This window comes from Pyrus communis, chromosome 15 (genome assembly GCF_963583255.1).
Source record: "Pyrus communis chromosome 15, drPyrComm1.1, whole genome shotgun sequence".
NCBI lineage: Eukaryota > Viridiplantae > Streptophyta > Magnoliopsida > Rosales > Rosaceae > Pyrus > Pyrus communis.
Genome location: NC_084817.1, coordinates 6,636,176 through 6,705,304, shown reverse-complemented (window position 1 = coordinate 6,705,304; position 69,129 = coordinate 6,636,176). Strand labels below are relative to the sequence as shown.

At 37.4% G+C, this 69,129-nt stretch overlaps 10 protein-coding genes and 2 pseudogenes across 13 annotated transcripts in view; 4 read left to right on the top strand and 8 right to left on the bottom strand.

Annotated features, from left to right (window-relative positions):
* The window catches only part of LOC137717666 (UDP-glucuronate:xylan alpha-glucuronosyltransferase 2-like), a 3,772-nt gene extending 3,676 nt beyond the window's left edge, over positions 1–96 (top strand). The window contains exon 3 of the mRNA XM_068457103.1: positions 1–96. This exon is cut by the window's left edge and continues 1,031 nt beyond it. The gene's annotated coding sequence lies outside the window, so the exon portion shown is untranslated.
* Positions 97–5,843: 5,747 nt separating this feature from the next.
* On the top strand, positions 5,844–8,611 carry LOC137716963 (UDP-glucuronate:xylan alpha-glucuronosyltransferase 2-like). Its single transcript, XM_068456297.1, has 3 exons — positions 5,844–5,999; positions 6,644–7,295; positions 7,680–8,611. The coding sequence occupies exons 1-3, from the start codon at positions 5,844–5,846 to the stop codon at positions 8,609–8,611; spliced, it is 1,740 nt and encodes a 579-aa protein (XP_068312398.1).
* Positions 8,612–23,980: 15,369 nt separating this feature from the next.
* On the top strand, positions 23,981–28,144 carry LOC137718245 (protein WEAK CHLOROPLAST MOVEMENT UNDER BLUE LIGHT 1-like). 2 transcript variants are annotated; one of them, XM_068457757.1, is made up of 4 exons: positions 23,981–24,117; positions 24,252–24,311; positions 24,907–25,780; positions 25,979–28,144. In XM_068457757.1, the coding sequence occupies exons 3-4, from the start codon at positions 24,944–24,946 to the stop codon at positions 27,860–27,862; spliced, it is 2,721 nt and encodes a 906-aa protein (XP_068313858.1). In that variant the 5' UTR covers positions 23,981–24,117; positions 24,252–24,311; positions 24,907–24,943; the 3' UTR covers positions 27,863–28,144. The 2 variants fall into 2 exon arrangements, with proteins under 2 accessions (XP_068313858.1, XP_068313859.1); XM_068457758.1 differs by having other exon boundaries at positions 24,900–25,780.
* A 495-nt stretch (positions 28,145–28,639) lies between these two features.
* LOC137717936 (protein HEAT INTOLERANT 4-like) lies at positions 28,640–30,542 on the bottom strand. Its single transcript, XM_068457446.1, has 2 exons — positions 30,422–30,542; positions 28,640–29,944 (listed from the first exon to the last, which is right to left on the bottom strand). Exon 2 carries the CDS (start codon positions 29,936–29,938, stop codon positions 28,883–28,885), a length of 1,056 nt encoding a protein of 351 aa, XP_068313547.1. The 5' UTR covers positions 29,939–29,944; positions 30,422–30,542; the 3' UTR covers positions 28,640–28,882.
* A 733-nt stretch (positions 30,543–31,275) lies between these two features.
* Positions 31,276–32,510, bottom strand: LOC137716962 (photosystem I chlorophyll a/b-binding protein 5, chloroplastic-like; annotated as a pseudogene).
* A 111-nt stretch (positions 32,511–32,621) lies between these two features.
* Positions 32,622–35,910, bottom strand: LOC137717693 (protein CYPRO4-like). Its single transcript, XM_068457137.1, has 2 exons — positions 34,160–35,910; positions 32,622–33,104 (listed from the first exon to the last, which is right to left on the bottom strand). The coding sequence occupies exons 1-2, from the start codon at positions 35,798–35,800 to the stop codon at positions 32,802–32,804; spliced, it is 1,944 nt and encodes a 647-aa protein (XP_068313238.1). The 5' UTR covers positions 35,801–35,910; the 3' UTR covers positions 32,622–32,801.
* Positions 35,911–37,519: 1,609 nt separating this feature from the next.
* LOC137717995 (alpha-amylase-like) lies at positions 37,520–40,412 on the bottom strand (annotated as a pseudogene).
* A 142-nt stretch (positions 40,413–40,554) lies between these two features.
* LOC137717996 (sterol carrier protein 2-like) lies at positions 40,555–41,852 on the bottom strand. The gene is made up of 3 exons (XM_068457523.1): positions 41,538–41,852; positions 41,385–41,445; positions 40,555–40,936 (listed from the first exon to the last, which is right to left on the bottom strand). Exons 1-3 carry the CDS (start codon positions 41,664–41,666, stop codon positions 40,752–40,754), a joined length of 375 nt encoding a protein of 124 aa, XP_068313624.1. The 5' UTR covers positions 41,667–41,852; the 3' UTR covers positions 40,555–40,751.
* Positions 41,853–42,491: 639 nt separating this feature from the next.
* On the top strand, positions 42,492–43,800 carry LOC137718644 (thioredoxin-like 4, chloroplastic). Its single transcript, XM_068458194.1, has 3 exons — positions 42,492–42,986; positions 43,104–43,157; positions 43,437–43,800. The coding sequence occupies exons 1-3, from the start codon at positions 42,528–42,530 to the stop codon at positions 43,557–43,559; spliced, it is 636 nt and encodes a 211-aa protein (XP_068314295.1). The 5' UTR covers positions 42,492–42,527; the 3' UTR covers positions 43,560–43,800.
* A 602-nt stretch (positions 43,801–44,402) lies between these two features.
* Positions 44,403–47,849, bottom strand: LOC137718277 (abscisic acid 8'-hydroxylase CYP707A1-like). Its single transcript, XM_068457796.1, has 8 exons — positions 47,520–47,849; positions 47,090–47,411; positions 46,751–46,900; positions 46,406–46,654; positions 46,008–46,097; positions 45,813–45,891; positions 45,197–45,303; positions 44,403–44,897 (listed from the first exon to the last, which is right to left on the bottom strand). The coding sequence occupies exons 1-8, from the start codon at positions 47,723–47,725 to the stop codon at positions 44,682–44,684; spliced, it is 1,419 nt and encodes a 472-aa protein (XP_068313897.1). The 5' UTR covers positions 47,726–47,849; the 3' UTR covers positions 44,403–44,681.
* Positions 47,850–62,386: 14,537 nt separating this feature from the next.
* On the bottom strand, positions 62,387–64,867 carry LOC137718345 (uncharacterized). The gene is made up of 4 exons (XM_068457873.1): positions 64,356–64,867; positions 63,875–64,070; positions 63,091–63,222; positions 62,387–62,933 (listed from the first exon to the last, which is right to left on the bottom strand). The coding sequence occupies exons 1-4, from the start codon at positions 64,637–64,639 to the stop codon at positions 62,811–62,813; spliced, it is 735 nt and encodes a 244-aa protein (XP_068313974.1). The 5' UTR covers positions 64,640–64,867; the 3' UTR covers positions 62,387–62,810.
* A 689-nt stretch (positions 64,868–65,556) lies between these two features.
* LOC137718463 (cold-regulated protein 27-like) lies at positions 65,557–68,259 on the bottom strand. Of its 3 annotated transcripts, XM_068458019.1 has the most exons (6): positions 68,048–68,259; positions 67,372–67,575; positions 66,988–67,282; positions 66,192–66,304; positions 66,056–66,097; positions 65,557–66,016 (listed from the first exon to the last, which is right to left on the bottom strand). In XM_068458019.1, exons 1-5 carry the CDS (start codon positions 68,147–68,149, stop codon positions 66,065–66,067), a joined length of 747 nt encoding a protein of 248 aa, XP_068314120.1. In that variant the 5' UTR covers positions 68,150–68,259; the 3' UTR covers positions 65,557–66,016; positions 66,056–66,064. The 3 variants fall into 3 exon arrangements, with proteins under 3 accessions (XP_068314120.1, XP_068314119.1, XP_068314121.1); XM_068458018.1 differs by having other exon boundaries at positions 65,557–66,097; XM_068458020.1 differs by lacking the exons at positions 65,557–66,016; positions 66,056–66,097 and having other exon boundaries at positions 66,968–67,282.
* Between the last annotated feature and the right edge of the window lie 870 nt (positions 68,260–69,129).

Genomic DNA, 69,129 nt, shown 5'->3' with positions numbered 1-69,129 from the left:
GTTTCATAACCAGACTCTATACATTATGCATATACTCATGGGATAAGATGTTTTCTTTTTAACTTGTAATTATGTTTTATGGAAACAAGAACGAGATGGCAGCGTGTCAATTTCACATAGATAAGATATATAATCATTTATAGCTTTTGGCTTAGAGAGATATGCGTAAACACTACGGTATGGCATTATGTTAGCTAATTGATAAAGAAAAGTGAGCGAGCTTAATTGAGGGGACATGTTAATTTGTTAGGGAACTAGTGATTTGGAACGTTAAAACCGTTTGGTGTTTTTTTAATTTTTTTTAAACGATAGATTTTGTTAGATTAAATGTTAGATTAGTCACCGACGGAGTTTGAACCCACATCGTCATGTAAGAGCTCAACACATTTCCACTACTGTGGTTAAATTGTGTTATATATTAGTGTTTTGTTTTTATAAAACCCATGTCCATTATTTACTTTTATCAGTTTACTTCGTCACAAATTGATGTTTGAATGATTTATAATTTGTCAACTTATGGGTTATTCATAATTTGTTAAGTGCTAACAGTGATTAAGCAAACTCTGATAATTTTTTCTTGTAAGCTGGTCACTGTCTGTCATTAGCAAACGTTAAAGAGAAAAGACTCATTAATCTGAACGGGACCGTGTAATGTAAGGCAAGGATATATGATTGATCGAGTGTGATAGGGAATGGATACGATGGTGAAAGATTGGTTGAGCAAAAATAAGTAGGTGTACCAACTAAGTTGATTAAGGACTATCACGTTTGAATGTATAACTGGAAATTTATTTGCACATAGAAACAAAATGCTTTTAAAACAAAATGGTAAAGCTCAAGTATGGTTTAATAATTTAATCAAAGAGTAAATTACATAAAACTATCTTAACTATTGAACTAGTGACAATTTCATACCTCATCTTTAAAAAATATCAATGTCATACCTCATCTTACGAATTTGTTACAATTTTATATCTTCCTTCAGTTTATCTGTTAATTCTTTCTTTAAATAATGATGTAACTTGAGACGATACCCACTTTCAATTCCAACTAGATTAAAAAATTAACTAAATATTAAATAAATAAATAAAAATTAAAAACAACCAAACCCACACCTAGATCCCTTGCCTTCCCCCTCACCTCTATGCAACTCCCGCCATCTCTTCCTCCATCTCTAGCTACCTCCCATGGCGCTCCTCCCCCTCCCCCTCCAACACACCCATCATCCTCACCACTACCCATCACCCTCTCCATGTACGCCCACTCTCCTTCCCCGTCGTCGTCGTCCGTACGATTCGTGAACCACCCCGGATCTCCCGGTCGTTCGATTTTGGTGAAGAATTAGTTCTGAAACAGCAAGAACAATAACGGTCAGGTCGTCGTCGGTGAGAATCGGAGGAATGGAAGGCGATTTGGTGAAAGGGCTCTGTCGGCTCTGATCAGGCCGTTGTCACACAACCAACGCTGCCGGGTCGCTTTTCAGCCCAAGTTGGGCCGGCTTGGTTCTGGGGGCTAGGATTTCCTGAAGACGTTAGGGTTCTGGTGATGTTTGGATGCGGTGACGGAGATGGGTGATGGGTGTGTAATAATGGTGAGGGTGATGGGTGTGTGGTAGGGTTCACAAATCGTACGGACGACGATGACGGGGAAGGAGAGCGGGCGTACATGGAGAGGGTGATGGGTGTGTAGGAGGGTGAGGGGAAGGAGCGTCATGGAAGGGAGGTGGAGATGGAGGAAGAGAGAGCGGGAGTTGCAAAGAGGTGAGGAGGAAGGAAGGGCATCTGGGTGTGGGTTTGGTTTGGTTTGGTTTTTTTTTTTTTTTTTTTTAATTTTTTAATATTTAGTTTTTTTTTTTTTTTTTTAAAGATAGGATATGAAACTGTGACTGACTCAATAATTAAGGTAATTTTATGTAATTTATCCTTAATCAAATAACATCAAGTGACTTAAGTCTTAATTAAGTTCCATATGATCATCAGCAACAATGAACAGTATCTTCAGGTGTAGGTGAAAATAATGACGTTTTTGTGTTGTATTTTTTCTCTTTTACCCCTCTCTCACAACAAAAGAATAGATTTTGCTGTGGAACAGGAAATATATTCATGTATTTAAGAATTTCTTCCAACACACTCTATAATAAAATAACGATAGTATATATAATTAATTGACAGACCTATCTATTTTTTAAATATTTTTTTAACGACTAATATGATGAGAGAAATTCTTTTGTAACTAAAGGCACCAGGTGCAAGCATTTATTGAACAAACAATATACTTTTTAAATATGTAATAAGTATTTATTGAACAAGAGACGACACTAAAATTATATCTTGATTGCAAACACACAATCTCACCGATTATGAGAGTGTTTCTAATTGAAAAACTAGAGCCTGTGGGTTGCTAAAATCCGTTCTGTTCAACACCTATCAGGATCACCATGGAGCACTATGGCCAAACTGAACATTAAGTAGAAATTGTATTATAAGGGGGTGTTATGGGATAATCCCTTTTTTGGTCAACTGAATCAGTCAGATTTATATATAAACTTATCACACAACTTGATGGGCTGAAGCAATGTCAAAACGGATAATCCCAAGGTATTCTCATGATCCGTTGCATCATGAAGTAAAGCTCGTACGTGCATTTATCCCAAGATATTCTCATGAAAATTAAATTACCGACCACAAACTCACTAGTAAGTATCTTATATACTCACTTTATGACCACACGTGCTAGTAAGTACCTTATATTCTCATGAGGAGACATTATAACGTTCTACTACCTTATCGGTTTGGTAATTTTCAAAAGATTAAATATGTAGCTTATGGTAACCACATATCTCTATAGGTGTCTTGATACAGAAATCTATGTGAAAGTTCCGAAAGAACTTACATTGATCGGGTCAAATAGTTACTGAAGTCGGAACTTAAGATGAAAGATCTTGGGAAAACTCAATATTGTCTTGGCCCGGAGTTCGAGCATTGTTTGGATGGTTTTTTGGTTCATCAATCGGACTACACTTAGAAGGTATTGAGACACTTCAATGATGATAAAATTAAACCTTTGAGTACTCCTATGGTCGTTCGGATGCTAGATGCAAAATGAGATCTTTTCCGTCCTAAAGAAGATGAGGAAGAGGTTTCGGAGCCTGAAGTTCCATACCTCAATGCAATCTACGCTTCATTGTACATAGCTCAGTGCACTAGACCGGACATGTCCTTCGATGTTAATTTTTTTAACAAGTTATAGCAACACGCTTACATGCAAACATTAGGCTGGTTAAACATCTTTCGTTACCTCAAAGGTACTACGAATTTGGATTTTTTTCACCCCTATGCGACCTCGAGTGTCACCGCCCCTCAGCCATCGAGTTAATTCTTACCTTGTTGGTTATGCTGATGCAGGTTACTTATCTAACCCGCAAAAGACACGTTGTCAAATATATTATATTTTACCGTTGAAGACACTGCAATATCTTGGAGGTCAACAAAACAGACCTTAGTTGTGGCTTCTTTGAACCATGCTGAAATTCTTGCCCTACTGAACCTATACATAAATGCTTCTAGTTGAGAGCCGTTGTGGAACATATTCGAAGCACTAGCAGACTTTCTCCATCTTTGACGTCCCTACAACAATTTAGAAGATAACGCAGCATGTATCAACCAGATTAAGAAGGGATACATCAAAGGACACAACACTAAGCATATTGCGCCAAAATTGGATTGCTTGTAGTTCTCATTTGAAAGTTTTTTTAAAACTCAATGGGAGTATCCAAAAGTATACTGGCTTGATAATAATGTACTTTTTTCCCCTACGATTAGGACATTTTTCCCTTTTGATTTTTGCTACCTGATGAGGTTTTAACGAGGCACCCATCATGGGTTGATCATACCCTTATGTGTGCTCTACTTGCATCCTGAAAGCATTTTGTTTTGACTTAATGCAAGTTCTCATTTTTCTCCTTAGACTATGTGTTTTTACTCTACCCTGGATTTTACCATAGCGAGATTTTGTGAGTTCTACTACTTATATATGCATTCTTCTGTTTTTTTAGACTCGCATCCGCCTACATCATTGAAGACCTGATGCAACCTTTGTTTGAGTATTTACACACTCAAGGAGAAGTGTTGCAGTCCTAATTTAGTTATGGGTGTGATTGTGTAAATTCTTATGGGATTCTATAGTATTTTTTAGATAGTGTCCTATTTAAGAAGTATTACTTGAAAGGCAAGGATTCTCCATTCTTTACAACAATAAATAAAGGCACAATGGAATGAAATAACACAAGCCTCAGAATTCACCAATTCTCTCTTTTCTATCTTGCCAATGTAACATCTCTCTCCCTTTATAATTCTTTAGTTAAATAGGTTTACAACAAGAAGAATCATATGCAATACTCAAAGATTTGTTTTCTTCAAAACGACACTGAATTTTATTGTAGTAGAAAACAAAATTTTTAAGGGCTAAAAATACGTGGTTTCACATAAATATGTTAATACTGCTGCATCCAATTCCTCTTGAGTAGATTTGTGGCCTGGGGGCCAGCTGACCCCCTCGAATTTTAGTGAATATTTATGGATGTTTGGGTGTTGTCTTTTTAAAAGTTGGACTTGTTCTTCATACATGCTCTTTAACTACTTAACAAAATGCTTCAAAGAGGAGCGGTCATTCTTATTATTCTTTTAAAAATTATTAACTTAGGCGATATGCGTTCAAGAACTGAATTTTCTCATTCAAAGGAAATGGCAGTCTTGCAAAAAAGTGGTGGAGTCGTGGAGGAATAGAGTATATAATCATGTGTATTGCTAATTACATTGGCTTTAATTCTATTGTCTGCTACTACTTCAGTGGAGAGAGTCTTTTTCTACTATGAATATTTTAAAAAGTCCATTGCATAACCGATTGGGAGATCAATGGTTAAGTGATATCATGTTGTTTTATACTGAGAGCAATGTTTTTTCTTCCATTGATAATAAAGCTATAATTCAACGTTTTCAAAGTACGAAAACGCATCATTGACAAATGTAACTTGTATTGTTATTTGTTCGATAAATTACGAATGAAGGAACTATGGTTTTTTTTTTTTTAAATTAATATATGTCTAAGAATTGTTTGTGAACTTTTACATGCAACCCTCCAAACAAGTTTTTTAGATCCGCCACGCCTATGTATTCATTTTAAATTAAGTACCAATATTGCCATTTATCATGAAAAATACAATCCACTGTTTTTTGTTAACAAAAAGTGAAATTAATGGAAAGATATCTTCAAGTGCTTGTGACATGGCATCCTCAATGGTTATATATATAACACAATGGAATTACGTATGGTATCTTATCACATATACTTTTGTCATGTCACGTTGTTAGATTTTGAGTCATGATCCTACATTTAGAGGTGATTCCATTTCATCAATAAATTGATTTAAAGACAGTTACACCTAAAAAAGAGAGAGAGTAGTTCATAAAAAACCTCAAGATGATTTGTGCAATGAGAGAGTGGAGACAATCCAAGGGTATTTTTCTGGAAATCTAAAATATGTAATTGTCCATAACCATAAGGATTACGATCATTGACACCTATACAGAAGAAGCAAAGCTTTCTCTTCTCCGACCTTGTTTGCTGTTGTCTGCGAGGGAAAGGAAAGTCCCAAAGTACTAGGAAAAGGCAGTTGGAGCTTGTTAAATGGCGTTCTTTCGCTGTCTTTAGTTCTCTAACCACTGCAGCTAAATTCCTCTCACCAAATTTATACTTTCTAATCTCCCATCATTAACTAGCTAGTGTTTATTAAATCTCAGAGCTCCAAAATTAAAATGATTGAAGTTGGACGTGGTCTTCAAAACATGATGAAAAATGCTTTGGTGATCCGAATCAACTTGGTTGTTATTGCTTTCTTTTTCATTGTTTACGTTACCCTTCTTCTCCAGCCATCTTCCTCCATCTACTATGAGAACGCATCTTCTCTTTTGAGGTGCTCAGAGCGAGAGTGCCATTACAAAGTAATGTGCCCTTCTTTTGAGGAGTTAAGCAAGAACCTTTTCTTTTAGGTATATATGTTTGGGTGAGGGACTTTCAAATTCTAAGGTATTTACACAAAATGATGAAGAAATAGATCACAAAAAGTTAGATAGGAGGGATTTGAAATGCACCAAATGAGTATTACAAAAAGCGTGCGGGAGGGATTTTCAAATGTTTGGGTGAGGGACTAGTCATTTGCAAATCGCTCTCACATGCCTTTTGTAATGCTATGTGGTGCTTTTCCAATCCTTTTATCTAATTTTTTGTGAACCATTTCTTCATCATCTGGCCTAAATGTCTTATAAGTTGGAAGTCACTCACCCAAACATACCCTTAGGTTCTAACTTGGATGACTTTATGAACCTAATTCAAGTACATATTTTATAACTCAATGCCCATGTCATATTAAAATACCTACATCAATCCTGATATTTACAAATATTCCCATCAAGAACTTTCCAACTCAATCCTTAACCATAGTACCAAGTCTTTATATGTGAACTTGGTCACAATATACTTAATTAGTGAACTTCCTACTTATAAATTGTATATTATTTTATTATATTTTTAATGTGAGGCTTTATTCTCCAACACTAGTTATTAACATTCGTTTTTGTGTAAGCAGGTAGATAATGGAGTTAAGATCATGATGAAGCCAGTATTGGAGGAGACCAAAGGCAACATACCAAGGCCTAAAGGCAGTATGAGCAAGATAGAGGTACCAAGCTTTTTGAATGGAACTATGGGGAAGGGGACGATGAAATTTGCTGTGGTAAATATGGATGAGTATGATTTGCGTGAGTGGGATAAGTTTGGAAAGACCATACCAATCCATTTTAACCACATTCCAGATAATATCAAATGGGATGATTTGTTTCCTAATTGGATCGACGAAGAGGCAGAGAGTGACGTCCCAACTTGCCCAAAGATACCAATGCCGAATATTCAAATATATGAGAAGATGGACATGGTGGTTGCTAAGTTGCCATGCAGGTATCCGGAAGAAGGGTGGAGGAGGGAGGTGTTTAGGCTCCAAGTTCATCTTATAGTGGCTAATCTGGCTGTGAGGAGAGGAAAGAGGGATGGGAATAGGAAGACAACTAAAGTGTTGTTTTGGAGCAAGTGTAGGCCTATGTTGGAGATATTTAGGTGCGAAGATTTGGTGAGACAGGAAGGGAATTGGTGGTTATTTGAGCCAGATATGGCTAGGTTGCGGCAAAAGGTATCATTGCCTGTTGGCACTTGCAATTTGGCTTTGCCGTTCTGGGGACAACAAGGTATGCTTCCAAATTATGATCATATTGTTTCCCTTATCATCTTCTCCCATCAAAATCATTTTTATTTATTATCGGCGGTGTGCAATTGTGCATATGATTTACATATCACATATATTCACAAAATAAAAAGACACGTTACTGTATAAAATCAATACGTAGTTATTATGTATAAAAACATTCTTTATTCATTTTTCATCTAAATTGAAGAGTTTGTATTAAATGAGAAAATACGTCATATCTAGTTGTATATAATTACGAATCTATTTATTTCATCAGGTTTAAAATAAAATAAAAAGATAATACACCATTGTACTAGAATGTGACACAAATAATTGTATTCTACAATAATCTCTGAACTTGATGAAAATTTATTAACTGTTACAGTGTATGATCTGGCTAAAATCCAAAGCACAACAAACAAACCCAAGCGAGAAGCCTACGTCACAGTCCTCCACTCCTCCGACTCGTATGTTTGCGGCACCATAACCCTAGCCAAGAGTCTACTCCAAACTGGTACCAAACGTGACCTTGTCCTTCTCTTGGACAACTCCATCTCCGCCCCTAAGCGTGACGCTCTCTCAAACGCCGGGTGGAAGCTCCACGTTATCGAACGAATCAGAAACCCTAAAGCCAAAAACGGCACCTACAACGAATACAACTACAGCAAATTCCGCTTATGGCAGCTCATCGAATACGACAAAATCATCTTCATCGACGCCGACATCATCGTTCTCCGAAACCTCGATCTCCTGTTCCACTTTCCACAAATGTCTGCCATCGGCAACTCTGTTTACCTCTTCAACTCCGGCATCATGGTAATCGAGCCTTCCAACTGCACGTTCAAGTTTTTAATGGACCACCGAGACGACATAGTCTCAAACAATGGCGGCGACCAGGGCTACCTCAACGAAGTCTTCGTATGGTGGCACCGAGTGTTGAATAAGGTGAATGCTATGACGTATTTTTCGGCGAATAGGACAAACAATACGACCATTCAGGATAAGCAGTTTGGTGCTGACCCACCGAAGATATTTGCGATACATTACTTAGGGTGGAAGCCATGGCTATGTTATAGGGATTATGATTGTAACTGGGACACCAAAGAGCGCCATGTCTTCGCGAGTGACGTGGCGCACGAGCGGTGGTGGAGGGTTCATGACACCGTGGACGAGGGTTTGCAGAGGTTTTGTGGGCTGACGAAGCAGAGGAAGGATTATTTGGACTCGACACGAAGTGAGGCTAGAAAATTAGGGTTTCCTGATGAGCATTGGAAGATCAATATCACAGATCCTAGGCAGCACCATTTGGTGGCATAGAAGAATTTGTCTGTTTTTTTTTCTTCTTCTTTACTTTGGGTTCATATTAAGTTCTTTACTTTAGAAAGAAATATACTCTTATAAGAACTCAAGTCACAATGCCTTATGTTTTAAAATTGCTCATGGCTTGGCAAGATATGCTTTGCATTGTTGAAGCTGGTTGCAACTCCTGGGATGAAAGAAGTTGTAGCCCAAGTAAACTGATGCAAAATCTCCTGAACATCATTAATGAGATGCCTATCAGAGGCCCGAGATAGGTGATTAATTGAAGAAACTTCGGTTGAAGTGTTATTCGACCAATTAAGCTTATTTGGACTAAAACAAGACAGCAAAATATGGGGTAGGGTTAAGAATTACGCAGAATGTGGGTTAGTTTTACATAAAAACAAGACACAATACAAACCACAAGCTAGTTGAGCCTTTGCTTGCAAGCTTGTAATGCAGTTAAATGATTCGAGCTGTCAGTTGTTAAGTCTTCTCTTAAATTATTATCAATAATCTATTATGAAGTTTAACCTACTATCTCACTTCTTTGGTGTAAATAACATCGAATATGTTAAAAAGATTCTTCTCTCAAATTTGTTCTAAAATCACCATAATGTCATAACTTTTAACCATTTGATTAAAGGTAGTCATTTTTATTTGCTTTGTTTTTTAAACGCTAATAAGATGTCTAAATGATTTGCTAAATTACTACACATCCATTTTTTTTTCCAATGACAAACTATGAAAAAAGTGCTTGGAAAAAAGACAATTATGATCCTCAAAACAGATTGTACTAGTACAAAAACATGTTTGCGCGACGCAGCAAATTTCGTGGCGTAAAGTATGTTTGTGTGACGCTAAACACAAAATGTCGTGCAAAGTAGCTTTGCGCTACGTTGCGCAGAACAGCTTTGCATGACGCATTCCTTCGTTGCGCAAAGCTACTTTGTGCGACGTTGATTGTGTTGCGCAAGATTTTGGTGTCAAACCAAGAATGCTTACCTCTTTTTTTCCCAACTTTGCGCGACGAAGGCATACCTACGTCGCGCAAAACAGCTTTGCACGATGTAGTTGAACCTGCATCGCGCAAAGTCAACGACTTTTTTTTCTAAAATAACCACACATATGGGCCTTTTTCTTCACACTCAACCTCTCTCTTTCAGACTCTCTATCTCTCTCAACCCTCACCATCTTCACCTTCAGGTATTGTATTTATTTGATTAATTAATTAGCTATTTATTAATTACATTTATGTTTGGATTTTTTTATTTTTGTGTATTTATGTTTTTCTTTAATTGTCTTTGTCAATGCTAGCTTATTTTTAACAAGTTGAGTTTTGGTTTTGAACAATTGAATGAGTAGAATGAATGACTAGGAGTATGAAGGATTTTGATAGGTTTAGGGAAATAAAAGCTAAGAAACTGCAAACTGCTCAGTTAACTTAATCTAATTTAGGGATAGATTGATGTGTGCTCAAAAAATGGATAGATTTCATTTCTCACCAAATTGGGAGGAGGAAACTAGAATGTTGGAGATTTAGAGAAGAAGCCAGTTTATAGCTTTGTCAAACCACTGTTCTATTACATGGTTAGTAATCATTTTAGGTGTAGTCTCCACCCTTTACGATTTAGAATACGTGGTCTCATCATATAGGTCCTTAAACAATAATTTTCAGGCCGGAGTGGAATGGGTAAACAATAAGTTAAAACTGTGGAACATAGAAATTTTGGGTGATGTCAATATGGAATCGTCCCATTTGGTTTAGAAGGATTAATAGTTTGTATCTATCTTATTTAGTTTCACTAATTATTGTGATTTAATTTATTTGTATGCGCATATTTTTGTACATCAAGTACAAAATTGTTTTTTGTTTTACGAAGTTAATACTACTTAACTTCGTACACTTTTTTCAAGAAAAGCTTAGTTTTCCGTTTGAGAATTAGTTGGATTTCGTGTATGGATGCGAAAGCATGACTACGGTCCAATTAATTCTTGAATTGTCCCATTTTTTGGACAGTTTGGGAATGCATAGTTATGTGTTGTAGTTTGCGGTTCACGGATGAAGTTTCGATAATGGAAATTTTGGTATCCACTTGTGTAAATATTTTAAATTGACGATCGAATTATTTCGTTGTATTCATATAGGGTCAAGGAGTGTAGCTTTAAAAAATCATCAAAATCGGAGTTAAAGTAACCGTTAAATCGGGATTTTTCATTTATAACCGTCAAAAAGTTTTGTCCCATTATTTGATCTCTGAATGTTTTTTTTTTTTGCGATTTTTGGCATATGTGATCTCGAAGTATATACAAACAAGTTTAACAGTTTGATCGTTGAAACTAATTTCGTACAATGCGTTTCACATCAAGTTCAATGGTATATATGTTTAGTAAGTAGATTTTAATTTATTTAATTTGTACTCATAAGCAAAAGGGCAAAAGAAAACTTTTTTTTTTTTTTTTTTTTTGTCCTTTTGCTTTTCTTTTGGGGTTCTTGCATTGCCTTTTTCTTTTGTGGTATCTACTTGTGTAAATGTTTTAAATTGACGATCAAATTAGTTCATTGTATTATTATAGGGTTAAAGAGTGTAGCTCTAAAAAATCATTAAAATCGGAGTTAAAACTACCGTTAAATCGTGCTTTTTCGTTTATAACCGTTGAAAAGTTTTGTCTCATTACTTGATCTCTGAATGTTTGTTTTTTTCGATTTTTGGCGTATGTGATCTCGAAGAATATACAAACAAGTTTGACGGTTGGATCGTTGAAACTAGTTTTGTACAATGCGTTTCCCATCAAAACGATACATTCACTAACACTTAAAGTTTATTTATATTTTCATCAAGTATAACATAAGATTTTGTAGTATCCACTAGTGTAAATATTTTAAATCGAAGAACAAATTAGTTCTTTGTATTCATATAGGGTGAAGGAGTGTAGTTGTAAAAAATCATCAAAATCGGAGTTAAAACTACCGTTAAATCGTGCTTTTTCGTTTATAACCATTGAAAAGTTTTGTCCTATTACTTGATTTATGAATGTTTGTTTTTTTCGATTTTTGGCGTATGTGATCTCGAAGTATATACAAACAAGTTTGATGGTTGGATCATTGAAACTAGTTTTGTACAATGTGTTTCCCATGAAAACGATACATTCACTAAGAGTTTATTTATGTTTTCATCAAGTATAACATAAGATTTTGTGGTATCCACTAGTGTAAATATTTTAAATTGAAGATCGAATTAGTTCATTGTATTCATATAGGGTCAAGGAGTGTAGCTCTAAAAAATCATCAAAATCAGAGTTAAAACTACCGTTAAATCGTGTTTTTTCGTTTAAAACCGTCGAAAAGTTTTGTCATGTTACTTGATCTCTGAATGTTTGTTTTTTTCCAATTTTTGGTGTACGCGATCTCGAAGTATATACAAATACGTTTGACGGTTGGATCGTTGAAACTAGTTTCGTACAATGCATTTCCTATCAAAACAATACATTCACTATCACTTAAAGTTTATTTATACTTTTATCAAGTATAACATAAGATTTTGTGGTATCCACTAGTGTAAATATTTTAAATTGAAGATCGAATTAGTTTATTGTATTCATATAGGGTGAATGAGTGTAGCTTTAAAAAAATCATCAAAATCGGAGTTAAAACTACCATTAAATCGTGTTTTTTCATTTATAACCATCGAAAAGTTTTGTCCTATTACTTGATTTCTGAATTTTTTTTTTTTTTTGTTTTTTTTGGCGTATGTAATCTCGAAGCATATACAAACAAGTTTGGCGGTTTAATCGTTGAAACTAATTTCGTACAATGCGTTTCCTATCAAGTTCAATGGTATATATATTTAGTAAGTAGATTTCAATTTATTTATTTTGTTGCGCAAAGCGTTTTTTTTTTTTCCCTTTTGCTTTTCTTGTGGTGTTCATGCACTACCGTTAAATCGTGTTTTTTCGTTTATAACCTTCAAAAAGTTTTGTTCCGTTACTTGATCTTTGAATGTTTGTTTTTTGCAATTTTTGACGTACGCAATCTCAAAGCATATACAAACAAGTTTGATGGTTGGATCATTGAAACTAGTTTCATAGAATGCATATCCCATTAACGATACATTCACTAACACTTGGAGTTTATTTATACTTTCATCAAGTATAACATAAGATTTTGTGGTATCCACTAGTGTAAATGCTTTAAATTGAAGATCGAATTAGTTCATTGTATTCATATAGGGTCAAGGAGTGTAGCTTTAAAAAATCATCAAAATCGGAGTTAAAACTACCGTTAAATCGTGCTTTTTTGTTTATAACCGTCGAAAAGTGTTGTCCCGTTACTTGATCTCTAAATGTTTGTTTTTTACGATTTTTGGTGTAGATGATCTTGAAGCATATACAAACAAGTTTGACGGTTAGATCATTGAAACTAGTTTCGTATCCCATCAAGTTCAATGGTATATATATTTACTAAGTAGATTTTAACGTGGTCGTCGCGCAAAACCACTTTGCGCGACGACAAATTGTATACCTACATCGCGCAAGTTATGATAAATTTGGCGGTCCAATAGTGAAAAATAGGCGGTTTTTTTCAATTTTTCTAAGTTTGGACCTCTCTCCTCTTTCCCTCTTTCCCGTATAATAGACCTCTCTCTTCCCTCTTTCCCGTATAGACCTCTCTCTTCCCTCTCGCTCATCTCTCATTCTCTTTTTCCCATAGACATCTCTCTCCCTCTTGTTCGCAAGCTCTCCTCTTCACAATCTTGAACAATCTGTGCAAGTTCTCTGGCAAATACAAACTCGCATCTCCAGTTTTGCATGTTTGCATTCCATTTGAGTACGTTTCTTATTAGCGTTTTTTATAATAGCTCATTTGAGTACGTCTCTCACTTCTCCAAGCCTCCACATTTCCAGCTGCGGCTCCAATGGTGAGTCTTGTTTTCCCAATCTTTAATTCTTTTGGGGGTTTTGTTTTTAATTTGTTTAGCTCTTTCTGCTGCCATTGCTGATTTTTATGTTTTTTTTTTTTTTGGAGAATTTAGTGCTAAAATTGGTGTCTTTCTAGTCAAGCTGGGGTTTAGGAATCGAGGGGTTTGTCTAGAATCAAATTTCAAGTTTCGGGAAGTTAGTATTGCGGAAAATTAGGACAGTTTGAGCTCCATTGGCGAGAATTTCACAGATTTACTTTTTCCAGCTCTTTCTGTTTGGTTGATGACAAAATTTAGGAAGCCAAATTCGATTTCCAAAATGAATTACTATTGGAAGAAAATTGATTTATCTTACGTTAAGTACTACTCGTTCTGCTCAATTAAGCGTTAAGCTCATGTATTTTACTAGGATAATCTATGACTTAGTAGTGACTTTGATGCACTTATGTCAAACTTCACCATGAAATTAAGCACTGGCTTCCCCCCCGGGGGGGGGTGGGGGTGGTGGTGGGGGAATCCGATGTGCATTGTTAATCTGACTTGCCAAGCTTCGCTACCGTACCTTTATTTTTCTTAAGAAATAAACCGGTTTTGTAAATGTTTTGTCGAAGGTAATGACAACACCAAGAACTGTAAACTTTTAAATTCCTTAAAAGTGTTTCAATTGGTGTTATATGATTTCTGTCTTTGTTATTAGTTCCAATGCGATCACAAAATTATTTGGTGTATGTTTAATGTATATGTCATAGAAAAATATGGTGCTATGATATATCATTGATGTATGAGTATACTAAGTCCCGCATAAAAACCTGTGATTGAATGGTCATTGAGCATTTGGCTTTGGTAAAAACTTATTGGTTTATTTGAACATAGGGGGCCTGAAGCTCCATGGCAGCTGTATTCTCTTCTTTTAGGCTTTGGAAGAGTTCGTCCTGTTGCGAGTCAACCTTTCCCTTCTGCAAGAGTCCATGGGTAAGGACAACCCTTGTAAATTAAACATATAAATTCATTACTATGTGTTTCACTTAGTGTTTTATGTTTTTTTCCATGTGTATATGTCTTAATGCGATCACATTCTTGTGGCACATGCTTAATTTATGACACGTCAGAGAAGAATATAGTGCTGTGATATATTATTGATGCATGAATGTGCCTGAGTTATGCATAAACACCTGTGATTGAATAGCCATTGAGCATTTGGGTTTCGTTATGTATTAAAAACTTATTGATTTTTATTTCAACAGAGGGGGCCTAAAGCTCCAGGGCAGCTGCATTCACCTCATTTGGTCTTTGAAAGAGCTCGTCCTGCTGTAAGTCATTCTTACCCATTTGCAGGAATCCATAGGTACGACAATCCCTGTAATTGTACATTCAGTATTCTGTGTTTAAGATGATTTGAGAAAACCAATTACATTTAGAAGCGGACTTGTCATTAGTCGGAAAAAATTGTGTTATTGTCCAATGCCATGTGAGGTAGAATTGACTAGTTTTGGATAATTGGCATTTTAATTTCTAAGTTGTAGCAATGTTGTGTGTGTTTCAGTTTCGGCATGTGAAACTTTTCGTTTCATTATTATGACATTGGTTTAATTAGACCTTTGCACATTTTCTTTTTGTTACGTATTTCTCATCAAGAACTTGGTGGTTGAACTTGAAATCCTATATTCCATTAAGCAAATATTATAAAAGTTGAAAAGGTATTCTTTCAGCATTTTATGTGGCATGCTTTAAACCTTTTGCTTTCTCTTTAGTGAGAAAAGATTTATGCTTTCGCGTTTTGTTTTCTATTCTTTTGTTAAATTTCTTACTGATAAGTTTGTCTTTCAAATGATGTTGAGTTGAATGCTTTCTTGATGCTCTGCATGTCCTGAACTTACACATTTTACACAAATATTCGGAGGAGTGTTAGGCCGACAATGTGGCCCTCCCGATGTTAACTCTGTATAAACAAATTATGTCTTTTCCATTTCCTATATGCTCGCACTGATCGAAAGATGTGGAAGTTGATTTCTTAGAATTGTTTTTAAGAGAACACTCTCTCTATACATTCAGCCACAATCATTCACTAGTTGCAAGCTGTAGAAATCATTATCAACACCATTCTAAAACCTTTGTTAATTTTTCAGGGGAAGAAGAAGGATTGCTCAATTCTCTTTCTCTTCTCCCTTTTTCCTTTTCCCTTTAATTTTCTCGTTTCTCCGTTTTGCTTCTCTGCAATAATTAAATACATATTCCAAGCATATATATGTGTGTGTGTGTGTGTATATGTATGTATATGCAAATAATTGGAACATTAGTTGGTTGGATGATGGATTGCAAAATGTTTGCCACTGCAATTTGGAATGCCCAAATTTGTTTGGAACACGAACACTCCATATTTGCCTAATTGAATTGACCTAGATGGGACCTTAAATTGCCTTCATAAAGCATACATACTGGGCTATATATATATATATATATATATATATATATATATTATATGTGTGTGTGTGTGTGTGTGTGTGTGTGTACAACATGGTTATGCCCGATGAACGTGAGAGATTCTAGAACTTTTCTTGATCCAATTACTGCATTCTTTGTGTTCCTTATTTTGTAACATCAGAAAAATGGAGGGGTAGGATTTCCGGCTATTTGCTTCGCTTGGACTTTATGGCTATGTTTGCTACACCGCATTAGTTTGCCGAATTGAGCTATTATGAGTGAGTCTAAGTTGTATCAAATAGGGTGCTATTTTTCAATCTCACTAAGTGGGACTAGTGCCTCACCTAGTCTCCTTATTTTGACCTTGTTAAAATGAGGGCTTGAACTAGAACCAACCCAAGCGAACACGCCCTATAGGTTTTTTAAATAAAATGGAGCTTACTGTTTATAAGATAGTGTCAGACTACCCATTCTTTTTTGTTTCACTTGATGCACTTTTTTTTGTTGGCCATGAAAATGGATAGGTAGTTCCTCTTATTTTGAAATTAAGAATGTTGGTAACCTACTTCTTACTTTGGCTGCTAATTGATTAGTTTCAAATGCAAGAAATGATTAGTTTCTAATGTTATAATTTTATGGTTCAAAAAGTGGATATATGTCGCAGGTGATCACTCGTCGTCGGAGTGTGACCAATGAGCTTCCCGCATTATCAGCATCTACTGCTCCAGGTCGAACACCGCAGAGGTCGATGCGTTAAAGGAGGAAGTGACAACCCTAAAGGATCAGCTTCTGATCTAGGGCCAGCAGATGAGGGCCCAGGGCGAGGAGCCTATGTTGGGCACGTGAGAGACCTTGTACGAGCCATACAGATGATCGGCATCCAAATCTCGCTACCAGTATCTGATCTTGCTCCACCTTCGACCTTCGAGCCACTTCACCTAGAAGACTACTTGTAATTTTTTTTTTTTGTTCGGACATCTTGTATGTACATTTTCATATATTTTATAATAAAATACTTTTCTTTGGTTAATTAATCACTGTTTAGAATTTAATTACAATATTATTAAAAATTAAAAAAAAAATATTTTTGACCAAAACCAAAAAGTGATCTAATCCATTTTGTGCGACGTAGTAGGTTGCGTCGTGCAAAGTCACTTTGCGCGACTCAGGACATGCGTCACGCAAAGCCCCTTTGCGCGATGTAGGTTTCTTCTTCGTCGCGCAAACCTTTCTGTCACTACCTTGCCACGACGGTTAGCGCGCAACAAAGGTCCGTTGTGCAAAGTTTTGCGTGACGTTTTTTTGACTTTGCGCAACGAAAGACCTGCGTCGCGCAAAGTGTTTTGTACTAGTGCTGCTAAATTGACCGGATGTCTCAAATAAATGTATCATTTGATGGATCTCTCAAAACAGAATATGGCTTAAAAACATAATATCTATATATATATATATATATGTATGTATGTATGTATGTATGTATGTATCATTAGAGCATACGATGAACAAACTGAACGTAATACTAAGAATAATATTTTATTAATCTTAAACAAAGAAACACTAAAAAAAGCTAACTCATAGAAACTACATCTTGTCAGACTTATTATTTTACGAGTTACAAAACACCCTATTGATAGAGGAAACCAAAACAAACCTTAATATCAAACGGGTAAAACAAACCCTGATATCAAACGTGGTAGGAATCATAATCTTTAGTAAAGAAAAACCAACATATAATAATAAATTAATTTTCCAAGTATATATGAATGCCGACTAAGGTATACATCTCTCTTGCATGGCCAAGTATAGAGAAATAAGTTTTTTTGCGGAGTTGAAGTTGGATAAGATATTTGAACATACATGCATTTTGGTTATTATGGAAGAAACTAACTAGCTAAGTTCATTTCATTATTCAGTCATACTTTTTTTTCCCCAGCAGCAAGTAAACGATATTTCGATTGCCAATGTTACTGTGTTAACAAACTGTGACACACAATTAAATAATTTGATAGCTGGTCACTGTCTTTAATTAAGATTTAATATCAACAATAGGAGAAAAAAAAACTCAGTAATTTGATTGGTTGTACCATTAGGCAAGGATCGATGATCGATCGGGTGATAGGAAAAGGATACGATGGTGAAAGATTGGTTGAGCATATATATTTAGGTGCACCAATTAAAGAACAATCACATATGAAATTTGTATAACTATAGGAAATTTCTGGTGAAGCTTTAATCAAATAGGATGATCAAGTAACTTGTGACTTAAGTGTTAATTAAAATCCATATATATGATCAAAGATGAACAGTATCTTGCGGAGTAAGTAGAAATTATGGGTATTTTCTGTCTTATTACTCTCTCTCTCTCTCTCTCTCTCTCTCATGCGTGATTTTTCTGTGTAATCAAGATATACACGTTGTATCCGATCTAAAATCTCTCGTGACACACATCTACGTGCTTCCAAATTAATGGGAAGCTGAAAGCCTAAAACCAGTTCCGTTCAACATGTATTAGTACCACTGTTGATAAAAAATTGTGCACAATATGTAAACAAATAATTCACTCGACACAATTTCACCCTCGTTCATTTTTTCGAAGAGGGTTTTATTAATTTGAGTTCGACCCATTCTAGGCTAAGCGTCTATTAATTACAACCTTTTTTTGGGAAAGGAATACCATTTGATTCCAATATGAATAAATTGTAACTTGGGGATTTGGGTGTTTGATTTTGTGACTGCACCTAGGTCAAGCCCTAGATTGCCTACGTACCCTTGTTGGGGGATCAAGTCACTTGTAGTTCTTTTTGTATTTGTTGGGATTTGATGCCTTGTGCAGTTTTAGCTCATGCAAGCAAGGAGCATTTGATGCCTTGTGCAGTTTTAGCTCATGCGGGCGAAGACTTTAAGCCATTAGAGCATTTAATGCCTTGTGCAATTTTAGCTCGTGCAGGCGAGGACTTTGAACCATTGGAGCATTTGATGCCTTGTGCAGTTTTAGCTCGTGCAGGCGAGGACTTTAAGCCATTGGAGCATTTGATGCCTTGTGCAATTTTAGGTCGTGCGGGCGAGGAATGCCTTGTGCAGTTTTAGGTCGTGCGGGCGAGGACTTTAAGCCATTGGAGCATTTAATGCCTTGTGCAGTTTTAGCTCCTGCGGGCAAAGACTTTGAACCATTAGAGCAATTTTAGCTCGTGCGGGCAAGGACTTTGAACTATTGGAGCATTTAATGCCTGTGTAGTTTTAGCTCGTGCGGGCGAGGACTTTAAGCCATTGGAGCATTTGATGCCTTATGCAATTTTAGCTCATGCAGGCAAGAACTTTAAGTCATTGGAGCATTACATGGCTTAATGCCATTTGAGACTTGTTTTGGCTTCGTGCTATTTGGGATTTGATAGGGCTTCATGCCATTTAAATTTTGACATGGCTTCATGCCATTTGGGATTTGATACAGCTTGGTGCCCTTTGAAACTTGATGTGGCTTCATGCCATTAAATTGGCTTTATGCCATTTGAAACGGCATTGTTCCATTTGAGCGTCAAGTAAAATTAATGGGTATATTTGTGATGAACCCACTAACACTTTGCTATTTGACTTTGCTTGGTGCCATGCATCTCAGACTCCATGAATAATTTTAATTTTAATGGAGGCCATATTCATAAAGCCCACGGAGGAGTGCTTTTATTTTTCCACTGTAGCTTCTTTCTTTGCACAACGCACTCAAAATTGGAGTAGGACTTCAGAGAAAAGAAAACATTGGCATCTGTTCCCTTTCTCTTTTCGCCGTTGCTTTTATCCATGTGATGCTTCCTGCCATCCTTTTTATTTCTTGGACAAAAGACATAGAGTTAGTAATTCAGAGGTTTTTGTCTTGTTTCTTTGTAGGGTCAATAGCCTCATTATTTTAAGTATGATTTTGCTAGGACTTTCCTAATTGTAGGAAGACATCATTTTCTTTTTTGATTTCACCACCGAAGCTTTGCTATAACACCCACGTGATGAACAATATGTTTTATTCTTTTCCCTCTCTATTTTCCATTTTCTACTGTAGCTTTCTTTGTTATTTTGGTATCCCAATTTTAATGGGATCTTTACCAAAGACATACAACAATCCAGCAGATATGGTCCTTGAAATCACAGTGGAGATTGCTTTGTTCATCTTCATTACTTTTCACTTCCCATATTTGCACAAGAAGAAAATAAATGAACAACGATGGGTAAGGGGTCGCCCTCCTCTCATTTGCTGCAGCCATCAGAGTCGGTGGTTTCTTTCCCCAGGCGTGTACTCGAAAGGGCAGGATGACTCTTTTTCTACTATTTGTAAAGAACTCGTAGTTGTTGGCTGGGGTTTCTCTAGGACTTATCACCAAGGAAGGAGCATACCGCTCTTCGCTGCAATAGTAGAGGAATGTTGTCGTCATCACTGTTTGGCAGCTGCGTTGTCACTCTACACGAGACTGCTGCATCTCCACTGCTTTCAGTTTTTGCTTTCTTCAGACTCGTGCTATTTGTGGGAGTTTGGTTATGGTGAAGGCGGAGGACTGCATGTGTCTTCTTTCTCGGGACAGAGCATGGACGATGGAGAGTATCAACCACTCTCACGGAAATTCTTAGAGCCGATGATGATGGCAGGGAGTAGGGAGTATGTGGCCGTGGAACTTCGTCGAGTGTTCTAGAGCACTTAAAATTTCACTGCAGAGACGACTCGGCAAAGAGTGACATCGACTGCTCATTTCTTTCTTGGCATGGACGGCGAGCATGGATCACTTAAATTTGATTGGAGCTTCACGGGGTGGTTTAGACCACCCCGAAGAAATTTATGGGACTAACGGCAGCAACAATGAGCTAGGTTGTGGTGGAGGTGGAGGATCGCATACGGCTTCTTTCTCGGGACGGAGCACCGACCATTCTCATAGAAATTCTTAGAGCCGATGACGATGGCATGGAGCAGAGAGCATGCATCAATTAGACTTGGTTGGAACTTCATGGCGTTGTTTAGACCACCTCGAAGAAATTCATGGAGTTGACGGCAGCGGCGAGGACAGAGAAGAGTTCCTGGAACGGTGCAGGTGGTGGTGCATGGTGCCGATTTGGGGCTGTTTCTGCATCTACAAGCGTTGGTGTCTTGGGGGAATTCCCCTTGAGTTCATCCTTGTTGTCGTTGGCCATGAAGAGAGAGGGAGAGAGCGGAGCATTAGGAGGTTGCTGCTGCATTTGCCGAGCTGGGGGCACCGAGTGAGGAAGAGAGCAGGAGAAAGAGAACTGTTGTGGGAGGCTTTGAAACTTCTCTGAGCACCCAAAGACTTCGGATGGTCGGGGACTCCCTTGCTGTCGGTGAGCATGCGTGCTTGATTTCTTTTCTTCTTATTTTTGGAAAACTGCGTGCTTGATTTCTTGACATGGGGATGAGACCGCTATGGGGTTAATTCATCATCTCCTATTTCCTCTCGGTGGCTGCCACCAAGTGCTATAAAGCTTTTCGGTTCTTTGGGAAAGGTGAGAGGTAGAGAGGGTTGAAGGTGTCGCAGGGTACCCCTCTCTTGTGTGAAGTTCATTTTTTAGTGTGTGTATATGTACCACAAAAACCACAGGACGTGGCAAGCTTCTGGAAAAGGGAGCCACAAATCCCAAATGGTTATCGGTACCTAGTGCACAGAAATGGAAGATCTCTCAATCGCTCACTCTCAGCCTCAGAAACTTTGGACTAGAGAATGTCCTGCCAAACGCCACATTCCAACAGTTGACTCAAATTTTGAAATCTAAACTGAAATCAATGGTCCCAGCAGTTTTGCCCAGATGGGGGGTTTTTGGACCGTTGGAGGCAGCATACGCGTAGAGTTTTATATGCATGTTGCACATGCAACCGCGTTGAATTTGCAACCTATTTACCTATGCGAAATTATATATAGTGGCCAACATAGGTTGGTTTAGGTGGTAAGGTACCTGCCTTGTGTGCCGGCCCACAAGGTTCGAGTTTCACTGTCAACAATCATGTATTAGTCTTTGATTTATAAAAAACCAACAAATGAGGTACGGACTTCTCTGTAAATTCTCAAAGAGACTTGCGGTATACCCTAAGCTTACAATGGAGTAGCCTCTCCGCCCCACTAAACTTTTTGTTATCCAAAATAAAAAAGCTGACAATGGAGTAGCCTCCCCGCCCACTAAACTTTTTGTTATAAAAAAAAAAAAAAAAATATATATATATATATACACACACATATATATATAGTGAGAATGCGTGTACAGAATCTTTTTCTGACTTGTTTATTCATGTTAATAAACTTTCTGAATTGTTTAGATACAATGAGTGAATTCTTTAGTCGAAAATTTATGTTTAAAATGTGTTCGTGTATTTCCTTTCTGTAATTTTATTAAGTTACGGATTCAGACCTGTCAGACCTGTTATACTGTGATGTGATATCTAGCTAGTGTTCCAAAAGTGATACAAGTATCACACTAAAACTAATAACGTTGGATGAAAAACAAGAGAAGTAAAAAAAACATTCATTTCAGTGTATGATCATGACAAGAAATTCCAGTCTTAATCAAACGTTGGACGAAAAACATGAAGGGGCAATAGAGTCATTTGATCTAGAGTGTCTTCAGTAAAGAAGACATACACGGTGGGGCGGTGTCTTTGTTTAATTTTATATCTTATCTATAATTCCAGTCTTAATCAAACAAATGCAATGTAGGAAATTCAAAAAATTCAGATGACGTAATCACAATTTTTTTCTTAATAAATTAAAGAAAACTGCAACTCATATGGATGATTTTTCTATCCACAATGTACAAACCAAACCCAAGTTACACAATAAGAAATAGTTTTCTTTTACTACAAATATTAGAATATTTTATTTTTCTCTAAAAAGAAATCAATTAAGATGAGAAATCTCACGAATAGCCAATACCTGTTACAATCAAACAAAAGAGTGGGTGTTGACGGTAAAGCAAGGGTTCGATCCCAAATATACATATTAGGAAGACATAAGCATACATTAGTCACAACATCAACCACAAAGTTTGCTTTCAGATAAGTATACTTCCAAGTCACACAAAGAAAGGAGATGCCAACCAACGAATATCCACAATCGTGTCTCAAATTCTCCCAAGGACACCAAACCGTCCTCCACAATGTCTATAACCAGCTTATAATATCCCTTCGCCGAAATTCTAGTAAAAATGCTAATAAAAACACTTAAAGAGTAAAAGAATGCATAAAAATAATAATAAATAAAAACTCTCCTACGTAGTTGTAATAAAAATCTGAATTCAGGCACAATAATAGTCGAGTTTAAAATTTGAATTTAGACACAATAATAATTGAGTTTAAAGATACTACCTCATCAAAACAATTTAAAATTTATTTTCACTACAAAAGTATAAATTTTTAGATTTAAGGGCTTAAAAAAAAGTGCTTGCATATAATATGTTGCAGACTGGTGCATCCAAATCTACTTGAGTAGTTCTTTAAGAAATATTAGAATATTGTAACATAATTGTTTGAATAGACACTTTTCAATAGAGTATTTTAGTTTAGCTAACTTCACTATAACGTAATGTTCCACTCTCTGATTCAAGTTCTAATTCTTACTTTAGTTCATAAAATAAGTAAAAGTTTGTTTGAAAGTGCTTTTAAATTTAATGAAAGCGTTTTTAGTGAAATTATTTTTAGATTTTAAAAACACTTAAAGTATTTCATGCAAAAGCACCAGTTATGTACTACTCGCAAATAGCACTTCAAGGTTTTTTTTCAAGATTCATTACATTTTTACTAAGAACTGATTCCAAAAACACTTTTATTAAAAGAATTTTCAATGATTTTAAAAGTACTTTCTAACGAGTGCTTTTCAAGTATAATGTATTTAGTAATATAATAGTAATAATACTATAAAAAGTGCATTAAAATCTTTTTTCTTATTTGAGGGTTGGTGAGCTGGACAGAAAAGGGCAGCTGAGCTGAGCCGTGGTGCACCACCCAATGCATCGGACAAAACCTCCCTGCCTTTCCGGCTTTGGTCAAATCTCAAAAAAATAAAAGCAGAAAAAATTAATCAACAAAATTAAAAATTAAAATTAAAATTAAAAGAAGCAAAAAAAATTTGAAAAGTCTGAGACTATGAGATTGAGATTGGAAGAAGGAGCGTACAGATGGATCCAATCCGTGTGTGACGAGACGACGACGAGGTAGCCTCCACTCATCTCTCTCCTCTCTTCCCCGCTATTTTTCTCTTCCCTCTATTTTTAACTCCGATTTCTTTGCTGCTATTTTTTGCTAATTTTAATCCTTTTTTGTGGTATTTTTTTGCCTTAATTTCCAGCCACCTTTAATTTCCGAAACTCCATTCCCACTTTCCTTTCAATCGCTTGTCGTTATTCCGGTACGTTTCTCTCCCTCTCTCTTTCCTTTTTATTTTTTTCAGTTAATTTTTGGTTGAAAGTTCGAGTTTTCGTTGATTTTTTTTGCTCTGATACACTTGTTCTTGCAAATTCTCTGTTTTAATTCACTGTTTTGGATTGGAATTTGGATTTTGTTTGGATATTATGTGGAATTTATGATTTAAGTGAGTATTTGAAGTTCCTGTTGTAATTTCTATATGAAGCTTGAAGCTTTCTGTTTAATTGTTCTTATTGTTCCTTGTATGCCTGGAAGCTGTTTGAATTTTATTTTATTTTTAAATTAATTTATTTTTCTGAGATTACATCTCCAGAAAATAAAGGATAGCAATTTCGAATTGGTTGGTTTCTTACTATTTTTGCTACAGTTTCATAGAACATGAATTATTGAGCTAAAAGAATGCAACTCTGATGAAATAATGCAAGGAGATTTGATCATAAGGTTCTACCTGTTAGAAGCTATCATTTTGTTGGCTTTTATGCATTGGTGAAACTGAATATCGATTCATGATTGGTTGATACTTTGTATACTTTTTCGTCCTTGTATTTTTGATCTGATTTCTTTTACTCAGATTGTAGATTTTGCGCGTTGCATTCCTTCCCACACTTTCTTGGAATGGAGGTTGTGAAAACTGCAGAAGTAATGCCTCCCACAGAATCTTCTTCGTCCTCCAACCATGATCAACAATCCGCTGGGGATGCACCTGTGAATACAGAAAAGCAGGACAAAGTTGAAAGTAACAGTCCTTTGTCAACGACGGACAACCCTAAATTAGGAACTACACAAAGTTCTTCTGACGGAGGCCCCTCTCTTGAACAAAATCAATCACTTCCAACAGATAATCCGGCTTCTAGCTCATCAGCAATAGAGAATGGTAAATTACCAACTGCAGAACATGCTTCAAATAGCAAATCTCCAGAACAAAATCAACTTCTTCCAACAGATACTGCACCCTCAATCATTATGGTCAATCAAACAGAGAAGGATACTCACGATGCTCCGTTGGAAGATTCGGGTCCCAAAAGTGTCGATAATGCTTCAATTAACACATCTCAGGAACAAAATCATCCAACAGATACTCCAGCCTCAGCCTCTGTAAGTACAGTCAATAAAACAGAGACAGATGTTCAGGGTCCTAAAAATGTGGACAGTGTGCAACCCACAACACGTTCTCTTCCCAATATAAAGGTTACCAGAAATGCTGTTAAAAAAACTGAATCCGTTTATTCTCCTAAGAGTGCTAAGCTGGCATATGTGAACAATGTAATCTCATCACCCAGTACAAAGTTTGCTAGCTTCTCTGCGAGAAGATCGGTAGCCACTGATTCCCCTAAGAGTGCTAAGAACAGAGGTCTTATTGATACAACTGCTCCGTTTGAATCAGTTAAAGAAGCTGTTTCCAAATTTGGAGGAATTGTTGATTGGAAAGCCCATAGAATCCAAACTGTGGAGGTAAATTTTCTCGAGTTTTTCTGTTTTATTAGCTATTTATTGCCTTGGTGTTAGAGTTCGCAATTCCTTTCCTTAGAATCCGTAATGGTGTTTTATTTGATTTTTTTTACGAAACTCTCTTCTAAGCGTTAAATTGAAACCAAAAAATTGTTCCTATGTTTTCCAAAACAAACTGTAATTTCTTCCTTGGCTGTGCAGAGACGAAAAATTGTGGAGCAAGAACTTGAGCAAGCACAGGAGGAGATTCCTGAGTATAGGAAACAATCTGAGGCTGCCGAAAAAGCAAAGGTTCAAGTATTGAAGGAGCTAGACAGCACTAAGAGACTCGTAGAAGAATTGAAACTCAACCTGGAGAGAGCACAAACTGAAGAACAACAGGCAAAACAAGACTCCGAACTTGCCAAACTAAGGGTGGAAGAAATGGAGCAAGGTATTGCGGATGAGGCTAGTGTTGCAGCCAAGGCACAGCTTGAGGTCGCCAAGGCGAGGCATACAGCTGCAGTGACAGAGCTGAAATCGGTTAAAGAGGAGCTGGAAGCGCTGCACAAGGAATATGCTTCTTTAGTGACAGAGAAAGATACAGCTATTAAAAAAGCTGAAGAGGCCGTCTCTGCATCCAAGGAAGTGGAGAAAACAGTGGAAGAACTGACTATTGAGCTGATTGCCATGAAGGAGTCATTAGAGGCTGCGCATGCCGCTCATTTGGAAGCGGAGGAACATAGGATCGGAGCAGTCATGGCCAAGGAACAAGATTCGCTTCATTGGGAGAAAGAGTTAAAGCAGGCAGAAGAGGAGATTCAGAAACTTAACCACCAAATTATGTCGGCGAAGGATCTCAAGTCAAAACTAGACACAGCCTCGGCCTTGCTACTTGATTTGAAATCTGAATTAGCTGCATATATGGAATCAAGGTTAAAGGTGGAAAGTGATGGCGGACTCTTGAAAGATGGGCTACAGGAACCAGAGAAGAAAACTCATACTGATATACAAGTTGCAGTTGCTTCTGCAAAGAAGGAGCTGGAGGAAGTGAAGCTCAACGTAGAGAAAGCAATTACTGAAGTAAATATCTTAAAGGCGGCTGCCACATCATTAAAATTGGAACTTGAAAGTGAGAAATCAGCTCTCGCCACCATTACGCAGAGAGAAGGAATGGCATCAGTGGCCGTTGCATCTCTTGAAGCTGACCTGGAGAAGACTAGGTCAGAAATAGCTCTAGTTCAGATGAAGGAGAAAGAAGCCAGAGAGAAGATGGTGGAGCTACCCAAAGAATTACAGCAAGCAGCACAAGAGGCTGACCAGGCAAAGGTACTTGCTGAAACGGCTGGTGAAGAGCTGCGCAAGGCAAGGGAAGAAGCAGAGCAAGTAAAGGCTGGAGCACGTACTGTGGAAAGTAGATTACTTGCAGCACAAAAGGAAATAGAGGCCGCTAGGGCCTCCGAGAAGTTGGCGTTAGCGGCAATTAAAGCTTTGCAAGAAAGTGAACAAGCTAGAAGCACCAACGATACTGATTCACCAACTGGGGTAACACTTTCTGTAGCGGAGTATTATGAGCTCAGCAAACGGGCCCATGATGCAGAAGAACAGGCGAACACGAGAGTTGCAGCTGCAAATTCCCAAATTGAGGTGGCCAAGGAGTCTGAGCTCAAAAGCTTGGAAAAGTTGGAAGAAGTGAATCGGGAAATGGCTGCAAGAAAAGAAGCACTCAAGGTTGCAATGGAAAAGGCTGAGAAGGCCAAGGAAGGCAAGTTGGGTGTTGAGCAGGAGCTGAGAAAGTGGAGGGCCGAACATGAGCAACGGCGAAAGCTTGGTGAACCTGCTCAGGCAGCAGTAACTCCCACTAAAAGCCCGAGGGCTAGTTTTGAGGCTAGGAAAGAATCTAAGAACTTTGACCGGGCAGCTGATTCTGAAGCACCTGAGCAATATTCATCAAGCCCCAAGTATGGACTTGGAAGCCCCATCGAAGCCAGTCCATCACCCACAGAAGTAAAGCAGGGAAAGAAGAAAAAGAAGTCATTCTTTCCACGGATTTTTATGTTCTTGGCCAGAAGAAGGGCGCATCAAAACAAGGCAAACAACTCTTGATTGAAACCAGAACATGTCTGTTGTGATTTTTTTACCTCCTTTATTACAAGGTTGTTTCTCTCAGAGTGACCGTAAATGGCAGATTGATCTGACTGATGTTTACTCGAGTGTACATGACGATACTGGTAAATTGTTTGTTGTATGATAAGTTAATTGGATGATAGTTTTGCTCACTGTAAGGATGTTTTTGGAGCAAAGGTTACTATTGAGAAGGGAGAATAAGAGAAATTCAGTATTATGTTGGTTCGCGTTTGCTGTAATGAAAGAATTTGGGTTTGAACATTTCATGAGCTACTAATTGAAATTCGTACTTTTTTGCATTCATTCATAGTTTCAATGATGTTTTATTGATCCGAAAACAAGGGCACTAATCAAATGACTGCGGGAGCTGGTCTCTCGAGCGTGTTCGGTCAGTTTTCTGAGCAAGATCGGTAATATCACCATGATACGGACTCCAAGTTCTTAATGCCAGACATGAGGTGTTATCGTCAATCTCCCTTCCTATCTACAAATACCGCAAAACAAGAATGTGAAAGAAACTAAGGCAGTTAGGTAAATTTGAAGGGATTGCCCAAGTAATCTCTTATTTATGTTGCAACATACAAATAAAAGCCGAACGAAACATAAAGAGACGTCTCAACTTCGTATGATTCAGCAAGGGCAACAGAACCATCGAACAATAAATTTTCATTCAAGTGAAAATAACCCTTCTAATAGGACGTACAAGAAGACAAGACAAGTTTACTCATGTAAAACAATGCACCAAACAATTTCAGGTATAGAGACTCCTCAAATTTCATATATGAAGCATTATTCCAACATAAGGTAAACAAATGACCGGAGCTACAAAATTTAAGGATACATTGGTGTTTATATGATTTCGAATGAGATCAAATAACAACAGGAGGATGTGAACTTTTCTCTTTTCCCAACACTTTGGGACACAGTAAACGCAAAAGTTTCAATTACCGTAGTACTACGCGCAGGCCAAACAAGGGATCTTGGTGAAAGTGAAACTTATCACAGAACCTCATGAGCCTTGTTGTAGTACCTGTTGATGTATGCAGCCTTGACACAAGATATGTCAGGAGTATCAGGTGTTTGCACGGGGTAGAACTTGTAATACCTCAAATTCTCAAATGCTGCTTTAGTTTCCGTACTCATTTTTTCAAATGCTTCTTTGCGGGCCTCCTTCTTCTCTCGGTTTTCTTTCTTTTGTTGACGCACTTTCTCCTTGACAAACTCCATGAAGGCATCCTTCTGATCTGCAGATAGTTCCTCCTCTTTTATCCGTTCGTCAGCAAACTCCTCAACTTCATCAAACTGCCAATCAAACACACAGTAAACCGGTGGATTTGGTTCTTGTGGAAAAAGTATGTCGACCTCAGTGCTCAGCTCAAGCTCCTCTTCCTTGATCGGCATTAGATAAGGCAAGCAGTAATCAAATTTCTTTAGACGGTCAATCTTCATGTGTTTCAAAGCAGCCCTTCTCTGAGTGCATCCCAACACGAATATTTGATGAGAATTTCGACTATATTCAACAACTTGGCTGTCTCTCTTGTCACAAGGAATATATGGAATCCAGTCCATTTTCATCTGTTTCATTGGAACAATTTCTTCAGTCTCTCTCTGAACCGACTTAATCCCAATTTTGTCAGAAGGCGGGCAAGGTGATACAACAGCCACCACAATGGGTATGTAAATAATTTTCAAATCACCCTTATAAGGGACTTGTTGAGGCTCCGTACCACTGAAGAGATACACTTTGTTGTTCCCAAGATCGTGCAGCTTGCCCCCCTCTTCAAATGCTTGTTCAAGATTTGAGAAATCCCACTTGAATTGGTACACCTTGTCCAAGTGATCCCACTCAGTCCCAACAGGGAAGGCAGCCTTCCAGAGATCTTCCAATTGGCGAGGCTCCTCAAAGTACTCAGGCTCGGATTGGGGGTGGGAGGCTGTGACCCGCTTCGACAGAGTGGCAGCCTTGCTCGATTGTTCTTTGTGGTTGTCCACCTTGGTCGAATTTTCCTTGTTTTCTTCCCTCTGGCTGGCCTTCCTCTTAGCTCCTCTCGCCATTGTATTCTGCAAAACACCCAAAGAAAAATACAAATCGAAAATCAGGGCTTCGGGCCTAGGGTTAGGCTTTTTACTTTTAATAACACAAGTCAATGGATAGACACACATAGTTCTTCTGAGATTTCGAAAAATAATTTCCTGTACACAATAATATGAATCAAGGATTTAACTTTAAACTTTTATAATCGTACGTCTAATCGAAGATCAAATTTATAAAAGAAACCCAAGGAGCAGTTCATCATTTCAAGCGAAAGATCCAAATTTCAAACCAAATCAACCCTAATACAAAATCATAAAACCCAAAGAGCAGTTCATTGTCCCAGAATTCAATGACAGGTATAAAAAACCCTATGAAAAATCAAAATCCAAAACCCAGAAAAACCCAAATCAAATGCCCCTATAAAACCCTAAAAAGCCAAATCAAAACCAATAAAAATTCAAAATTTCTGCAAAATATTAGCGTATTGAACAGAAATTTCTTACCCGAAGAGTCTTTCGTGGCTTCGAGGACTGAAAAGTGCAACACAATCTGGGTTTTTTGAAAACTGGAAACAAAATCGCAGCAGGGGGCTCCTTGTTAGGCAAAAGTGAGAACCTTCGCCTCATCTCATTGCTTATAAACTCCAACACATCGTACCGTTTCACTTTATTACATCTGAACCGTTATTTTAATCCCACGGCTGAGATTTGAACATCTACTTTTCTACTCCCGCTTGGAAAGGTTAGGTGCGTCGTACCAACGCGACGCGAAGTCCGCCCGTGTCATGTTCGGGTCCCACTTAACGTGGATCAAGATTATACAGGTTAAGGATAGTGGGCCGATATAATGGAAAGCCGATGTAAATTTCGGCCCAATCGTTCTCGTAAAAAACTTACAATTCAAATAATTAAGAGCATTTATACTAAGTGTTTGTTTCACCGATACTGTTTCAACTTAACCGTCTACATTAGGTGTTTATTTAGACAAAAGATTTGGTGGTCTTAAGAGTGAAACTTGCATATATAAATTGTAAACTATTTTGTTATATCTCTGATATGAGACTTTATTCTTTAATATTTTCACACTTGTACATAACTCACACATGTAAAATAAAAGTACAATAAAAGTCTTGAATTACACTCGAAATAACAAACTTAACCACAATGGTATTTTTACAAGTTTTTTCTCTCCACGTGGTTGACATTGACATGTGAACCCATCCACCAAGATAATTTCATAATTTGTACATTTTTCCTAGGAGGGTAGATGCAAATAAAAGTTTGGGGTCAAGCATTTTTTGAAGAATAAGCTTAGTGTATATGTAATCAATTGTGTATAATTATGAATGTATCTCATTCGTCACGTGACCAGTCAGTGACATGAGCAACTAACATAAATCCACATATGATAATGGCACTACAACCATTCAACATTGCCACATTGGCACATACAACACTGTTAGAAACCTTTGGATGGATTCTTTCACTAAACCGAAAATCCGATGACAAAGACAAAAACCATATACATACTTGGATTTACATTTTAAGAAGCAGAATTTGCAAGAATCTGAACAATTTGTACCGTTCTTAATCTCTTTAGCTTCCACTCATGAGCATTCTTGATCTCTTTTGCCAGACTAAAAGGATTCAGCATCAGACCTTTGGGATATCTGATAACCATACACTCAGTGTTATTAATTAACGAGTCATAATATAAGTAGACGGTAATGTTGATATTTTGTGGGACGTAGTGTGTAGTATAAACTATGAAATACCCGTATTATAATATGAGTGGATTGGTAATACTATGTGATGGTGTGACTATTACTATGCAACCAACGTAAAGATAGGATTCCAAGGCAAAGAAGATTGCCCAGGTTCTAAACCTTCAAATGCAGAATCTAATCCAAAGAATGATCCATCTTGGGCTTGAGATCCAGGAGTTTTGAAATCCATGTATCTTTTAGTTTCAACAAATCTATAAGCACGGCAGTAAAGGGAAAAATGATCAACGTGCTAAAATATGGATGGACGAGACGAAAATTAACAAATCTCATGATACAATGAAAGAAAAACTTTTAAAAGATCAAACAAATCAGATCATTTAAATTCATTTTAGAATTTTCTAATGAGTCCACAGAAACAAAAGAAAAAAAAAGCAGAATACCATGTTGCTCTTACATCTGTGAGAAGAATTCCTGCAACTCCAAGGATTGCAAAGTGAGCATGAACCAGCTCTACCTGCACATACAACCTAAAGCTTTCCGTCCTCCCCGAGCCCAAGTGGGTCAAACCCGAAATCCCCGGCCAAGCTATTGAAGGGGGACAAAGAGTGAAACTAAATAGGGGAAAAAGCAAGATAAATGAGATCGATTTGAACCAGCTTCTTGAGGGACTTACCTTCGGTCAAGGTAGGCTGGTGGGTCAAGCCCAGGGAGCCGTGTAGGGCGCCCTTGTGCTTGAGCTACATGTCGGGAAAAACCTCGAGCTGTTGGTTTGCCATGCCCGACACCAAATGAGGGCTTCAATATCTTCTTATTACAAAGGATAACGGACATGGCTGCACAAGGAAACCTCTCGACCACTTGGACATAACGTTAAAAATCCCAGGTCATTTAAAAGAAGCGGAAAATGTTGAAATATATGGAAGAGGGAAAAGAAAATTAACTTAAACCATGCTTCAATAAGAATTACAACACTAATATTGCTGAAAATCATTAGATTACCATTGAAATTCCTTCAGAACGTGATTACAATTCAACATAGTTCATTACCGACACGACCTAGCTTAAAGAGCACACCCTAATTAAATAAAAAATGCAAGTTAAGTTCTTGACAGAAAATTAGAAAGTGCGATGCAGCTAAGACAGCTGAACGTAGATTCTCACATCTCCGAGTACAATTGTCTACTACTACTGGATATGCTGAAGGAGCTGACTTTGAGAGGGGTTGCAATCACAAGTGGGGCCTCAGGTGAGTCGGTAACTGCAAATTTGTCATGCATGAAGCGACTGTCGACAATGGAGTCGTCCTTAGGGACTATCTTGTAGCAGTAGCAGCTCTTCAAGCCCTGCTGATTGCGGTAGCACTCATGCGAGCCATCCTTCACCTGTTGAAAGTTCCAAACCACACTAAATTTGCCCACAGTAGCAACCAGATGACGCTCCTGCTTCCCATTCTCTGTGACCTGAACAATAATGTAAAACAAGATTATCATAAGCTTATACCAAAAGAAATCACAAGGCCAGAAAAAATATACTGATTTCAGAGTTAATAAATGACCTAGACATTTTCGATTCATAGACAATGCTCCGACCAACCAAAATCGGTACTACCATCAAGGTACCGATATCCTCCAAACTCAAATTCATATGTAAGAACAGACTTTTGTTCTCGAAGCGAAATCAGCATTCAAAATCTAAAAGTTACTTGGAAGAGAGGGGGAAAAGCCAGACAAAGTAGCTTTATACATGACAACCCCACTATTAAAACCTTCTAAGGAAAACCAATCCATTCACCATCTCTTGGGGAATTAATCACTAAAACATAGGGCTGATTTGGTACTGAGGTGATTCTGAAAAAAGCTAGTATCAAAAAAAGTTGGAAGCTGTTTTTGTGTTTGGTAAACATTCAGCTTCAGTTTTTTTTAACAGTTTTAGATGAAAAAAAGCCAAAAACAAGAAGCTGCAAAACCCAGCTTTGAAAAACCAACCTTTTTTCACATCTGTTTTACATAAAAGTTTACCAAACACTATAATATTGTTTTTTTTTTTTTTAAAAGCACTTTTACAAAAAAGTTTTCAAACACTCTGCTGCTTTATTTCACAACTGCTTATTCTCACATCACAGCAGAAGCAGCTTTTTTTCAAGCACAGCAATACCAAACCAGCCCATAATCTGAATCGAAAACTATTCCGGCTTTCAGATCTGAAGTGGACAGCGCATGCGTGCCCATACAATTTAGGAAAAAGAATGGCAAAAAGGAGGGAGAGCTAAATAAAAGAAAAAACAGTCCAACCATTTATTATACTGCAGGATGGTAGATTCACATGTCAGGTTCTATTCTTGCCCTGAATTTAACAAACCAGGTTCAAGAAAGGCCACTAAATCATGCACATTATAGCAGATGGCGACACAAATTTTCATCACCACGAACAAAAGGAAGAAGCAGCTTAATGTTGCAGAATCCCACCAAATAACAGAAAAATATTTCTAACCAACTGGCTGAAAATACACACTTACCCACGAAAACTGAGCGTTACGAAACTTGTTATTTGTGCCCGCCAGATGTGAATCCAGGGGAGTCAGCTTCAGCAGTCTTGGAGCTGAAATTCTATTTCCCATACGCCCACTAAAACCAGTCTTTGTCTTGCCATCCTTATCAGTAAAGATTGTGCAGATGAGGATTAGATAAGTGTCGGTTGTGCCCAAAATCCACTTCCCATCAAAAGTAACATCCACATGAGTGATAGGTGAACCAAGGCCTGGAAAAGCAGTTTTCGCCTGCCTCATCGAATTGATCGAATACAACCTGATCTTCCCATCAAGCGACCCAACAGCAATTGAGCCATCTCCAGTGCTAGCAAAGCACTGAAAGTTCGTCCCTCTTGAGAACTGATGCCCTTGGTTCCAATTGAGAACAGGTCCACTAGAAGCCGCAAGGTCCTGAACCATTCCTTTCCTATCACGCATATCCCACCGGCAAAGCCTGTTGTCATCCAGACCCAAGAATGTTGATCCTGAGGGGTCCAACTGCGCTCCCTTACTGTCATTTGTGATATCCCTCATTGTAATGTCAGCCCCATCTTTCTCAAACTTCCACTCAGTAACAACCTTCCCGGTTTCAATATCAAGCTGATGGAGCCCTGTGGTGTGAGGCTTCCCCTCATTCATCGGACTCATAAGGAGCATGTTAGTCTCGGCCTTCATCAGCAGAGCCTTCCTAGGCGTTGACCGTGCCAAATTTGAACCCCCTCCATAGCTCCCATCATCAAAATTCACATAAACACCTTTACCATGTACTCCATGAGAGAAATTCTTAACTACCTGAATGCCAGAGTTCCCCACCAAGAAACTATTGTCCAATGCACCCAATGCCAAGCTCTGTATACCGCCATCGTGGGCCTCCTCAAACTCCTCTCTCAAATTCTGATTTGCCCTCACTGGTGTTGCCGAGCCAGGGCTCTTCAACAAACTATCCTCCGCATCTTCCCACACCGAATCATCTGCCATTTCGGGCTTCGCCCACCCAACAAAATCTTTCCCGTAAACCTTCACCCTGTTCTCCTCAGTGGCCTCATACCCATAAGTGTTCTCAAACAAACAGTCATTGTACTTAATCACAAAAGCCCTATACTCCTCATCACCGAAAAACTTCATTGCCCACACACCTCTGGCAAAGAAATCGACACGTCGCTGATCGGCGAAAGTGAGTAATTGCATCTCGGCCGATACCTTAGCCCTAACTTTAGCCCCAACCCTCAAAACCCAACAACCCTCCTCATCAAATTCCTCTTCTTCCTCTACCTCCTCGTCATTATCAACCTCCATTCGAGATGTCTTAATAAAATTGTAAGAAGTGAGTTTTTCGGAAGTTACCCATTTCGCCTTGGGGGTGTTCCCACCAATGTGAAGGTAGAGCTTTACCGGATTCTTCAGATTCGGGTTCTTGGAAGAAGACCCGTATTTGAGACTCAAAGCCTTGAGCTTGGCGTCCACATTGTCTAACTCCGCCGACGACGGCGTTTTGGGTCTCCGCTCGGCGGATCTCTGGCGGTGGTCGGCTTCAGTTTCCTCCACATCCTCATAGCTCTCCTGCTCATCGCTCTCTTCCTCGTCGGAGTCGGAGAGCTCGAGGTGTTCGCGGCTGTGAGCTCCGCCCATTTATTGTATGAAGATTTGGGAAATGGTGGGTGAAAGATGAGAGCTTTTGCGACTCTGAGAGCGTGAGATGGTGTTTTGGGGATGAAAAGTTCAAATTTCAAATTTGGGAGAGTTTATGCGGTTTTTTTGGTAGCCTATATCGTTTCTTTTCAGTTATTAGGGTTTCTCAAAGTGGAAAGTCAAGCGAGAATAGGCGATTGGGCCTGGGTCGGGTCGGTTCAGTGGAGCCGGGTTAAGTCATGAAATTTTCGTGGCATTTTACAAAAATTGTTAGTTAATTATGCAAATACCAAATACAAAAGAACTTAAAACTAAAACATTCTAGAAATTTATGGTGATACCAAAAATCAGGTCTGGGGATGATTATATAAACAGAATCTGCAAATAATTTGTATTCAAACCAGGTTTACTCAAGCACAAACTTTCATTCATCTTATTAACTCAATCTTAAACAACTATTCCCTTGATATCAGTGGCGGAGTCAGGTTTTCTTGTGAGAAGGGGCCACTCACAAATGTTAAGGTGATGCTATCCACACATCAATTTTTACCTCTCATGTACATCTCTCAATTTTTGACAATTGAACAAGAGTATGTAGGAGGTAAAAAGATGTGTGAATAACATTACCCCAAATGTTTAAAAATAAATCTAAACAGATAGTCTACAAAAGTACAAACAAAAACAAAATATAATATGATACGAGTCTAAAATAAGAAATTCTTTGACAATTTTACCAATTCACAACGATCCTAATTGTACTCGACGAATTTTCATTTCTTGAAACCGTATCGCGATATTCTCATCTATACTATTTAAAATATCTTTATCAATATAACCAATCAAACAATTATTCATCCACAAAACATCCATTCCATTTTATAGGTTGCTCTTCACAATATAGCAAAAATACTCGCTCAAGTTTACAAACCTAAAACAAATTTGATAATCAATTAAAAAATTGCAATGGATTAATTTAACAAAAACAAAATCATAATTTAAACAAATAATTTGAAAGAGAGATGAGAGAGTAAAATACAAATATTAATTAGCGTAATATTAGTGTAAAAATTGGGATGCGAGAAGATTTGTTGGGACTTGGGAGGTGGAATTCGGAAGGCTGCACTAGAGAACAAGTAGGCTAAAAATAAAGGGAGAAGCACGATATAGTAGTATTTCTCTTTATTTGTAAACGAGAGGTTTTAAGTTCGATTTTTAAGCAAATGTGAAGTTGAACCACATTATTCTGGCTAACCTATTATGAGGCTTAGCTCACTTCTCCATCCCCTTAGTGTAATTCCTTATCAAAACTAAGAGTATGTGACCCTTCTTGATCACGGGGTGAGAGAACATTGAATAGTATTACAAAGCTAACTTCGTAGTCTAAAAAAGAAAGTGTGCTCTCCTTCTTATTCAAGTTTGAATTTGTACTTAGAATTTAGATTAAATTATTTAGAATATTGCTTGAAGAATAAAAAAAATTAACGTGTTATTTTGCTTCATTTTTATTGTTTGAGTTTAAATATTTCTATTTGTAACAAGGTTACTAGAACCAAAGTATCAACATTATAGTTTGAACAAATTCAGACAAGTTGACTAAAACACACACACGAAGCTCGTAGTTCAATTAGTAAAGAACACTCAAAGTACGGAGCATCTTTGGAACAGAAAAAAAAAAAAAAAAAAAAAAAAAAAAAAGGGTAGAACTACACAAACCTCAAGTGGGATTTAAGTTTTAGAATTTGTAATTGCCGTCCACCTTATTCCTGGAGGAGAGGAAATGGCATCAGATTGGCCTTATTTATTCTAATACAGTACAGAAATGAGAGTTTTTGTAGTTCAGTTTCTCTCCCACACAGCAAAGTCTTGTCCACTGGTGGCAACGTGGAAGTTCGACTTTGTGGGATCAAGGTCTCCAAGGTCCAACTTTGTACCAATCTACATGATAATCTTGTCGTCAATGTTGGCCATATACAGGTTAGCCTCGGCAGCCAAGATACTCACACTGCTCTTGGAAGTGATCCCATTCCTTGCCCTAATTGCAGTCAAGTTGCGTATAGGCTCCTTTGGCCACCCCCACTCAAAGAAGTGATCATAGAACTGAAACATCGAAAACAAAGAAGTTTTGTAAGTCGAAGTCGGAGTAAATGTTCTCTTACTAGACCTATGTTATCAAACTGTGAAAATGAATCACATATTCAGAAAAGAATCAAACTAATACTGATTCAGGTTGACAATCTAGTAACGTAATTATAGACTACTTGCGCTATTAGACAACATGACAAAAGAACTTTTCCTAATTCAATAAGATGACGCCTAGGCCTGGCTATTTGATGTTAAAGAACGAATGAATATGTCGTCAAACTGTGATCTAGATCACAGAATTATAGAAGAGTCAATCTAATTGGCGATCCAAATCCCACTCTACAACATATGTATACCACTTAAGTTGTTAGATAATTTGACAAAAGAACATTTTCCTATCGAGCAAATCGATGTTGATTACTTACTATGCTTGGGGTCCCAGGATGGGTGAGAATGTAAGCGTATCCAAGCAGGACTTGATCAGATGGGAAAGGCAAGAGTTTTTGAGACCAAGTGTCATGATTGTCGATAAACGTCACAGCATTTTCTGGCTTGATCCCAATCAACCCTGGTGGTTTGCCATTTGAATCCTTCAACCTCCATAGCTCACCCACCACAGCAACATCCATAATATACTTGGTTGTCATATCATACGCCGTGACAACACCCCCAGCTGCCTGAATCCAACTAGCTATTTCATTCCTATGTGCATCTTGGTTCTGTTCGAGTTTACCATCCTGCCCTTTCGCAATGTTCCAACGCCAGTACTCGGCAACTGCGAATTCTGGTGAAGTTCTATCCATGTAGAGCTTGGTGAAGCTAGAGCCGTATCCAATGGCATAATCAAACCTCCACCCGTCGAACCCTATTTCGGTTTTCAATCAGTTCATCCAATCAGACAACTCACTTTGAAGCCTAGGGTTTGTGTGGTCCACGTCAGCTGTGTATGGAAAGTTGTCTCCGGTGTCTGGGTTGCCAGTGCCGAAAGGATGGTCATTGTCATCCCTGCAAATCAAGGAGGCATTGAAGTCAAGACGTCCGTCCGCCGTTCCGCCTTCGAAGATGCTCCATATTCCGTTCTCATCTTGTTTGACAGCTGCTCTGTGGTTTATCACAATGTCTGCTATGGCTTTGATTCCCTTCTCATGCATGGCAGCAATTAGGGACTTCAATTCATCCTTATTTCCATAGCTCGAAGCACCGAGATCGTATAGCCTTCCGGGGTAGTATCCTGAAATGTTGAGTAATAGTAACGAATCATTATCTTGTCAGACTGTAAATTCGAATTATTGATCAATATAACTCTTTCCAGAAGGCGCATTCCTGATTCGCAGTCTGGCAAGAGAACATTACTGATTACTCGAGAATATTAAACAAACAAACGAGATTATACAGAGATAGTGATAGGCTTGTAGCAAGTACATACCCTCAGTTCCATTAGCGTGAGAAGGAGGAGGAAGCCAGATATGGGTGATGCCAGAGTCAGCAAGTTCAGGAATGGAGGTCTTGAGTGTGTTGTACCATCCTCCTTTCTTACTTGAATCCCAATTGAACCCCTATATCATATTCAAAGACATAACCAAGCCCTTCGATCAAAATTCAGAACACGCATACATAACGAGTAATGTGTATCTATAAAAGAGAAGCATGTATAGCTTCGTTACCTGAAATAACACGGCGGGGGCTGCAAAGGAGGGCAAGAGAGAAGTGCAGAGGCAAAAGCAGAAGAAAAGGAGGAAGTTCATGGTGCCTTGGTCTTACAGTTTTATCTGTAAAGGGAAGCTAGACACTTGACTTGGTGTGCCTTTATACTCGTATATCTCGTTGAATTTTCTTCACCAAAAGTCAGATTTTGAAATTAAACAGCCAAGACTGGCGCAGGTTGAAACTCCAGCTGGATGACCAGTTTGTACGACAAGATATACATGAGAAAATTCAAAGCATCATGCCGTGTGTTGGGCTAGAAAACGGCAGACTCGGCCGAGTGCGATCAGTTTTTTGAAAAAGTTAGGCAGCATCCATCAAATTGATTGGCAATCATATACTCTGAACTTCCTTGAACCAAAACCATTTTTCTTTATGGACAAGCGCAAGTTGATCAATGCTGGGACTATCATGTGACGCGAGAGATGGAGTGAAGGTGATCAATGACCGATTACACCCAAGATTTTGCCTCATCGGGTTCAGCCCCGGTGAACATCATAGTATTGAACTGTTTCACTTGTTGTTTTTGGTTGAAATGAACTGTTACACTTTCTTTTTCATTGTCAGAGTTCGTGAGGCAAATTTGGCTCACCCCAGTTTATTTCTGCCCATTGTATTGGATAAATAGAAGGAAAATCAAATGACGAAAATAAACATGGATGTGTATAAGCCGAAAAAGGGTGTGCAGAGTTCATTTCCCTTTCAGTTTATCATTGATTTGACTGATTTATGCTGTTTTGCAGCCAAATCAAACTCTTAAAGCCAAGAGTAGCATTCTTCACATGGCAATGCATTACGGGATAGGAGACGCCACATAGTGGTGAATCCGTTTCATGTAAGTCATTCTCCCCGAAACCACCCAACTCCCAAATATCCAACCCAGCAACACTAAACATAACAGAAGTAGACAGCAAATTTGCAGGCAATCACATGAAAAAGAAGAATTTATAAAAGCATCCTCAGAATCATATTCAATTTGGCAGCTTATTGCATTAAGTATGAAATGATTCATATATCCAAGAACACAAGCTTTCATTTAATTGACTTCTATTCCTCTCTTAGTGGAAAGCTAAAATTCCATCAGTTCAAGGTTTACCAGTATTTCATAAATCCATTACAACAAGCAAGAAGAAGAAAGGGGGATTAAAGTCTGAAATCCCAAATCTCACATCTTGGCTGGCTTGGGGAAAATGTCGGGTGTGAATTTCGTGGCGGCACTCAGGCTGCCCTTGACCTTCATTGCCCCCCTCATGAAAGCGATTTGCGGGTTCATCTTCCCCAGGGCCACCTTCACGAAATCTTCATCCTTGAACGAGAAAGTCGCATCTGGCTTCCCTCCTTCATATGCCCCTGTAATTTCAGCTCACATTTTCAGAAAAGCTCCACATCTTTCATGCATAAAACAGAAATGTTAAGGGCCGTTTGGAATTGTTTCTCTAAAAATACCAATTCTTCTCATAAGCACTTTTGTTACAGAGATGCCGATATTTTCGTTAAAATTGAAGTGTTTCTGGAAATCACTTAAAAGTGCTTCCCAGAAGCATCTTCCGAGTGACTCTTCGGAAAGCGGTTACATATGATCTAAACCCCACTTTTGAATTTTCTGCCAAACGCAGTCAAAAGCACTTTCTTTTAGATGCTTCTTTAGAAAAACACACCTAAATTTTTCTGTAAAAGTGCAATGAAAAGCACTTTTGACTGTCCCAAAACGCTTTTAACCCTTCCAGAAACAATCTCAACAGGCTCTAATAGATTAATTAACCAGGATACGGAGCAAAGCAAAATCAGGAACCCTAACCTTTCTTGACCTCGCCTTTCTTGAGATCAACAGTAAAAATCACCTCATCGAATCCAAGTTTCTGCGATTTCAACTCAGAAAGTCAAGGAAAAATTGGGGACTTAATTAGATTTAGAGAATTCGAGGGAGGTCGGTGGGGTGGTGGGGGCCTACCTTGGGTGCGATGTTTATCTGATACACGAATCCAATTTTCTTGGTGATTTCTTTGCCGGCGTCGGTTTTCAGGTGCTCTTTCATCAGCTCCAGCAAGCTTTCCGACTTCAGCTCTGCACCGCTCGCCATTGCTGTTTCTTTCCCTCTCTCTGCAAGTATTGAGATGGAAAGGGCCTCGCAACTACGTCGTTTTTATCGATCCGATTCCCAGAGGGACTGGTGAGGTTGGTTTGAGAACTTAATTGGAATATGAGATCACGCGCGAACGAACCGCGCGCCTGAAGAGATCAGATTACGGACAAGGCACGCATTCCCATAACATTAGTTTCTGGTAGCTTGTAGTTGGTCGAGATGACGTCAGCAATTTGATATTTTCTTTAGCCGAAACAGTTTTTGAGATTAAAATAACTCCTTATTTTATTTTGGAAGATTAAAAATCGATAGATTTGGTTGTTAAGTTTGTCTACCTCAATTATTTTGATTATTTTATGAAATTTTTTTATTAAATAAGAATCAAAATAACAATACTATCCTCAATATAATAAACAATAAGTCAAAATAATTTGGCAAAATTTGAGGGTATTTTTATCATCTTATCAGCATTTAACGGTGATTTTTTACGGAAATTACTAAAATTATTAATTGTGGACAAATTTACAGACCCGTTTTATCAATTTTTAAATCTCAATAACCAAAGTGTCAATCTCAAGATCATTTTAACTAAAAATTTTTTTACAAAATAACGTTGCAAGGGTATTAGCTGAAAGCCCATTGGGCCGAAATATAATCAGCCCATAACTGTTGTTAAGAAAATAGCCCACAACTGGAATTTGAAAGTTGGTTGGGGAAATCAGACAGCAAGCCGATATGGTTAATGATGTCGTGTCGTCTTCTGATTGGCGGCATAACTCAGAATTCAGATATGGCAAATGAGAACCTCATCAACCGCCGGAGGCAATCAGCTCCGAAAATACATGTTCCCATTGGCTAATGATGCACAGGCAGAGCATTCTTTACGGCAAGGCCAAAGCCTCATTCAACTTTGTCACAAAACCAAACACAAAACTCGGTTCAACGAGTCCCTCCCAAGTTAAATCACGTCTTCTGAGAGCCAGAAATCCATCAACCACCATCAAAACTACGGCGCTGGAAGTTTCGGGATTCCGCGGCGCATTCGGGCACTTAAAGGCCCGAGTGGCGACGGGAAACCTAGGAGAATTGTCCGAAGAGGACGACGACGACGTGTGTCCCGTTGAATGTGTTAGAGAGTTTAGGACTGACGCGGAGTTCAGCAAAATTCTTGAAAGGGCTAGAGAAAGTGGTGCTCTAGTTGTCGTGGATTTTTATCGGACTTCGTGTGGGAGCTGCAAGTACATAGAGCAAGGGTTTGCAAAGTTGTGCAAGGGAGCTGGCGATGGAGAAGCTGCTGTTATCTTCTTAAAGCATAATGTCAGTATCATTTCGCCGTACAAACGCCATGAAAACGTTCATTCTGATTTCAACTTTGCTTTATTAGCTCAATATGTAATTGTGGTAAACGATTTTTTTTCTTTCTAATTTCTGCAGGTAATTGATGAGTACGATGAACAATCCGAGGTTGCTGATCGACTTAGAATTAAGGTAACTTTCTCTGGATTGATTGATTTCACAGGAAACATTGCACACTAATCTTATATTGTTAGTTCGAATTAGTACTCACTTGTACACTGATATAACTGACTACAAACTACTAGTAAAAATTTGAACTGAAACGACACCAAACTCTGATTTATAAGTGGATTATTATTTGTTTAATGCCCTCTTAGTTTTATTTCTGAGAAAAAGTTTGTAATAAGTTCTATTTTAGTTTGATTCCGTACTTGGTACTGAAAATTTATAAGATTGAATGAAACGATGCAGACGGTGCCCCTCTTCCACTTCTATAAAGACGGAGTCCTCTTGGAAGCATTCCCTACCAGAGACAAAGAGAGGATCACTGCGGCCATTAGTAAATACACAACTCCAGCTTCTCAAGAAGTTTGAGCAAATCAATGAGTTTTTGTCTACAGACTTATGATATCTGTAAATTATGTAACAGAAATCGCTCCACAGATATGTAGTAAATACATGTTGTGACATGTCGATTTCCAATCATGTCACCTTCTTGATTAGCTTCTCACACGAGCTCTTATTTTTCTTAAACAACAAATTGGTGCTCAAGGGTTCTTTGCTATTTTTGCACCTTGTGGTATATATATCATCAAAGCATTTGCTAGTGTTGTTACGCAAATTGAACGTGTGGAATGACATTCGATTTTCCATTCTAAAGGGCCAAGAAAATATTTTTTATTTTTGGGTGAATAAGAGAAGCAACAATACAGCAACCAAGAACCGTATACAAGCAACCAAACTACGCCAACGCAGCAGCAAAAAGGGAAAGAACAAGCACCAGAAGAAGGGAATGGATGAACAAGCAAACTATCTACCAACGGGGACATTTCATTTCCGCAAAATAGAATCGTTAGCAGAAAAATGAGCGATTTTCAGGGAACTCAAAACTTTAAATTTCTTAGATTGGTAATCTTGACTATTGTCTAAATAAAACGACCATAGCGTAACAGTAATCCCTCCTCTTATAGTGTACGTGTTGTATGGTATCTATAGTCGTGTCAATATCGTTGTCGATGACAGCCTAATATACAAAATGTATCGACCTATTATCAGTAAAGGATCTGTCATTTATTAGATTAAAGACAGATGTCTTGCATGGAAAATCTCTATCTTATCAGTTCCATATAATATAAGGGGAGATAAGGAGATATATCAAATCTAAAATGATACATTTGCATTTGTTGGTCTAGGTAGCAATTTGAACCTTTATAAAATTGTGAAGTCCACTCTAATATAAAATATTATATCATCTTTATTATGTTTTCGAAGAAAAACATAAGCACCATTATAAATAAAATAATATTTAGTTTTAACATTGCCCTTAGTGCCTTCAAATCTACGAGGATTTGATTACTTAGTTGGATAGCTTTTCTCCTTCAATTCTTGCAATTTTGTGTCCGTGCATATCACTTTAACATATCGGTTGGAGATGCTGACAAAAAACACACAAATTATGAGGGTAAGTTAATTTGGGGAGGGTTGTGAGAGTTCAGCTCAGGCAAATTGTTTCCAAAATTTTGCTGGGAGTCCATGCAGAGGCACAGGAAATGGGCTATATTGAATCTCACTTTGGGAACCCACTACTTCCCACTTCAACTTGGTGACCAAATGGTGCATCATAACCAGCATTTCCAGCTTTGCAAGCTCGTTTCCCGGACAGGCATGCACTCCACTTCCAAATGGCATAAATGTATTTGGCTTTGGTGCAACCTAATTAATCATCAGAGTTTGATTAAAACATCAAGATGCATTAGTTGTTAATAATTATAGGAAGTAATATCTATCCTACTTTACATCAATGTACAGTAATATAGATTGTGTTTTAAGTGGTTCAGATGCACTCGCTACACTTTTTATATAAATTTAAAATTTTTATAACGCAAGCTCATAATTAAATTGTACAATTATCATTTACTGATGAATTCTAGACTTTTCTAACATCTTAGAAGTTCAGATATGGCGTGGTGAATGACTAAGAACAGAGAAAGAAACAGTAGTAGTCACCCTACCTCGAATCTACAGAGATCGAATTTCTGAGGGTCGGCAAAAAATTCAGGATTGTGATGAATGTTCCTGAACAAAGGCATCACTTTCCAACCTTTTGGAATCAAGTACCCTGTCACATATTCCACCGTCAACCATACATAGTCTCTAGATTTATATTTTCTTATAGCAATTACATCTCATTTTCTAGTTAAAAAAATTAATGCACATATGCTCAAATCAAGAGATTATATTTGACCAAAACAAGTAGAGATTGTGCATGTGTATGTAGTAATCAATAATTAAAACTTAGTTTTTGTTTTTCTTATTCAATAACTGTCGCCCTTCGTCTAGAATATACATATCTTATAAGGAGCAATGTCATTCAAAAGGGACACGATGATACAAAAATGTATGACAAAATGTCATTAAAAAATTAGGGGCTTGATGATCGCATAGTAGGGAATCAATAGACTGAATGAATTGAATGAGAATCAATGGACATAAGTAATCAAATGTGTGAATATGAAGAAAAGAGTGTGCGGAAATCATTTCCCTAATATATAGTATATAAATTTCATCTCTATATAGATATAAACTTTCAAGAAAAAAATATTGTTTAATTTATAGTCTTGTTAATACCTTTGTATTCCACATCAACCACAGCCTCTCTAAAAGCAAAAGATATAATGGTTGCCATTCTCAAACTCTCTAAAATAACCTGAGAAAGAAAGAAGATACGTAATTCCCTACAGGTAGCAACAAATTAAGTAAAATATATTCCATGCCTTGTATGATTGTATCGTATGAGCGCGCGCGCGCATATATATATCATACCATGTGACTAACTGGCATGTTTCTAGTCTGTGCCCATCTCAATGGTTGCTGGCCTTCTTCATTTGCTTCACGAATAACCTTCTGCTCAGCCTACAATTTAGGCAAGTATACATAAAAGTGCCATTTCTTTTATAGATAAAGAGACGGCAAATGGAGTGAAAGTGAATTGTTGTAGAGCCTAGGAAAAGAATCATGATGATATGGCTATAGCTGTATATTTGTGTCCATCGTTGAGCGATTTCTGGCTGCCGATGGAATGCGAGTTCAACAGTAATATACGTATGGAAAATTTCAAAATATTTGATCAAACGTGGATCTTCACAATGATAAAACGGTGAAAAATTGCTTGCATGCCTGAAAACGACTGAAAGTAGCATTGTTGGTGTGTGTTATAGTACCTTTACAGCCTCTAAAAGTTTGGGGTCATCGTGGAGGTACTTGACAATCCAGGTCATCACACTAGCTGTAGTGTCTTGAGCAGCAAAAAGCACCCCCAAAATGTTGTCAGTAATTTGGTCATCCGTTAAGACTTCACCCTTTTCATCTTTTGAGTTCAACATGCAACCCAAAAGATCTTTCCCAAGTAATATTTTCTCCCTCCTCTCACATATAATATCACCCAAAATTACTCTTAGTCTTTTCCTTGCCTACAAATAATCAAAACAATTAACGAACAATTAGTTTATCAAACACTTTATTTGGATTTAATCAGTAATTACATGTATTAACAAAAAGAAAATTACCAACAAAGCCTTTTTGTATAGTGTGCCCGGAATGTTTGTGGGGAATGAATTGTAGCCTCTGTCCACAATGGTGTAATTCCTCTTGAGCTCTTCTTTGTAATGTGCCTCCAAATTGCCAAAAATTGCAATTATACCAACCTCGAAAGATAACTACAATGATACAGTAAATTAAAAAATAAAAGTCAGTTGATTAATAAAACGGGCAAAGTCAAAGATTTTTTATTTAATTGTTTTTCTTGTGTTTCGCATGCGACTATTGAAGAATAAATAATTTTGTGCAATTATTTACTGTTTTGCTTAAAAAACAGAAATAATGATTTTAGGTTAGGAAAGTCTCACCTTCTTCATTTCATGGAAGGTGTCGATGACTTGGCCAGTGGCCCAGGAGTATGTGGCAGAAACAGCTAAGCCTTCAATATGAGGCACCAAATTTCGAATAATATCAAGGGATAGAGATCCTTGAACTAATTTCCTCATCCGCATATGGTAATCTCCTTGGTGATAAAACAGTGCAGATGGACCAAGCAAACGCTCTTTGCTTTCGGGATACGTGGGCTTGAACAAGTGAGCTTGAGTCACCAACACAAACTTCGCGGCCTCAGGGCTCGCCAGCATGATACTTGGACATCCCAGAATATGCGTCTTGAAAATCTCTCCGTACCTGAACAAAGTACAAAGCATAGAAATGTTTAGAGTTCGATACCCTCCAATGTAAATAAAGAAAAAAAAAATATTTGACGAGGAAATCGGGCCAATTTGACTTACGTACCTTTTCTGTTTGGAAGAAAAGAAAGTATTTGGGTTTTGAGAATAGAGCTGAAGGGTCTCTCCTATATAAGGCCAACCTAATGAACCTGGAGGGAGCTGAGCCCTTTTCTGGGGTGCTTCTCCTCCTCTCTTGTCCCTTTTCATGAAAAATACAAATGACAAAAGGGTGCAGAGACAGATGAAAACGTAGGTCAAAATTGCATCCATCGATCTCTAAACGCTAAACCCTAAGCCCGACCGCTTTCTCTCAATCTCTTTCTCCTTTTTAATGAGAATGTTATTAGTTAGTGAGGTTTGTAGTAAAAAAATAGAGGAGTTGTATGCTTTGCTAATTTTAAGCGACTGGTAGAGAGGAAGGAGGAGGCAGTTTAACTTTATATAGAGCCAAAAGGTTGAAACAGAGAGCAGAGACAGACAAAATATATGGACAAGTGTCAATTGGAGATTAGGTCGGCAGGTGTATATGATAAATAATCCTACTCCATGGTAAATAAGTGTTGACCCTAATAATTACAAAGCCTACGTGGCGCGCAGGCCGAGTAACTAATAAGCTAACTACGTCCTTCGGTTGAATGCGGGGCGTGCCAACTCGTCGGCCGAGCTCGGCCGAGGAGTAAAATTTGTTGATGTTGCGTTGAGTGCGTTGTTGACTTCTTTATCTTGCGACTGCGGCCGAGGAAGGAACAAATCTCGGCCTTTGGATTCTCGAGCCTGAAGACAAGGCTGCTAGTTCTACGAAGTTCAATATCAAATTCGGCTCTCAAGGTGCCGAATGTAGTAACCTGGTAACACCTCACTTCGCCGAGAAGGCTAATGAGATGACCTCTGCCAATAAGGATTTGAAAATCCTTCTCGACCGAGACTTGGATAGATAACCAGTCGGCCTCGACGCAGTGCTGTTTATCCAAACTGAAGGTGCTTCGGGAACGGCTGATTCTACGGCAACAGTGCTGTTTATCCAAACTGAAGATGTTCGCCGGTTGCCTTCACAGTGCTGTTTATCCAAACTGAAGATGTGTCGGCGGAAAAAAGAAAATAAAAAATCTCAAGATGTTTGAGAGGTTTTGCGCAGGGCAGTTGTGTGTTGAATTGGAGGTCCTCTCTATGGTGTTCGCAGCCTTGTATTTATAGAAGCAGATGTGTGGTGCGGCTTCACTTGTGTAGAATTTGATTTTAATTCAAACTCATCAGCTAGAGTCTAGGTCAAAGACTTCTCAAGGTAAGCAACAACCTATCTTTTAGATATCATTTATCTTTAAACGATCCGCTGGATATAGCCAATATTAGGCTTAGATAATCCAATATATATTAAGAGATAATATTATGATTAAAACCACAATATTATTCCTTAATAATAATTGAAAATTATCTCAACCACTTTATCATCCAACGGTCTAGAACTTTACTCATCTAACGGCCTTGATTGTATGGGCCGATAGCGTAAATTTAGGTCCAAACAATAAGGTACACAAAAATCCAGCAATAGCAACAAGATATCCATCACTTGTACGCACAAGTTTCACCTTGCATGGTTAGTTTTGTTGTTCAAACCATTTTGCACCTTTCTACATTAAATTTTCTTACACCATGCGAATCCCCTAGGATTTTCTTGTAATACGTTGTCACAAGCAATCTAGAAGGCTCAGTCCAATATAATTTATATAAATACTGATTAATGTTGGGGTTAAACCAGATTGTAAACTTGAATTGAATTATTAGAATATATATATATGACATAGTAAAATTGAAGAATCAACTAAATTGCAAACTTGGTCTTATATATAGTCAAGTTGGTTAGAGCAGTGTGCACCCCTACACTCAAGTTCGAATTCTTCCAGTAATGTAAATGAATTTAGTGTAGAATAACACTTGTATTGGGAAAAAATAGCTTCAACAATACCAACTAAACAAAATAAAACAAAACAAAACAAATATTGTTTCCCTCTCCTAGTTAAAGAAGGTAAAATTACACATATGACATGTGGGTATATTGCAAAGGATAATGCTTGTGGCTCCTATGAGGAGAACTTACTTGTCCCTCCACTTACAATTAATAAATTTTTATCGTTCAAACATCATAATCAGCACCATTCATTCTATTCACCATCATCTAAGATCATATATGCAAAAACGTCATTCCATTTGGAGATTGTTTAGTCATCTATACGTGTTAAACCAATCAACGGTTTTGATAACAAGTAACATCTTCATAATGAACAGTCCATTTGTTTTATGCATATGAATGGCAAAAAAGGTCTTCAAATTAAAACTTTCTTTTTGCATATATGATCTTTATATGATGATAAAGAGAATGAACGATTCCAATTATGAGGTTTGGACGGTGAAGGTTTGTTAATCGTAAGTGGGCCGGAGGACAAGTAAGTTCCCCCATAAGAGAACACAAACATTATCCTATTGAAAATGCATATCAACTAAAAACAACAAAGCTTTACATTCCCTTTCCATATTTAGAATTTTAACAATACTCTTAATTGATTATAAGCAAGGAATAGAAACCACAAAGTACAATGTATTTGAAATAATTAGGTTCAATCAATCAATTAAGATCCTTACGTTTTTTCCATTTCTTTCAACACACAATTGTGAACATGATAATCAAGCATTTAATTGTACAATCCATATTGTAACCCCAAAGGGATGCATGGAGCCTCAGTCTATTCTAACCGCATTGCTGTCTCCTAATCCTAAAGCAGATAAAGTTACAAATTTGGTAAACGAGTAATGCTATTCATATCATGTTTTTGTACCACATTTTCATATCATCTTAGGTGGCATTTGATGTGGACAACCATATTATTTGAATTAATCAGATTTTTTAATTTAGTTCATTATTTAATAAACTAATAATTAAGAAAAACTAGTTAATTAAATGATGATTGTGGTATACGAGGAGTTTTTCTCATTTCTTTCCTTGGGTTTTGCAAATTTTACAAATGATGTAGCTATCCACATCAGATGCCACCTAAGATGGTATAAAAATATGATATAAAACCATGGTATAAATAACATTACTCTTTGGTAAACATACTTTGGCCAATTAGTACAGTTTATTTACCCTTTGTCCAAAAAGAAAAAGAAAAATATGATCCGTGTAAAACATGACTGGCATGCAATGCATGCATGTTAACTTGGCCTTAACTATTTAGGTTTCTTGATGTTACGAGAAATGGGGGCAATCCAAGACAAATTAAACTCTTGTTGTCCCTTGATTGCGATTTGCAAAAGCCTATTCGAAAATCTTCTAGCTATGTGTTTATTAGTATGAGTATGTATATATGTGTGTGTACTAGCGGAGCCACTCTAGGGTCATTGAGCTCACATGACCCCAATAACCCAATGTTTTCCCTCTTTTTCTTTTTTTTTTTTTTTTCTTTTTTTTTTTTTTTTTTTTTGTCTTGACCCCTATCAGTTTGGGAAATAAATGGTTTGTAGGTTAGCTTTTTTTTTCTCAACGGTCTCCTCTTTACTGCTGTTGCTTCAATTTTCTTCCTTCTTTCCTCTATCTTCTTCTTTTGTGGTGCATCTTCTTCTTAATTCAAATTTTCTCTGTCCCTTAGAATGTGCTTAACTCAAATTCTTATTAATTGACCAAAAAAAACTTGTGTTCTAATTTTCACTTATGTCCTTAACTGCATATTTCATGGATGTATTGACTTCTTGATTCGTGGCTTATTGTCATGTGTGGTGTTTGATGTTTTCTTTTACTTTTTGTTAGCGCTTTACATATAAACAAAAAATACAATATTACTACGTGGACAAACTATAAACAAAAATATGCTTAATTTTACACTTACTTATCATGATTCTATTGTTATATAATTCTAGCTCTGCAATTGTGTGTGCACTTGTGTGTGCACGCGCACACACACATAATTTTTTTGCGGAAAAGGTAATTAATATTCATGACATTCCACGGATAACCGTCCTCTTTAATTGCTCCCTGCAGGAAGCCACGAGCATTAATTTTCCATGGACTTTGATAATGACTGGAATCTTAAAACAGTAGTTCCTTGTCATTGCTTCATGATGAAAGATAACAGATAACAGATCGTATGTTAAATTTTTTTTTTTTTTTCAGATAAATTACAGTTTGATACATACATAAATTTTTTGGTGTTTTTAATTAATAATATGGATGCAAATTTTTGTTTTCTCCTACTTGAACAAAATTGTTCTTACAAAACAAATCACACCTTTAGTCAAGGCCAAAAAGTCTCACGCGCCCATGATGAATGGGAGGCTTTGGCCGAAAAACCTCTGATGTCAAAGTTAGAATTTTGAGATAAGAGTGTTTGGAGAATTTTGTAGAGTTTTGCAAGAGACTTGGAAGCAGTTTTTTGAGAGAATGGAGAGCTATATATTTATAGGGATATGGCCGGCCCTATTAGGAGAATAGGGACGGGCCATTTGTGGTATTTTTTGGGTGTAATTTGTAGTTAATTAGCCATTAATAGATTAATTAGGTAATAAATCCATTAATTGACTAATTAACATAATTTAAAAGAAATGTTTTGGGGGTTATGTAATGATTACCTTGTGGAGAATATAGGATGAGAGTGGATGAAATAGTTTTGAATTTGTTACCTATTTTAGGCACTTTTGACTTGGTTGAGGGATGATTGCCCGTTGCTCACGCGTAGGAATCCCGGTATGCCTCAAGGGTATTTTTATCCTCTTCTATCCAAAAATCTATTTGTCGCCTTGTAATTATTTTTGGCTCCACAAATAATTTATGTATGTGTATGTTAGACACTAATGTACAGATAGTGAATAGAAATTGCATTATACATCAGGAATCAAATAGTGTTATTATTAGAGTATGAAACATATAACAGTCCCTAGACACATTACCTGATATACGATCATTTCCAAACTTACAGGGGTTAGAATATGCCTACAAGATTAGTTTCTTAACTTTGTGTTAATTGGTTTTAACCTTTTTGGTATTGAACTTGCATATGATTAACAAACTTACAAGCAGCTTTTCTCTCCTTCGTCAAAGTTATTCTCTTTTCGTGAGAGTTCTTTTCACCTGGTGGGAACTTGTTGTCAAATTCTTGATCCATCCCTTCTCCGCGCCGACTCTGGCTGAGGCCAGGGTCGGTGGCAGTCCCCGGCTTCTCCTTTTCTTCCTTTCTTTTCTATTTTCTACTTTTCCCTGCGTTTTTGTCACCTGCTATTCATCTCGGTCTACCCCATCCTAATGTATGTGGCAAACCGTCTTTGTATAAACAGGCAAGTGATGAACATTTTCATTTTTTTAGTGGGATGTTAATTAAACCTAGAGAGAGTCAGAAATGGGGAGGGAATAATCAATAGTCTTGGGGGCAGATGAACGGCAATAGCGGCATCCAGTTCATCGTTTCTAATATTCTCATGATCTCTAACCTTCCAGATCAGATCGTCTTCGTGGTCCTCCTTGAACTCTGTGGCTGGGGCTGACTGGAGACACATTTTGTTTGTATGTAACACTTTTACGTATTGAATTAAATTATGCATTATAATATGAGTGATCGAAAATTTCTACGCGGTTTAGGATATATAGCATTGGTAAAAACAAATTTGTTCAATCATCGACCGATTATTACCGGTCGGCGCAGAGATTGCATGCAGATCACATCCGGCTACGTACCTTTTTTTTATATATTTCAAAATGCATGGGGAAGAAAGAGGAATGTAACATCCTATATTGTCAAGGGAGTGGATCCTGTAAGCCTTATATGTATATTCTTATCTCTACCTAGCATGAGACCTTTTGGGAGCTCACTGACTTCGGGTTTCATCGGAACTCCGAAGTTAAGCGAGTAGTGCGCTAGAGCAATTTCATGATGGGTGATCCATTGGGAAGTTCTTGTGTGAGTTCCCAGAAATAAAACCGTGAGGGTGTGGTTGGGGCCCAAAGCGAACAATATCGTGCTATGGTGGAGTTGAGCCCGGAATGTGGTGGGGGCCCGGGCCAGGATGTGACAATTTGGTATCAGAGCCAATCCCTGGCCGGATGTGTGCCGACGAGGATGTCGAGCCCCTAAGGGGGGTGGATTGTAACATCTCACATCGCCCAGGGGAGTGGATCATGTAAACCTTATATGTATATTCTCATCTTTACCTAGTACGAGGCTTTTTAGGAGCTCCCTAGATGTGATGGGGGGCCGGACCAGAATGTGACAAAGAACTCTTGATTTTTAAAACTTTATAAATTCACACGTACACGTTGTGAGTTTGAATTCAATCGTTGCCCTATTGACATATACAAACTGAAATTTACTTGGAATCTGGGCAAAAGAAATATTCACAAATTTTATTTTGGTCCGGTGCATGTGGAACTCTGAAGGAAATAAGGTGGATTTCCGAGTGAATCTCATTGAGACAATAATTATGCTGCAATGTACAATTACAAAGTACGAGCAAAAGTGGGAATATATAGTCTATAGACCTATTAAATTTTGGCACGATAAAGCACAGGACATGAGTAGGGCATATATGAGTGCAAGTTTTCAATCATTTTAAAAGGATACACGAAAGATTCTCTTTCGAAATGGGAATGAGGAAAGGACCTGTCTGTCCTTTCAGTAGTATATGTGACTAGTGTCGAACTTCTTTCTTGTTGCAGGGGCGACCGTCCGTTGATCTAGCAAATAAAAAAAGGGTAAACCAATGCCATCATGACATTGTAGGAGTTTCTTGACATGTGAAATCAAACAATGAATAGCTTGACAAATAAATAAGCAATCAAACAATGGTGCAATCTGTCACCTCCGTTCTTTTAATATATGTAATGGGTTACAATTTTCACAGTTCGATTTCGTAGAGTTAATATTCACTGTTCATTCTCGGGCTACTCGGTACTCACAAATATTGAAGAAAAATTGTGTATAATATAATTCAAATATCATAGAAATAAAAGATTTTTATTTTTCTTGTAAGATGATTATTATATTACCATCAAATGATAAATTGAAGGTCATAGGTAACCATTTCGTTTGGCAACGACTTCAATTTTTTGTTTTCAAAAAATTAAAAATTAAAAATGAAAATAAAAAGTGAAAATTATTTTTCTTGAATTTTCAAATTTGGCTTTTAGTTTTCAGCTTTTTGAAAACGAAAAGTAGCTATCAAACGGGTTTTCAGTTTTCAACTAAAAACAAAATGATAATCAAATGGTCCAACCAATTGGCAACATAAGAAGTAGCACAGTTTCTTATATGCACATGAAATATTTCCTTAATTCTCCCGATTTGTTATTCACTCTCTTAACATTTTTCAGGGGCGTTTTCAGCATTTCAAAACCTTTAGCACTTGGATGTGAATTGCAATTATTAAAGCTCGTGAGCACAAAAGAACCAAATCAAGTTTGCACAAGTATGTTGTGCCAACGAGCTTTAGTGAGCACAAAATACCCTAAATCAAAGGGCCCACGTTTGCGACATGTAATCCTTGGCCTGGGGGGGGGGGACGGATGACCCCACTCATTAAAAAAGAAAAAAGTATGTTTGCGTTCCAATTCTCACTAATCAGTCCTAATTAAATTACAATTAAAAAAATTGGTAGGCAACTAAACTAGTCTACCGTTTTGGATCCCCAATGCCCTATCTGATGACAATTTAATTAACAATTAATTTAATTATGCCTCCTCGTTTTTCTAACCCTAGGTCGTTAATCCACACAAAACTCATCCCACCATGTACAGCAAAGCAATTCCAATCCTCAACTTCTCCAAATTTTTCCTCCCCTTTCATTCAACCAAAACTCAATTGAATTTGGAGTGTTATAGACAGTTGGAGTTCAAGTAATCAATTATCAAAATTCAAAACAAGAATTTAATCCACAAGGTATTTTATATGACTTTACTTCATTAATTTATTTTTGGCATTTCAATTTAGAATTTAGTTTTCTAATTTAGAAATCAATGGATGAATGATAACATGATTATTTTTAGATAAAGAGATATTTAATGATATTGGTAATGATATTGTCATGCAACGCTTTCAAAACATGAAAACAATTTGAGGAATATTGTAATATGTTGCATGAAAAACTTTATGGATTAATATATTAGTGTTTTGTTCGATAAATTCTTGAGATTTTTAAATGTGACTTTGTTGTTTGAGGATGTCCCCGTTAATACAAATCTCTAACTTCGTCCCTGATCCTTTTTGATGAAAACTAACGGATGTGACACATTCACGCTAGCTAAAAGTAGAATTCAAGTGGTAAATTGTTTCAAAGCTTTCTTCGATAGTATTGTATAAACCATATGTAGTGTTTGCACAACATTAGTTACCATCTAATTTACAATACACTAACTAGATATGTACAAACTACGAGGAGTGCCTTAACACAGAATGTAGTTCCCACGTTTTGTGAACTACACCTGCAACCCTGACCACATGTTATTCAGCTCTTAGGGCTGTAGACGGAGCTTAAGTTATTAGTGCTGTCGACTTCTCCCGACAGAAGTCGAATATACGCACCTGAATGATGTCCAAATCAAAACGGCCGAGTGACTCGTGTATGCCTCTACAGATGCAATATATCTTGTGTTGGTCGTGGTCTCTCTCTCTGTTGGTCTCCGTCGCTTTCACATTTCCCATGCCCAACAATTGAAATACAAGGCTACGAACATTTGCTTGCTCCAAAGTCTCCCCACACAATGTTACGGGTTTGTTTGGTTTTTTATGGCAGGTTTGGCAGCCTGTCTAAGTGGCAATCATGCATGGGACAAACGTCACTGAAAGGCACAAAGTGTACAACCTCCAGACGTGTCAAGTTCTTCGACTCCCTGTTTTTTTCAGAGTTGGGGAGGTGTTCGACACTGATTGGAGTTTTGAGACAGAGAAATCCTAGTGAAGATATGTACACTTAGGATGGTCAGTAATATAGGGGCAGGTGTCTGTTTCTGCTGCCCAAATTTACCATTAATCCCACCATGCATAACACCACCAATGTACGATTAAGCTTTAAAGCTTTCAAAGGAATTAATACTTGATTAGGCAGTGGTAGTAGTACTACTTATGTTCATGCTTTGAAGAAATTAGAAAGAAAACAAACTTACTGTAAGCATTCTAAGAACAAGTTTGGTGGAGAAATGGTGGTGGTGCCAATCTAATCAACTTGGACGGGTGCTTTAATCTGGTATGGAATATTGTAGAGAGTACACTCCAAACAACAACAACCACCAAGTCTTATCCAATTAAGTTAGGTCGGTTATATGAATTCTAAAAAGTCATTGCACAAGATTTTGCGCCAAGTCTTCCATTAGCCATAGAGATTATACTTCACCTTAACTAATTGTAAGGTTAGTCATGATTTGATGTATTAGTGCGCTTTCTGGCTGAAAATTCAAATTCCAAATTTGAGCATCTCTTGGAGGTGCCGTAAAACAATCAAAATTCTATTTTAAAGAGTCAAATGAAAAAAATACATCTCCACCGGACTGTATAAAAGATTCTTTAACATAGCAAGATGAACAGTTACTCTGATTTTACAAAGCAATAGTTCATCAGCTAAATATTAAAAATATAATAAAACTCAAAGGTAAACCCTTGAGCAAGAAGAAAGGAAAGAGAAAAGTTTGTTTTAGAAAATCAGTGGGTTGAGTTTAAATTGTTAATAATAAAATATTGAAAGTTTGTTATAATAGGGAGTGCAGTGTTGGAGATGAAAAGTTTATCTAAGTAACCAAAATATTTTTTTGACAACATTATTTAGAGCTTTTCTTGGAGAGACTCTTAAAGGCTACGTATAGGTATGTTTGGATAATGCTATCTTGTCTTCTTATGTTGTCAAACTATGAGCAATACACATTTGAAACATAATTGATGAAAAACTAAAAAATCAATCTTAGCATTTTATCAGATTCATATTCTAACAATATAAACATCTTACACTATCAAACAATCTAACAAAATAACATCGTGGATGAGAAAGGAAATGTTGAGTACTTGTTAGGTTGATGGACTAGCTAGCTAGCTACTGCCCCATTACCACGTACATGTGCAATTAGGAATCAACTTTTTGGAGAGTTATCTTCATGGCTGCCAAGACTGGTTTTAGTGGGGAACAATGTTTGTAACACTCAGCAATATCACGTATTAGATGGTGCTCGAAGAAGGTGCGACGCACACATATATGCAACACACCCATGGGGCGGATGGAAATAGCGACTAACTAGAATCACTCAAGTCTAAAAAATATACATACAAAGATCTTTCGAATATTTGGAACGGATTTTTTTTGTGTTTATTTGATGTAATGAATGATAGGCATATGTCAATATGTTGTGTCGATAACACTTGACAAATCTTTCTATATCATTTATCATATTGTTTTTGTATATGCCGATATCTAGTAACATGTGCACAACAAGTCCACCAAGTGATTAAACAAATTTTTTTTTTTTACACACTTTGCATTTTGTTCCTACCTAAAAACTTGTATTTAACGTTGGAACCCCCCAAAGTTCAGATCCTAGACATGCCACATAGGTATTTAGTTAGCTCACACACATGTAGGTATATATGCACACCACTACTTGACCTAAACTGTAAATCCTAAATGAACAAATTAAGTTGAGGTTTCACAATAAAATTAGTTGACAAATATATGAAAAGTAGTTCAACTCCTTATAGGCACATATAAGGTCTTTTTTTTCTTTTTTCTTCTTCCTATGATTCATATACCATGCACCGGCACTAAACACTAAATGTACTGTATAGAAGGAATTAAATAGGTATTTCAATTTTCATGCATAAAGATCGAGCGTAATATCTCGGCTTGCACTCATTTAATTAGAAGCATAATCATGGGGCTGGTCATGATATAGATTGTGTGAGATCTAGTCGAGTCCAAAGTAAATCCAGTAGAAAAATATACTGGGAGATATTAGGTCTGAAGTTCATAGGAGGTATTATATATATTATAATGTAAGATGAGCAAAGTTGCGGCTATAGATATCGACTATAGATTTGCCCTAACGCATGCAAAACTCCAGAAAACAGATCAAATAAAGAGGAAGATTTGTGCTCGGATTGTCATCATAATATATTTCTGTCACTCGGTCACTTCTTGGTTTGCGATATGCAATGCATGCCTGGAGAGAGAGAGAGAGAGAGAGAGAGAGAGAGATGAGTCAGGTTACTGGTGGTGTCGTTTGATAGCCGCCCCAAAGATTCACACACAAAATGCAGCTCCCTTTACAGATAACAAAAGAGACGAAGGCCATATGATATCTCACCTAGACCTAGCTAGCTATAATATGATATTCATATAACATATCCAAAGTTTGGGTATGATTATTTAAGAAATTCTGCAGTACTCTTCACAGAAAATGCGATTTCTATTCATTTTAATAAAATAAAAAGAGTAATTTAGACCATTGATTAAATTGAATGAATTATCTTGTTCATTAGATACATTTGAATTAACTAAGATCATTGATTAAGGTTTAGTTATTTATCTTGAACGTTATAAAAGTATATTAAAATCATATATTATGACAGTCTTTTTATAGCATAGATGTAAGCTGTTATTAGTGTACATGTGAAATTACCAATCAACATTATTCAATTTTGGGCCCAAAAGCTTCACATTTAACTGTCTTACAACATGATGTTTAAGTTTGAACGTGATTCAAGTTGAATAATATTTTATTTTTAATTAAAATTTCACGTTGGATAATGAGAAAATATGATATAAATGTATTCTTATTGCATAAAAACTTAAACTACCGTCTTACAAAAATATAAATAATATAACAATCAAATAATATGTCATACTAATTAAGTCGGGTTGGATTATTATTATTTCGAATCAGCCTTGTTCCATAATCCATTTATAATCGGATTATCAATTAAATTCGGATCTTTTTCGGATAATCGGTTTGGAAGTAACGATCCATATCCTATTAACTGCATAAATTTAGATCCAAATCCAATCCATTGACAAGTGTTATTTATGTACTAGAGACAAGGAGAACAAGATATGCGCTTTGTGCGTCATTTTAAATTAGGTCTCATACGCTTTTATATATCTTAAAATTTTCATCAATCCTCATATATTCTTGGTTAGAAAAAAGAAAAAAAAAACTCTTATTCTCATAAATCTAACTTGATGCACCTTAAATTCAAATTATTGTGAAAAAATCATATTAATTAAAGTACTAAATTCGGAATGCTTCATTTCATTTTCATTGTAGGCATCAATTTGCATTGAGACAACTACCAAATCCGAAATCCCTAAAGCACATGTATGTTTTGACACAAAGTTATAAATAGTACATGTGGTTTACCATGCACGTTAAATTTACTATGTGATTTTAAAGATGTTGAAATGAGTCAAGCTGAACGTCGACGTTAAATTAGTTAGAGAATATATTTTGTTTTTGTAACTAAGTTTAGATATTTCTTCCAACAATTCAAATTATTGAGTTAAAATCTGAGGATTGCATATTTGGCTCGTAAAAACTACTGCATGAACCAACCGTATATCTTTCGTTGCCTTTAGATTAATAAAGAAAAAGTCAACACCTACAAAATTTTGCCAAATGCAATTCTTCATATTCTCTACTAGTGTTTATTCAATTTAGAGGCCGTTTAGTCACTCATGTAGAATAAATAGATCGTTATAGTTATAGTAATAAGCATTATTCTTATAATGAACTTTTAATTTCTTTGATTTATACGAGCACCTTCCTCCTTCCCGGGAAGGAGGAACAATTCTACCCATAAGTATGTGTAATCTCGTTGTAATGGAGAAATTTTTCCAAGTGCCGGGAACACCATGACACATGATGTTCCCTCACTCATTAGGATTTGACATCTTGGATATCCTTCAATTTTATATTTCAATAAATAAATAAAATCAAATCCTAATGAGTGAGGGAACACCATGTGTCATGGTGTTCCCGGCACTTGGAAAAATTTCTCGTTGTAATGATGTAGCAGATAACATGTTTCATCCTCCGTACTCAACTACAAGTGATCTTTACACTTTAATTAAATCAAGTGATTAGACTAATTGAACGAACGACACAATGATTATATCCAAAACTAAATGTATCCAATATCTCCATAGCCCCTCTTTGGCAAGAACTGAGTTCTGCCGCCATCAATCAGTCGTTGATCCAGAAGATCAAAGATATTCCATATAGCCAGCTGTGGTCTTACTTCCATGTAATCCAATAAATTTTCCCTTTTGGGGTCGTTTGATGAAATATTTGTGATATAGCTATCCCCAATTAGTTATTAAAGAAATTTTTTGATCAAGCTGCTTGATTACGTGACATATTGACTATTTAATTTCAATAAGCTTATTGTTAAGTCACTGCTATCAATGGTTGATGTCTAAGTAAAAGATAAATGACAAATATATTGATGTGTGATTGAGTGATCAGACAATAAAGGTGCTTAGGGCAACTGAAGCAAGATATTCTATATAGGCAGCTGTGTTCTTGAGGCTTCCTTGTTCAATGTTTGTAGTTATTTAAAGAATAGTAGGTTAATTAGGTTGTCTGACTACTTTAATGTTCTGCAACTCAATTGACAAGTTATTAACTATAAACAAGTCGTATACGATTAATATTTTTGATACTTCAAATACATAGTTATCGATAAGATATCTTACTATTGAAAGCCTAAATGAAAAGTAAATGACGATTTGATAACATCTTATTGGTTGTTTGGATAAGATACAAGGTAGCTTTTGCCTAGACCAAGATTTTCCTTGGCGATTGTTCTTCAATCCAACTACAAGACGATCCTAGTAGGATCCAAATCAAAAGTTTTAACGTGCCACATCACAGTTCTTGCTAGCGAATCTCCAAAGATGTTTGAATTAAAGGGTTATTTTTTTGTGGTATCTAAGAATCTACAGTGCCCTCAAATGGGCTGCTAGACCGTCGCAACTCTTTACAAATTATTCTCATGAAAATTGGTGGATCAAATTATTCTCGAACCTGACAAAACCAAATGTCGGTCACAAGAATATCCAGATTTCTTAGGTCCCCAATTGCTTCAGATCATTAGGGTTAGTAGTTTTTCTTTGATCCTTTTCGAGAGTCAAGATCAAGGATGGCTTTGCTTACATTTCACCATAGCTTGCATTTGTATTTGATTGAATGAGTGCCGTAGAAACGTACAAAAGACGGCTACAAAAACCGTACCATATCCCATCTAAAACCAATTTTAGTGTAAAATCAATTTGGTACGGTTGGTAATCGGGACAAAAATATACAATCCTCTAAGCTATAGGTGAGCATCTGAACCGGAGAAAAAGAACCCGTAAACTTTTATGGCTTGAACCGATTTGGTTTCCGGTTTTGGTGTTAAAATACCGAACCGGACCAGTTATCAGTGTACATGTAAGAAATACTTTCACAAGAAAATCTTGGATGAATTTCATGATCAGATCTTCAAGCGAAAAGGAGAACATGAGACATGATTGACATTTTACTGCCCAGGTTTCGATCAATATTGACCCATATACTTTACTGACCTGCTTTTCAATAACCTATGTTTGAAATTTTGTGTTATGCATGGCTTCAGAGGTGAACCGATCTAAACCGAACCGTTCACGATGAGGTACAAGTTGTACCTCATCGTGAACGGTTCGGTTCAGATCGGTTCACCTCTGAAGCCATGCATAACACAAAATTTCAAACGAGTCAACATCCCATTCCTAACGCTTATGAGGGCCAACAACCCATTTTGATAGTCCTCTAAGTTTATCTTCATCTGTTCTGCCACCCTCCATTACTGCCATCGTCTCCTCAGTCGCATTTTGGTTCAATAATTGTTGGATCCGTGTTGGTTTTTTTCGCAAATACGATTTCAATACACAATCATGAATCGATTCAAAGAAATGAACTATAGATTGAAGTCACCATTGGAGGTACATGACAGAAATTTATGACCAGATATGTTTAATCATGAACCAAGGAAACAATCACGTCGACGACGGAACCTATTTAAGAATGCAAATGTAGTCCTATTGAACTGAATACTAGTCTAGAGATGCTGCTGTGATGTTAAACTTCATTCTATTGAGCACATGTAAGGAACAAACATTAAAAAAAAATCCATTGAACTCTTAAGTGTAAATTGGGTTATAACAGAAGAAATCCTCCGCCGCCCGGTGGCCTAGGCACTGACGTATGATCAAAAGATCAATGAGCCTCTCGGCATGGGGGACTGTTAAACTGAATTCGATCATATTGCAGACTGCACTCCACAGAAGCTCGTCCAATGCCTTGTTTAATGGGCAAAAATGTCAAACCTCATGCCCTTTGTCCATATGAGTTTTCAAGAACTCGAACTCCTGGTCCATATATCAAACGGCATCGCTCATTAAATGAACCAACAAGCTTAGAGACGACCTCCTTAAAGAAAACCGATGCCACCTGGGACAAAAATCATTGCCACATCACAATTCTTAATCTACAGTTCACCATGATTTAAATTCCAATCTTCAAACTTCAGACAATGAAGGATTCAGGATAAAATGGTTACTGAATAACTGCCGCGGGAGAAAGTTTAATACTGAATAAGGAACCTTACCTGTCGGTAAAGTGGCGACTGGAACTTAAAATCCACCAAGAAATAAAGGCTGCAAGATCCTGGAACTGGCCCCGGATTGAATTCCCAGATGTTTATGAGATGATCGAAAAGGGAACTATTTGACACAGTGGTCTAGAATTAAAAAACAGAAATAGAGACTATTAGAACAGAAATTCCAAAAATGAAACCAAAAGCAAAGAAACAATTTCAGGGTATATTCAGTAAGAACCACTTAAAACTCTAGTTAGAAAAATATCATCAACTATCCAACGACTCATAAAAGTGACAGTGAGGTTTTTCTTTTCAACCATCAGCAGCAATCTATTGTTGCTTTTATTTGTCAATGTTTAAATCAAAACTCACAAACATACTTAAGATTACTTCAAAACTCCAAATGTGTACAGTGGGTACATTAGTCTTTGCTCACAAACTCACTAACACAAAAACCCACGTCTCCAAGCTCCCAAGTGCTACAGCAACATAATATATATAAATTAACTTCAAAACCAGTGTACTAAAACCCAAGCCGAACTCCTTCAACAGGAGAAGTGAAAACCAGAGAATATCACCAGGCAACTACTACAACAGCTTATTCAGATATTCTATGATAGTTAACTTATACGTCTCAGGTATTTTGTTTCACAAAGTTAACAAACCAGAGTATATTCCCATGGAACAACTACAATACTATTGATTATCTAACAGCAAGTAGAAAAGCAAACAAACCAATGGTAATGAAAAACTTAAAGAAAGAATCATAGCAAGCTTGAAGAAAACTGATTGCCTTTATACGCTTCGGTCTCTCTAATTCGACATGGGAGATGTAACTTTCAACAAGAAATTTAAACCCAATCTCGAGCTCAGCATCAAATGATCCATCAGGGTAGTTTTTAATTATGACAGACCGCTGACACCAGGGAACGAAACCATGATACAAGTCTACCGCAGCAACCACATCGTATAACTGCTCTGGAGAATACCTAGATTCCAAAAATGCATCAGCCCATGTCTATCTCACATTGTTATAAAATGAGGGAAACATCAAAACGATACAAAACTGAAATTCAGCATTCAAGATGCAGTCTTTCATGGGTGACAATCAATTGGGTCATTAAGTAAGGCAATGTCAAACATTGTAATGCCACAGAACATATCAAGAACTCCGTTGCTATGGAATTCAACAGAAATTCTAAATACTGGTAAAATCATATAAAGCAGCTGAAATTGGGGACGATCAGAAAATTGTGAAATTGACCAAGGATTACCCCAATACGCGCCTCTCCTCATAGACTTTGGATAATACGCCGCCTTCCTCGCCGTCGCCGCAGCCGAGAAATTGCCTACGTGACCTGTAATTGAAATCCAGCTGGGAATCGGCGGTCCATTTGTGGACCGATGACGAAGGGGTTTCTATGCCTGCAATGCTACTAAAGCATCGAATCTGGTCAAATTTCCGGCCGGACCGGACCAGATACCTGGGACCAATTTTCCAGGAGAGCAAGGACCTCACCGCCTTAGAGGAGGTCGTGCTCGACCAGAACGGCGGCATTGTGAGTTTCGGTGATCGGGAAACCCTAATTGCGATGGGATGGGATCGAATTGACAGGAGATTGAAAGCCCCAATTGTTTGGAAAGCTGGAGACGGAAAAGCTTGAGATTCGGAATCCGACTAAGGGCTAGGGATTTACGTGAGAGAAGGAGAATTATTTACCGCGTAAATCTCTGACGCCGAGGGATTAGATTTGACGGTGCACCAAAAAATCGGATGATACGCATGCGTTTTTGGCTTTCCATCGGTGTGATAAACTATTTTAATTTACAACGAGGTGATACAACTCGAGTAGAAAGAGACGGATATGATGTCATATCCAAGCACGGAATCCACACGTTCTGAATTCAATTTTTGAAGCTAGTAAATCGCTGGAAAGATTTAATCCAATGAATCTAGCACTACAAAATCATAACTCTCCAAAAAAGAACCTGCTTGTCTTTTCACCTAAAAATGAAAAGTAGGTCGTTGTTCGTACTCCATCCCGGAAGTAGTTGGAACAACCAACTTTAGCAATAACAATCTCAAAGATCGCTAACAAGAAGGGTGACACTATCCCTCTATTAGATAGTTATCATGCGATATCACCTGTTATAAGAGAGAATCTCTCCCACTAGTGATCAACAAGTCAAAAGATGACGTCTACCTTGTTTTCGTAGAAATCCCCAACTTTCAAGCAATACATGGAGGTGGATTGTCTGCCCTTCCATTTTCATACTCTCCCCATACCCTCATGTTTGTGTAATCACGGTTAAACCACGTTAACATTTTATATTCCTATTACGTTTTGTTTTATTATTTTTATAAAAAATTAATATAAAATATTAACATGACTTTACCGTGACCACACATCACAGGAGGGCATGAAAAGAGTATGAAAATAGGAGGACAGACAATCCACCTCCGCAATACATACGTTGCCTAAAGAAATGCTTTTACTTTATTTCAGGCTTGGGACAACAGTCATTGCGCCGCAGAAGGCTCGGCCGCAGTAGACAATAAGCTGTCTAAACTGCCGGTTTCCACCCCAGCCGAAAAAATGAGATACTACATTCAATCAGTACAGTATTAGTAATTGGCAATGGTACAAACAACAAGATCAACAAAATCTGTACGGGCATAATAACGGCACATTCTGGCACCCGATTCCTTCTCCTGCCGTTCTGATGCCACTTGTACTCGTGTTCAAAACATACGAACATATGCCTTGATTAAATTTTATCTACCTCCTCTCATTGAGATACACATTAAAGTAGGCGTGTACACAACAGCACCTTAAACTCGGTGTCTACAGTCTATCTGCAGTCTCCAATATCCATCCATTATTTCATAGGATAGAAAATAATCGTCCAATGCATCCGTTTTTCTCTTACCCGGTCTCCTTTCCTCTAACTGTAGAAATAGTATACGGTTTTGGTTACGTCGTCAGGAATCGGCAGGCTTGCGGAGTGGAACAACCTAAAGTTGCAGAAAGCAAACAACAAATTTAGGATTCCATTGCTATATGACATGATAATATGGTCATAACATAATGCATTGAAGCCATAATTACCTGATCGTTACTTGAGGCATTAAGTATAAGCATTTTTATACTCTTACCGTCACATGAACCGACTTCCTTTTCTTCTTTAATATCTTCATCGACAAAGTTCTGATCTGTGACCTCTGCAAGAATTAACAAAGTATGAGTCAACACTTTCTGGCAGGTAGATGATAGAAATAGAAGTCTTGTTTCAGGCAATTGTAGAGAGAGAGTACAGATTATGATCTATTCGACCTTGATGGAGTAACATCCATCCTTACTTTGCAACACTGAAAATGAACATTGTCTAAAAACAGTGCATGAAAGAAGTCCAACCATATTACGAAATTCCATTATTCTTATTTCTATGTCCGGGCCATCTAAATCGCAACTACTTCACAGTGACTATAACTGAGTTCAAGTGAGACATGGTTTTTGAGATCTGTTCGCCACTGTTGTGAGGTCACTTTAAGCACGCCCTAAGCTACTTGGGTTGGTAAGGCGCCCCACTCACTGTGAGCGAGTAGCAAACAAACAAACTATAACTGAGTTCAAACCCAAAAAGGTAAAAAATCCAAGACTGAATTAATGAGGCACAATAATTGACTAATCAATTAAGATTTTGAATCTCCCATTCAGTCAAAAACTATGGCAGGTGGGACTGTTTGTTTCTTCTGTGGAGTGATCATCGAGTAAACAGATGGCACAAAATGAAGACATGTACAGCAAAACACATAAAATCAATACCAGCACAGCAGATAAACAATGCGAGACACAGTTAGGCAAATATCTTCCAGCAAACACACCAAAATTTAGCTGAGAGCACCTGTATTCCCTCCGACCAATTCCTGATGGCGCAACTGAGAGTGAGATGCATGAAACTGCTTTGAGCATGTCGCTGGTGCACCCGTCATTTCCTTCTTCCTACTTGAATCGACTTCTTCACATTGTGATGCAGCCAGTTCTTGAACATCGGGATATTCAAACTCTTTGGGCTTGCCGGCAGATCTAAAGTGCACGAACCACGGATTTGTCAGAAGATCTTCATCTGCCTTATTTGCTTCAGCTTCAGCTCTTACAAAATTGATCTTCTGCCAACAGCCACCTCGAAGTACCTTAAACTGCAATAAACAATAAACTCCGAATGAATTAACCATAATCATACAATACAACATGAAAATCCATTTAAAGTAACAGATTGAATTCAGACCTGGCCGGAAGAGGCACGAGAGTTAAACTGCGGTTGCTTTGACAATTTATGGTGCAATGAATTCCCCTTTTGCAAGCTCCGACCACGCGAATCCATGGAATTATACAACTGGTTGACAAATGATGCTTCCATGGATTTGAGGTACATGCTGTGCTTCTCATCCGTCCATTCTGTAGACATGGTTTCCGTCAGAGCCGGAGTACCCTAACATAAGTTACACACAATGATCAGAAATCTTCAGGAAACATTCAAACAATTTCTTACATCCTGACAATATATTACGCAAATAAAAAGTTCAAAACGATCATTTGAATTTTCTTTTTTGACATTCTTAAATTTCAATTAATATTTACCCAGATGAGCAGTTACAGCAGTAGCATGACAAATATCAGACATTATAAAAAGAAAAAGAAAAATTAAATAAAAACCCATATTTCTAATCAACATAAAAAGGAATTTATATTCTAATTATTTACAAAAATATATTGAACAAGTCAACCCCATCTGGGTGCAATTTCCATAGATCCCAGCTCAAAGATGAAAAATTTCTCATACAAAGTTAAGTTTAATTGGGTTTTTTTACTGCAAAATATGTAATTCTCAAGACTAAGAACTGGGAAACATAGAAAAAGATCAAAGTAACAATTTTGCAGCAGACAGAAAAAAGAGGAAGTACCAAGTCGTCGGAAGGAGGGTCCTCCGCCGCCGCAGCAACCCCGCCCCGCCGCTCACCGTTCTGCATAGAAGCCTTCAACTCTCCCCCCATGAAATTATTCATAATTACCCAAAAAAAACCCACCTCTCAGAATCTATGATTTTTTTTTTTTTTTTTTTTTTGAGTTCTGAAAAATTTCAGATGATTCGAGAAGAAGAAGAAATGGTTGGAGGAATGGGAATGTGAGGAAATGTGGAGGGGGGGGGGGGTTTTGGGGGAGGTGATGGGAACAAAAAGATCGGTACAGTTGTCACGCTTTTTACACGTGTCGTGGGGCCATAGCGTTGCCACGTCACTCCGGGTTCGAGGGTCCAGCCCAGATATTTATTGGGGGAGCGCCCAAAATATCTTTTGTTGATTGATTTTCGATCTTTCTAGATTTCGTGGCGCCCACGCTTTTAACTGTCAACCCGCAAAAGCTTCCACGCGCGCGCTCTCTTTTGCTTTCGGGTCGGGTCGTTGGTCCAACCGTTTTCGTCTTGATATTTGTTTGGTTTCTTCCTTTCAACTTCGAGGTCAAAGATATTTGACATAGCATTTCCTGAATATATTTGACCAAAATTTAAACTATTAATAAAATTATTTTTGTCAATCAAAAGAAAATTTTATCATAAAATAAAATTATAGACAGTAATATAATTTTTCATAAACTAAATGTGTTATTGTTTTTCAAACCTTGCATATGTTATCATAGCATATCTAAATTGTAAAAATTAAGAAAAACTTAGATTGTTTTTCGCTCTCTCTTTCTCTCTCTTACATTTCTCTGAAACTTTGCTCTTTCATATCTAAATTGTAAAAATTAAAAAAAATTTAGATTGTTTTTCGCTCTCTCTTTCTCTCTCTTACATTTCTCTGAAACTTTGCTCTTTCATAGTATATACACACACACACAAGTAGTCTGCGGGCTTCATCTAATATATTTTAATCAAATATTATTTTTTTAAAGGAAACAATTTGGCAATGACATTTAAGCTCATAAGTCGTAACTGTAACATCCCACATCGCCCAGGGGAGTGATCCTTAAATGTATATTCACATCT

Coding starts and splice junctions, on each gene's coding strand:
- LOC137718277 (XM_068457796.1), bottom strand. CDS start 47,725: ATGGATGCAATTTTGACCTACGTTTTCATCTGTCTCTGCACCCTTTTG. Junction 46,901..47,089: donor CCTTCCATGAAATGAAGAAG/GTGAGACTTTCC, acceptor GTATCATTGTAG/TTATCTTTCGAGGTTGGTAT. Junction 45,304..45,812: donor GGTTGATGTGGAATACAAAG/GTATTAACAAGA, acceptor AATATGTGACAG/GGTACTTGATTCCAAAAGGT.
- LOC137716963 (XM_068456297.1), top strand. CDS start 5,844: ATGATGAAAAATGCTTTGGTGATCCGAATCAACTTGGTTGTTATTGCT. Junction 6,000..6,643: donor AGCGAGAGTGCCATTACAAA/GTAATGTGCCCT, acceptor TTGTGTAAGCAG/GTAGATAATGGAGTTAAGAT. Junction 7,296..7,679: donor GCCGTTCTGGGGACAACAAG/GTATGCTTCCAA, acceptor TAACTGTTACAG/TGTATGATCTGGCTAAAATC.
- LOC137718463 (XM_068458018.1), bottom strand. CDS start 68,149: ATGAATAATTTCATGGGGGGAGAGTTGAAGGCTTCTATGCAGAACGGT. Junction 67,576..68,047: donor ACCCTCCTTCCGACGACTTG/GTACTTCCTCTT, acceptor AACTTATGTTAG/GGTACTCCGGCTCTGACGGA. Junction 67,283..67,371: donor CTCGTGCCTCTTCCGGCCAG/GTCTGAATTCAA, acceptor TGTTTATTGCAG/TTTAAGGTACTTCGAGGTGG.
- LOC137717693 (XM_068457137.1), bottom strand. CDS start 35,800: ATGGGCGGAGCTCACAGCCGCGAACACCTCGAGCTCTCCGACTCCGAC. Junction 33,105..34,159: donor GTAACGCTCAGTTTTCGTGG/GTAAGTGTGTAT, acceptor ATTATTGTTCAG/GTCACAGAGAATGGGAAGCA.
- LOC137718644 (XM_068458194.1), top strand. CDS start 42,528: ATGATGCACAGGCAGAGCATTCTTTACGGCAAGGCCAAAGCCTCATTC. Junction 42,987..43,103: donor TTATCTTCTTAAAGCATAAT/GTCAGTATCATT, acceptor TAATTTCTGCAG/GTAATTGATGAGTACGATGA. Junction 43,158..43,436: donor CTGATCGACTTAGAATTAAG/GTAACTTTCTCT, acceptor GAAACGATGCAG/ACGGTGCCCCTCTTCCACTT.
- LOC137718345 (XM_068457873.1), bottom strand. CDS start 64,639: ATGCCGCCGTTCTGGTCGAGCACGACCTCCTCTAAGGCGGTGAGGTCC. Junction 64,071..64,355: donor GAGGAGAGGCGCGTATTGGG/GTAATCCTTGGT, acceptor TTTGGAATCTAG/GTATTCTCCAGAGCAGTTAT. Junction 62,934..63,090: donor AGTCGCCACTTTACCGACAG/GTAAGGTTCCTT, acceptor TTTTTGTCCCAG/GTGGCATCGGTTTTCTTTAA.
- LOC137717936 (XM_068457446.1), bottom strand. CDS start 29,938: ATGGCGAGAGGAGCTAAGAGGAAGGCCAGCCAGAGGGAAGAAAACAAG.
- LOC137718245 (XM_068457757.1), top strand. CDS start 24,944: ATGGAGGTTGTGAAAACTGCAGAAGTAATGCCTCCCACAGAATCTTCT. Junction 25,781..25,978: donor ATAGAATCCAAACTGTGGAG/GTAAATTTTCTC, acceptor TTGGCTGTGCAG/AGACGAAAAATTGTGGAGCA.
- LOC137717996 (XM_068457523.1), bottom strand. CDS start 41,666: ATGGCGAGCGGTGCAGAGCTGAAGTCGGAAAGCTTGCTGGAGCTGATG. Junction 41,446..41,537: donor AGATAAACATCGCACCCAAG/GTAGGCCCCCAC, acceptor TTGAAATCGCAG/AAACTTGGATTCGATGAGGT. Junction 40,937..41,384: donor GAAAGGCGAGGTCAAGAAAG/GTTAGGGTTCCT, acceptor CTGAAATTACAG/GGGCATATGAAGGAGGGAAG.